Source organism: Phyllostomus discolor, chromosome 4, assembly GCF_004126475.2.
Source record: "Phyllostomus discolor isolate MPI-MPIP mPhyDis1 chromosome 4, mPhyDis1.pri.v3, whole genome shotgun sequence".
NCBI lineage: Eukaryota > Metazoa > Chordata > Mammalia > Chiroptera > Phyllostomidae > Phyllostomus > Phyllostomus discolor.
The window spans coordinates 126,387,650-126,445,253 of record NC_040906.2 but is presented as its reverse complement, the minus strand read 5'-3'; the positions used below and the strand labels follow the sequence as shown (position 1 = coordinate 126,445,253).

Here is a 57,604-nt window from a genome sequence, read left to right as displayed (position 1 = left end):
TATTTGTAAATGATAAATAGGTGGAAGGTTTTTAAACCCTAGACATTTAGAAATCTAGAGATTACTGGTCTTAAATCTCACATGCCTGCTGGAGCATTACTGCATTTGAGCAATGAAGACAGCCAAGAAAAAAATATTTGGAAAGAGTGAATTAATGTCAGGCAGAAGTAGTATCTTTCTAATGGTACCCTGTGAGGCCTCAAATTATACAAGCCTTAATGCTTGCATATTAAAACATGAATGAAATTCATTAGAATGTAATAAATTAAAATGAAGAGTAAATCTTTAGGCAAATATAAACTGTATAAAGTGCACAACAGGTCCATTCTATAAGCTGATGAATCCTGCAAGTGGTTTGCATAGGGAATGAAGCAAAGGTCAACTTGGATTTTGTATGAAAACCAGGGAAAAGATTGATAACAAATTTAATTGGGGGAACAATACATATGTGCTTGTAAAATGCAATGAAAAAAATTCCCCTATGATCACATTTCCCTTACATATGAAGGCAGAGAGTACCGTTTCCATGGACCCAGCCCATATTAAAAGTTGATTTAGTAGGTCTTAACGGAGAAGCATTCATTCTCAGGCCCTCTGTGGTGAAATGTGCTCTAACGGGGCTGACTCAGCTCCAGCCCTTCCCTTCGGCGTTGTATCCAGTTACCTCAGCTTGATCACAACCATGAGAAGGATTCCACAGATGACTGTCACGCACATGACAGCATACATTACTTCTCCTGGAGACAAAAGATTTTTAAAAGTTACTGGATTTCTCTAGAGAATAAATAATAAAAAGAATAGTACAGAAGTTTGATTTTTAACGGACCGTTGAAGGGGGAATGAAATCCACTTAGAGTTATTTCCTCTGTATGTTTACTTTTATGCAATGCAATGCCTTTGACATTGGACAGAGTCGAATAATCTGAAAGAAAATAAGGAAAATGAGATTAAAGCACTTAAAGGTAATGCATAGCTTTTATCCCATGGGTTGTAATTTGCTTTTTAAGGCAGCAACTTATTTCTATGATACTATTTTAATGAAATATAATATATTCGGGTAAACTTTTCTAAAATTTTGACAGCTTTTTCACCTTTTAATCAGATAATTTCCTTATAGAAACTTTTTTCACAGCATGATTAGAGAAAATATTACATTTTATAAAATATTCATGTATAGACAATGAGAAAAAAAGACTTTAGGCTGTTATTGGGATATAGAAAAAGATTCTTCCTCTACAAGGGTGATTATTTTAAAGTGCTTTTAATGATATGTCATTTCCCTAAGATCCACTGTGTTTATGAATTCTTACAAAGGAGGGTCCTTAAACCTATCACTGTTTTCACCCCTCTGCTCAGACATGTCAACATCCAGATTTACTTATTCCCCCCATTCTGTTTCCCTTTTTTAACTCCTTCAGTCTCTGTTGATGCCACCTGGTTTTATCTCACTTAAGGGCTCCTCTCGACCACTCTGTGACCCTGATCTTCATGGCCACATTTGCAAAACAGAGTTTTACTTCACTTCACAAAACACAAGACAAAAAGATGTGATCCTTAAAATTAATCGATAGATGTATTTTATGTGACTTTTACTAATAACTTGGAAGTGAAATCACCTTTAGTTTTGATTCAGTTCAACACAAATATTGCCAAACATACCAATAGTCTCAAAACAAATTTCTCTCATGACAATGATCCAGGGGAATTTGGGGGCTTAAGTAAAATGAGGTAAAGTCTTCACTTGAGGGAGGCTTTGCTGTCCTCTGTTTCAGGTGCTTTATGCATTTTGGGGCTTGGAAGTCCAAGTATGAGAGTCACTTTTTGTAAAAATGAGTGTATCAAGTCAAGGGATAACAGGTCCCATGACAGCCGGGGACGGCAGGCTCTGAAGAGGAGGACGGAAAGCTCTATTCCCAACAGTCCCGTTAGTTTTGTCTCAGCCCAGGCCTGCTGCTGTTCAGAAGCCAGCTCCTTGGAAGACAAGCTTTGATAATCCTGGGTTAAGGATTATCCCTATTGCTCTATTACCAAAGTTTGATGATCCCTGTTACCAAGGTTTGATAATAGGGATAATCATTTGAAAGCATAGGTCAGTCGGTTTCAGATCCATAACCAAAGCCCCCTGCTCCAGTGGTGGGGGAGCATCCAGGAGAAGTATATTATATTATATACTTATAGCCTAATATAAAAGCTAGAAAAGTAACTGGGGGTTTTGTTATTAAAACACCCATTCTCAAGGAGTCTAAACTCAACACAGGTAAGACATTTTTAGTTCAAGATTTTTTAATTCCCAACTCACATATTGGGTTATCATATAATATTTATAGAAGTCTGACCTTAAAACTAAAAAAAAATCAACCTCTTTTGAATATAAAAGTAACAGAGGTAGAGGTTGTGAAAAATTTTCATTACTGTGGTTATCAAATACATTTTGTTATTCACTATAATGTTGAAATGGAGAAGTTCAGCTGTTTCAAATAATACCATTTTTATAATAGTGGTCCTTTTTGAAAGAATTTTATTCAAATTGAGCATACAAATACTCAGTGAAATAAATTATTACAATACAATATTATATTTAAATCAATTTTTAAAATAAAGGACAAATTGTTTTGATTTTTTAAATTCAGTGGCATTTTGCCACATTTTGAACAGATTCATAGTCTAAATGTAAATGTATTTAATGTACATTGATTGTTCAAATGAAGGTATCATTTTCTTTTTGAAATTTTATCTCTAGGTACATTTGGTCTAGTTAGATATCATGATTTACCTTTGCATAAGAAAAAAGTATTATTTTGACAAATTATACTACCCTTTAGCTATATAACTGCCTAAAGTAATTGTTAAACATTCACCTAGCAAAGTTTAGAAAAAATCATTGCATTCACCAAATTTAGCTCACATGGAACTCATTAACAAGGTTATAATAGATCAATGACAGAAATGCTAGCTAATGATCCCAGTGAAAATTTTAATGTGTCTAGCAATCACTCCACAATCTTCAATATTGCACCCTAGGAGGATACCGAATATCAGTTAGTGAGATTAATGTTACAGAGGGTTTCTTGGCTACTGAAGCCCATTGGAGATTCTTCCCCAGCCTTTTATAAACAGTGAGGTTTACAATGTTTTATAACCATGAAATTAAAGTCGGCAGAGTTAATAACCCACCTCAGTCCCACACCATCTGCTATATTTATAGATAAACACTGTCAGTGACTTGTTTATCTTGACTTGTTCCCTAGAGGAATTAAACACTATTATGAACTATATTGTAAAATCCCTGTACATTTGACGGGAAATCAAGATTAATTTCAGCCATACATTAAGAACAAATTTAAATAGTATTCTCTCCAAATGAGCTACAGAGATGTGATTATTTCTGTGCTTTTCTTCCGCAGTCCTTGTGCAGAAGTGGCTGATGGAGACTAAAATTGTACTTTGTGTAATTTATATGAAATGGTAAGTGCAATGTACACAATGTGGTAGAAAGTATATGAAATAATGTTTTAAAAATAAATGTCAGAATTCTTGAAATAGACATTAAACATACCACAAACTGAAAATGTATAAACCTTTCATTAAAATTTTAATTAAAACATAATCTGGAAGATTTTGCTTAGAAGAAATATTTGATAAATATTTTCATAGAATAACTGAAAAAAAGCTGTAGCTGTTTTTAAATTGTTAATATATCATGTGACATTGTTATTGTTGTTCTTTTTCGCTCTTTTCATGGTTAAATGAAAGAGTGACAATGCTGTGGCGATATCTTAGTGAGAATGAAAATCAAGGATCACCTTTTTGCATATCCAAGGGTTGGAGCTATTTACCAGACTTAATATATAAAATTTCCAATTTGCTCAATATTATCTTATCTGAAGGTATACAAACTCCCAAATAGAAAATGAGTTTTGAATTCTTTCATTTAATAATCAGGAGTGAAATTGCATATATCATGGACTCTTCTGATCATTGTTGTCTGAAAGCCTCTGTCTTAAAATGGATCTCAGAAGGATTGGTGTTGGGAAAAAAGAAAAATACATAAACATTCCTTAAGTCTGAAAAAATACATTAGTAATGTGATAGACCAAGGTCTTGACACAGATAATGGGGATATAATATTATTGCCACTAGCACTTAACATTATAAAACTAAACCAACTAACGAAGACACTTGTCCTAAACAATCATAATCTGTACCAATAAGGCATGTTCCTTTATTTAGTTCACAATCTTCAATAAAGATAAACCACATCTTAGGTTTACTTTCTACACTGTGGTGAAACCCATGGTGTTGCTGGTCAGGGGCTACAGAAAGGGGAAACTTGGAGGTATCAGTCAAAGGTGCAAAGTTTCAGTTATGCAAGATGCACAAGTCCTAGACATGTACTGTACGCTGTAGTGTCTGTTGTCAGCAATACTGAATTATACATTTTACATTTTTCTGAGAGGGTAGATCTCATGTTAAGTGTTCTCATCACACACATGCAAATAATGAAGAGGATGGAAGGAAATTTTTGGAGGTAATACATATGTTTATGGTATAGATTATGGTGATGGTTTCATTGTGTGTACTTGTCTGTAAACTCATCAAGCTACATTCATCAAATATGGGCAGCTTTCTACAGGCAACAAAAACAAAATAAAAAAAACACATCACTGAGGAAGTATATACTTCAGAATATTTGTCTTGATCTTTTGACATAAGCCAAAAAGCTTAGAGTTTATAAATAACTATACAGATGGTCACTGGCTTATGATGGTTTGACTTAAGATCTTTTTTACTTTATGAAGGTGCAAAAGTGATAGAGGTTTAGTAGAAACTGTAGTTTGAATTTTGATCTTTTCCCAGACTAGTGGACTGGGCAGTGGCAGCGAGATGGTTTTGCCCAACTGTGGGCTAATCAGTGTTCTGAGCATGCTTAAAGTAGGTGAGGCTAAGCTGTGGGGTTTGGTAAGTAAGATGTGTCAAATGCATCTTCAATTTATGATATTTTTACTTTATGATGGGTTTGTTGAAACAAACAGCATTCTAAGTCTAGGAACATCTACTCACAAGGCTGGCAACTGCTCTTTGACCCTTGGTTGAATGACAGTGTTGTTCACATATCCAGTAGATATGCTTGGTGATTATAGTGAGTTACACCTGCACTAATAAAATCTCCTAAATATTCTACGTTCTCCTTAGTAGTTTCTGCAAACAATGAAATAGTCACTGATGTGGCAATGAGAGTGCAAATTATGCTATTTTTGACAACTAACGCTAGACTAGAGCAATAAAGTATTATGGTTTTAGAAGGCAATAATTTTAAATCTTAAAATAAAAAAAACACATGTAGCTTTGGGCTCAAACATATCTAAAGATACTGATAGAAAATAGGTATAGAAGATTCCCAGTTAGAGCATATGTGTACATTTATAAATACAAAGTGTGTATGTATAGTAGAACTACAAAACTGGGTGACACTTCTTAGATTATCTGATTTAAACTTTCATTGTAAGGGTCCATTACGCTTTATTCTTGACAGATAGTCATTACCATTCCAGCAATGAACCATTTAATACCTTTTTACATTTCTACTACAACTGATGGTCAGTTCTAATGAAAAGAGAAAATGTTTTTCTAGATTTCTCTTTTATCAATTCAGAATAATATATCTACATTTTTTGGTATTACTGCCTAGCTCTCTGGCTGCTACATGTATGTGTGTGTTTGTAGAGAAAGAGAGAGAGAGAGAGAGATCGCACTGTGAATGTATCACATAATTCAATGATTTCAAACTATAATGTGAATCTTCTGTTTATCTTAAAATGCCAATTTTGATTCAATAGGTCTGGGATAAAGCAGATAATTCTGATGATGCAGGACGAATAAACATTTGTATATATATGACTATTTGTATAATTATATATTTGTATATATATTTTATATATGTCTACAGAATGGAAGAGAGAAATACATGTATTGGGTTGGCCAAAAAGTTTGTTTTTGTCTTTAACTTCATTTAAACAATTTTGTTAGATTGTATTGTGACAGCTGTCATATCAGTGTGCATTTAAAATCAAAATTGGTAAATTTTTGTGTAACCATTTTAATATTGAAGATGGAAGAAAATACACAACATTTTGGCATATTATGCTTTATTATTTCAAGAAAGGTAAAAACACAACTGAAATGCAAAAAACCAAAAAAAGATTTGTGCACTGTATGGAAAATGTGCTGTGACTGATCAAATGTATCAAAAGTGGTTTGTAAAGTTTTGTGTTGGAGATTTCTCACTGGAAGATGCTCCCCAGATGGGTATATCAGTTGAAGTTGATAATGATCAATTCGAGATATTAATTGAGAACAGTGAATGTTATATTATTTGGGAAATAGCTGATATACTCAAAGTATCCAAATCAATAAAGTTATTGGTGAAAATGAAAAATATGTCTTTTATTTTGAAACCATACAGCCTTTTTGGCCAACCCAATACATATTCAAACAACAAACAAAATGCTTTACTTCTATACATTTACAAGATACTTAGACAAGCACTCTTTAATTTTATAACAACTAGCTAGACGGGAAGAATTTTCAGCTCAACTTAACAAAGAATCTCAGACTCAGAATAGTCTTTCCAAGATCACCGAGTTGGTAAATACTGAAGATGTGATTTGCAGTAAAATCTCCTACCAATTATATATAAAATACCTCCTAGACACCACAAAAAGGTAAAATACCTTTGGCTTTTTTTCAATGTGGCGGACAATTGGATTAGGAAATACATTTGAAAAATAATAGAAACAAGTTTTTTTGAAGGTGTTATATACTAAGAAGCATTTAATAGCAGTATATGATTGCAAATGTTCATGATTGTATATGTTTCTGTTGCTGAAATTCACAATAAAAAAAGTGACATAAAATCTAATAACTAAAGCATCTGAAATGCTTCACCACACCCATAACATATGTCAGCTTGTACACACTCCTGAAATATGTCCATCATTTCCAATGTAATCAAACAACTCAACCACTTTAACTTTGAGATTTAACAAATATAAAAAAAATAAATGCTGCTATTTTTAAGGTGGATTATCTTAGAGTATGATATTGAAATCATTTTCTCTTTTTTACAGATGTAGAGTTAGGACCATATGTAAGTCTTTCCTGATTATTCATCAGGCAAAGGACCTACAAGGAATAATGCACACAAGATCAGGATAACTGCTTAAAAACAGACTTGGCTATAACTTTGGCTGTTAGAATCTAGGTCTACATTGATACAATCTGAGTCTTAGATAAAAATAACCCTGCTGTTTGAAACTGCCTATGTCTGGAATGAGTTTAATAGGAAAAATATATTCCCAAAATTGAAGTCATTTTTACCTTGAATTATATTATGCAAGTACTAGGAGAGCTTGCAATAAGACAAATGTAAGATAAGAATTGGAATATTTTACACTATATTTTATCAAATTCATACATTTATGTTTTTATACATAAAGGTTTTTAGCATACAGAATTTTTATGGAAAAGTGTATGTGACAATAACATTAATTGTCTCTAAATAGCTTTCTGATGTCTCCATTTGGAATTGAATGATTTATTAATGTCTACCCTTTTGGAAATATATAAGACTTTACCTGGCTGGCTTATGCAATTTTTTCAAGGCTGATTAATAACACCAGGGAAAAGAGAGTTAGAGAAATAAAGAAAAGGAATACATTTTGGAAAGCCTCCATTGTCATTTGGAATGATAAGCTAATTCAGAAACTCTCTTTCCTATACATAAATTTCAGGGAAAAGCTGAATATAAAAGTAAGATATATGTTGTTAATTTACCTTAGACAGTAACCTTCTTGAGAATTGAGACCATAACTATCTAATTTACAGTATACTATGGCGACTACAATGTCATGACCATGCAATTATCTAATAGTCAAAAAGTATATATTAGCAACTTTCACACTTGAAATAGCACATCTGTCACTGTATAGTGACATACACTGTGTAGTATATGATTCTATACTGGTCTTTCTCATCTTAACTGACATCAGCCAAGGGCTGTCACCTAAATCACATACTTTGTACAAGTTAGCACCATTTCTTAAAATATAAACTGAATGCCCCAGCTGCAATGGATATGGTTACTCAATCCATGAAAATGTGTTAAGAAACGTTTTCCTGGTAATTCTAAGAGTCTGTTTTTTTGTTTTGTTTTGTTTTGTTTTGTTCTGCTGGGAAAAGAGTGAGCATCTTCATCATTACATTAGGAGATATCTAAGTGGACACAATAAATTCAAAGTTTGTTGGAAGAGGCAAAATTTTCTAAACTGTGTCCCATTAAATAATAGTTCTGTAGAATACTTTTATGTGTTAGACAAATAAAAGATCCTATGAATAAATGACTAAAAATTCTACATTTTACAAAATAAGCTATATACATTTTCTTTCTAGGTGTTTTTTTTTTCCCTACAGTAGAGGGACATACTTTACCTAAATTTATTTTCTCTATGCAATATATCTGGGAGTCCATAAAAATTTGGGATAAAGGTGATTGATAGACAAATATTTATATATTTTAGGTGGGCATATGATATTTATTGAGGATTCTTATCTTTAGTCAACAGAAAGAAAGCACAATACATGTCTGTAAATGTATGCATTCATTTATAATATTTTCCTCTACTAACACACCTTCTCAAGGACCTGACACCATAATTTTTCTTGTTCTCTATCCCTGGAAGTCAAACAAGTGTTCCTGACTTGAGATTCCTGACATCCCAAATGCTACTTCTTTTGCCCCTTGGAGAGAGAGGCTGGCGTGATACAACATTAACTCTGTTTGCTGCTAGGTAATCTTCCATTCTTTAATTTCTTAACTTGTCCTTATGAAATATGGCAAATTTAGATTTTTCCCTTCTACTTTGGTGAGCTATTCCAGAAAAACTAGAAGAAATTCATGTATCATTTATACCTAGTCACCTGTAAAAGCCCACAGGACCACATGGCAGAAACTACCTTCCTTGGACACAAATACAGATGTTCCAGTTAAGTAATCACTTCTTACTTCAAAGCTAACACTATGACAATCAACATGGAGCATATTTGTAGGATAAATACATGGCCCTACTATCATGAAGTTCTCAGTTTAATTTTGGGTAAGGGGAGGATTGTGAATAAAGTGAGGTGAGAATAAATGAGGTACAATTAAGGGAAAGTTACACCTTTGAGGGATAGTGGGAAATAAGGCTAATATGTATTCTGGGTATCCTTGGGAATCAGAAAAAGGAGTTTAGATGTGGGATGGATGGAAATAGGACCCAAGGCAAGCTAGAACTGTCTTTTGCACATAGAAATAACATGGTTAAGGCACAATTCAAGAATTATTCTGGTCAAAGTTAAGCTGGTTTGGTGGGGAGATCTAACTGGGAAGCTACAGTCAACAGCTTAGGTATAAGAAGATGACAACTAATAGTAGGCAGTGGAATTCAGAACAGAGAACAGAGAAAGCATAAGGGTATATTTAAAACAGAGAGGTTTTTGTTGACAAGCAGAATGGTATGGAGCATAATAGCACAGGAGTATGAATCAGAGATGGATTGCAAACCAACTCTGCCTCACCACCTTAGGCTACTTAGTGAGGCTCTGTTCCCTCATCTTTAAAATGGAATAATGCCTACCACAAGATATATACTTAAAAATTAAATGGGACAATATACAGAGACTTTGGAACACTGTTTTGGCACAAAGTGCTCCATAAATTATATCATTAATAAATATTATATAGAGTATTATTTGATATTGAATACAAAGATTTAAATTGGAGGACTCGGGCTCTTGATGCAGCATGATGTTTTAGAACAGCTTTGGCATGAAAGGTGTAATAATAGAGGAAAGAACTACAATGTCCTTCTCCCCACTTTTCAACCTGGATGCTCAGAGAACACTAGCTTTAGAATCAGAAAGAATGATATCATGATCTTAGTTGTATCATTCATTAGCTGTAATAGCCTTGCACATGCCAATTCAAATTCTGAGTCTCATGCATCTCACATGTAGAAGGGGAATTGAGATAGACTGTATTATTTTGTGCAAGAATTCACTCCTCTCGCACTGTAATGAATTATATACTCATCACCGATGTCATATAACTTAAAGCACCCATTTTTGTGAGAGAAGCATGTTTACTGCCCCACTGACACTGAGCTTTACCTTGACTTGAGTTATTAAAAAATGTGATCAACAAGCTGGCTGGCATGGCTCAGTTGCTTGACTGTCCTCCCATAAAACAAAAGATCACCAGTTTTTGGTTAGGAATTCTTGGTTAAGACACATGCCCGCATTGGGGGCCTGGTCCATGGTTGGGGCACATGTGAGGCAAACCTATTGATGCTTCTCTCTCACATTGATGTTTCTCTCCCTCTCTTTCTCCCTACCTTCCCCTCTAAGTAAATAAATAAAATCTTTTAAAAAATGGGATCAGCAATGGTGTATGTTCTATTCAAGCAGAAGCTTAAGAGCAATTCTATTGTTCCTTTTTTTTTTAATCTCTGCCGTAATGTGGTATCTCCCAAATAGCAGTGAGGCCGCTAGCCTGAGTTTAGAAAGGCATCATAGGAACTCAGCTGTCAACCCACAGCTGCCTCCATGTGCCATAACCTAGAAATCAAGCCACCGAAGTTTGGAGAGTGTAAGTAACTGCATGACCCAGCAAAAACAGAGTAATTCAGAGATAATAATATACCACAGATGAAAATTATTGACATATGGTAGGTACTTAATAAATATTAGCTCTATCTTTTCTCTTCCCTCTTTTATATGCCAATTGAGCTGTAGGTAGAGGGAGAAGAAGAAATGTGAAAGAAGTTAGAAGGTGAGAAAAGTGAGAAAGGAAAAGAGTGAACTTGAGAAAGGTGATGGCAATGCTCTCCCCCTTTTGGGAAAAATGCTGGGCAGTGGGATATGCACCCATTGTTGTCACTCCTTGTAAGTGTTAACTTCATGTTATTGTCAAAAGTATGGGATGCAACATCATTATCTCTTTTGGGATTTAGGTTATATCTCAATCAATTAGGGCCACTTTATTTTTATTCAAACACCTCTAGGTTGTATTACTTATAATACATGATATTAGGTCATTGAAAATATGAATTTTCCAGGTGTTTTGTCACTTTAAATAAACCCACAAGACATGAAGAGAATTAGAAACAGAGTTTATGAGTAAATAGAGTGAAATGAGTCAGCACAATGAAGTGAGTAGTATGGCATAGTCAAATCAGGCCAGCCTTCGGCTTCAAGACACAGATTCAAGTCCTCATCCTAAAATTTGCTAAATGTATGACCTAAAATACTTTAAACAAACAAAAACCTCAACAAAATGAATCCCCTCTGCCCCAGTTTCCTACTCTATTAAATGAGAAAAATAATATTTATTGGTTTATTATGAGAATTAAATGTGACAAAATATAAAATATCTTGTAGAAGATAGACATGCACTAGAAGCTATGAATATTTTTAAATTGGAAAAGTATATTTGATTGTGGTTGCATATCAGCATTGACTATGCAGCAGTAACAATGAAAGAAGCCTAGGACTGACTTAACAGTGTCAAGGGATAAGTGGGGATGAGTACTGGACTTCATAATTTCAAAAAGCTGTCTAGACCCTCTCGATGCATGATTGAGAGGAGAACTAATGGTAAAGAATCAAAAATTCATGATTTTGAAAGTGAAAGAGAGAGAAACCAGATTTCAAACCACATTATGGTAGGCTAATGGAATACAAGTTCTTTTTTAAAAAATTTTATGTATTTATTTTTAGAGAGAGGAAGGAAAGGCAAAAGAGAGGGAGAGAAACCTTGATGTGTGAGGGAAACATTGATTAGTTGCTTCTGTGTGCCCCCACCTGGGGACCTGGCCCACATCCCAGGCACATGCCCTGACCAGAAATCAAACTAGTGACCTTACAATTTGTGGGACAACTCCGAACCCACTGGGCCACACGTGTCAGGGCAGAATACAAGTTCTTAATGAGAAAGAAGGAGGAACTCAGTGAGTTATATTTAGTAGAGGAAGACTCTTGAAAAAATCAATAACTGGAGGAGAATAACCAGACATGGGATAGTAACTCTTAAGCCTGTTTTAACTGTTACAGAGAACTTTATTTGGATTGGTAAGAGATCTTTCTTCCTCAAAATTTTCCTTTCAGCTACCTGGCAGTATTAAAAGAACAAAAACAATTAAAAGCAACAATATTTCCATTGTAGTAGAGGGGTGCTGGAATGGAAGTTTGGGCCAAAGAACAGTGAGAGAAATTGACTGGGTCAAAGCAGCCGTGTAGAAGTGTTGGAAGGCACAATTAGGGTTGTAGACATATGCTTAGTGTACATTTTCAATGTAATAACTACCATATGTACTTTAAACAAAATGCCATTGTGCATTGCAGGCTGTCTGTTACACCAGGGAGCGGGTGAATAGAGATGCAGGTAGTGACTCATGGCTGGCATGGAAACTTAAAATGTCAACATTTGCATCTTCCTACCCAGACCCCAGTGACACACAGCAGTATATCACGAAGATAAGTTGCCTGATTTATATAGTTCCCCACCTTTCAGGTTGCCTTGACTCCCAACAAAAACAGACATACAATGAAAAACTAGTGAGCTCTGGCCTTTTTCTGCAGTTGGGTTGTTTTGAAAGCCTCTCTCATATACTGACAGTGAGTGTCTGGCCACCAATGCAGGGGCTAATGCAATAATGAAACATCTGTCCTAGAGTTCTGGCAAACTCAAAGCATATTTGGAATTGGGAGTTCTCAGTCTCCAGCCTCAGTGGTGACCAGAGGAATCCATTCTGCCCTAAGCTAGAAGCTGGCAGAAGAGAAAGAGATGATGAGGAATGGTCTGTCACAGAGGTACTTTCAAAACATCATCAAGCACTCACTCTACCCTCCAAAGCATCCACTCTGCATTCTTTTATCTAGTTTGAAAGCAATTTGTTTACTGTAATTTGTACCATAGGAGCAAAATAAATGCATTCCAAAAAGTAATAGGTGAGAACAAAAGTTATATTGTACCCATTCTCAGAGTTTACTAGATATCAATGTGCTGTTAGAGCATTATTATAACTTTGAGATTGAGAGAACATTTACTGATGTTTGCAATATTGTGTGGCGGGCAGGACCAATAACATGGCATTGGTTCAGTCAAGATAGCATAAAGTACATAAAACTAAATGGAGTCACTCATGTCAACCAAGATGGCTGTGGGTCAGCCGTGATACTTTGTTTCAAGAAGGAAACAAAGTAAGTTATGTTAGACACACCTGGCAAAGAGACACACCTAAGATATTTGCACACTCAACTGGAACAACTGTGTCTGCAGAGTGGGACCACCCATACATAGTCTTCTGAGGAAATTCCCCACTTGCCATCAGGGGTGCCAAAACACTTACCAAGAGGCCCAGAAGGGTGGAGTGCATGACACTCAAGGGTACACTGAGATAGACTTCAGACCACTGCTGAGACAGCTGAGCTCCACAAACCAAGGTGCTGCTCCACATCACACTGATTTCCCTTGGCACAGGCTACCAGAGGCTCTGCCCTGCTGGACTAAGGACTTCATCTGCCCTGTTGCACACCTGGTTTTGGAGATCCTTCCTTGCAAGATGCCGACAGCTCCCTTACCCACTGCGCTGTTTCCGGACCTACTCACTGAGACTTGGGACTCGGGTTCCTTATTCTCCATTGATTGCTATGTGTATGTTATATTTCTTTTAGACTGTTAGAGTGTGAGTGGGATATTAATGTATGTTGATGTTCTACTTTGAGTGAACCTGCATTCACTAAAAGCTGAGTGAATAGCACAGTCAACTTGTGTGCTGGGTTGCTCAGTAGGCAGATAGTCAAGCAGTTGCCGACTGACTTATAGTAAAGGCTATATCACAAATATAGACTCATGACACACTGTAAATGGTTTCCTTGAACCCAAGCAAAGAACTCTAGCAAACGGTTTGAGACAATCTGATACTAATGGAAGATAAACAATTGTCATTATCAATGGATTCTTAACAAATGTCTATTCCTTGCTCACATATTTCATTTTGTCTAAGTACCAAATGTTCTTTCTTCTAAGGAGTCCCCCTTTAAGATGATATCCCAGCATGCAGGTGCCAGGGCAATAACTCTTAAGTGCCCACATATGGTGTTTTATGGGAATACATCTGATGCTATTATATTGTTGTCACAAGAAGACTTGGCTCTTTAAGCCAGGAATACACATGCTCATAATAAATGATTTTTATGACTTCACATACACAATCATGATGCACAGAAAGTAGAAAGGAAAGGCTGCTTATTTTATGCAGCTTTGGCACCAACTCCAGCTCCAATTACAGGCAACAAGGGGATTTTATGAAGCCAGTGAGAGCATAAGGGTGGAAAATGGAAAAGATAACACTATGCTCTCACAGACTGAAGCCTGTTATTGTTTGAATTGTAACAGTATTGTTTTGTTATTTTATTTCCTTCCATGATCTTAAATGCTCCTTCCTTTTCTAGTGATTCCAAAATGTGCATTGTCTCACTCATCAATGGCAAGTCTTTAATCTTTTCTTTTTGGCTCTGAGTGAACAACAAAGGTAGTCATGGATGATTCATACCATCTTTCATGTTCAGTGGCAGACTCTCTCCCCTCCCTTAACAACACCTAAGCCTTTAAGGGTAGAGTTGGGAGAAAGTAAAGGTAGGAGACAGCTGTTCTCCTGTTGTTTCTATTGAGGTTTTGTACACTGCAGTATTTCCAGATTACAGTTGTGTGAAACATTTTCTGCAAAATAGGAAGCCAAGCCAAATTTGCTGGGTTTCAGGTCTGCAGACAAAATTTAAACCAGCTGGATTTTATTGGGAACTTTTGTGCACAAGTAAACCTAGTGGTGAAACTAAAGCCAGCATTTGTCTCCATTGGAATGGGCTATGTCTTCAGGGGCTATTTCCCCTCCCCCATAACTCTTCCCTTGAGGGAGTGTTGAATTTTGAAATGTCCTGGACAAAACAGCCAGATTATTCCTTAGAGTGTCTGATTGGAATCTTAGCCAGTGAAGGTGGATGGTGCAACCAGATCAGGTGCCTCTCTTCAGAGAGGTAAAAGGAAACTGGGTCTCTCCCTGAAATCTCACGTTAAACTACCCCATTTAAAACAGCTGGGACTTCCGGCAAGATGGAGGAATAGGTGGACGCACCGTGCCTCCTCGCACAACCAAGATTAGAAAACCAATAATTTACAACAATAATTTACTATCAGAATAACACCCAGATCCGGCAGAGGATTTATCTGAATGGAAGTCGGGCAGCCAAGAAGTTGAAGTAGACGCGTTCATCCGGACTGGTAGGAGAAGACGAGCCGGCGAGCGCGGGGCTGGCTCGGGTCGGCGGCTCGCGGAGGTCGGGGGAAGGTTTGGCGCGAAATCGGCGCAAAAGCCATCCGGCGCGCAAGAAGGCAGCGGTGATCCCTGAGTACGCAAGCTGCGGCTGGCAGACCCAGAGGGGCAGCGATTGGGGACCAGGGCAGAACTCGCGGCCCAGAAGCCCAGACAAGGGTCTAAGTCCAGGGGAACGGAACTACCGCCAGTGTTTTCTCCCGCCCCGCCCCCACATATAACGTCACAATCTAGCGACTGGGGTGCCCAGCCCCGCTGAGCACCTAAGGCTCCGCCCCCCACCGTAACAAGAGCAACCAGACCGGAAAAAAAAAAAAAGAGAGACAGGGGGAAAAAAAAACCCAAAAAACTATGTTTTCAGCAGAGCAGATCAGTCCCCCAGGACTCATCCTTTTGAGCGACCAAGAACTAGCCAATCTATCAGATGCGCAGTTCAAAACACTGGTGATCAGAAAGCTCACGGAACTGGTTGATTTTGGACGAAATCTAGATGAAAGAATGCAGATTACCATAAAACAAATGCAGGAAGACACGCGGAGGAGAGCCAATAGTGAAAGGAAGGAATATGAGTCTCAAAACAATACAGTGGACCAGAAGGAAGATAGAATCAACCAAGCAGGAAAGCATGATGAAATAAGAATTCAAAAAATTGAGGAAAAGATTAAGAGCATCCAAGACACCTTTAAACGTTCCAATATCCGAATTATAGGGGTACCAGAATCGGAAGGGGAAAAGCAACAGATTGAGCACATATTTGAACAAATAATAAAGGAGAACTTCCCCAATCTGGCAAAGGGAACAGTCTTCCAAGAAATCCAAGAAGCTCAGAGAGCCCCAAAGAAGTTGGACCCAAGAAGAAACACACCAAGGCACATCATAATTACATTAGTCAAGGTAAAAACGAAGGAGAGAATCCTAGAAGCAGCAAGAGGTAAGGGGACAGTCACCTACAAAGGAGTTCCCATCAGACTGTCAGCTGATTTCTCCAAAGAGACCTTACAGGCAAGAAGGGGCTGGAAAGAAATATTCCAAGTCATGAAAGACAAGGACCTACAACCCAGATTGCTCTATCCAGCAAAGCTTTCATTTAGAATGGAAGGGCAGATAAAGTGCTTCTCAGATAAGGTCAAGTTAAAGGAGTTCATCATCACCAAGCCCTTATTTTATGAAATGCTAAAGGGACTTATCTAAGAAAAGAAGATAAAGAAAAGACATGTATAGTAAAAGGACAGCAAACTCACAAATATTAACAACCACACCTAAAGCAAAACCAAAAGAAACTAAGTAAACAGCTAGAACAGGAACAGAACCACAGAAATGGAGGGCACATGGAGGGTTAGCAGCAGGGGGGTGGGAGGAGGAGAGAGGGGGAAAAGGTATAGGGAATAAGTAGCATAGAATGTAGGTTGAAAATAGATAGGGGGAGGGCAAGAATAGTATGGGAAATGTAGAAACTAAAGAACTCATAAGTATGACACATGGACATGAACTAAATGGGGAAATGTGGGTGGGAGGGGGGTACAGGGTGGAGGGGAGAGAAGGGGGGAAATGGGACAACTGTAATAGCATAATCAATAAAATATATTAAAAAAAAAAAAAAAAACAGCTAATGATTCCCTATACATATGTACTTATAAAAACAAAAGCCAACAACACACAGATATCACTGAAACCTTTTCACATGTATACAGAATAGTGTCTGCTCAAAATGGCAAATAATGGTTGATGTATTTGGTTTTATATACAGCGAAAGTTTCAAATCATATTTTGAGTATGCCTTAAGTGAACATTGTTATGTTCCCTGCTTAAAAATATGCCATTTATAGATGCAAATATAGAAGTGGTAGAAGCAAAGAAACATGACCTCCTATGATTATTTGGTGAGCCTAGGATATGTCTTTTATAAAGCTATTTAGAATTTGGAAAACAAAGCAATAAAAGGTAACCCAACAAGAAATAAAACCCTTTTACTTGAAATCTCAATATAGATCTCTAAAAGAATGAGTATTTTTCCAAGGGCAAAGAAAGAACTGATACAAGCTTTCTTAAAAAATTGGTATAATCATAGGAAGGAAAACTTCTTGGCAGATTACTAGTCTTTTGGCATGAAGAATAAAAATCTACTCCAGAGCTGGCACTATGTACAGGCAGTGTGGAGGTTTGCTGAAAATGTACTGGCCTCAAATATATCTTCAGCTACCTAATCCAAGAATATTAGGGTGCAGCATTGGAGATCACCTATTTTTGTTAAACTATTACCAAAATTTAACATGCAAGAAACCTGCGTTACAGGGTAAGAGTAACTGATTTCCTCTGTACCACCTGGTGTATTTGGAGGTCAAACCCCTTTCCTAGACTCTTGTTTATTCTTTATACTACAACATACTCTCTTCTATCAAACATATTTTCAAGGATTCTTTTGCTATACACACATATGTTCCCTGGAAGATGTAACCTTTATAATAAATTGACAATTAGAAATTTCACATCATTAGATGAGAAGAGTATATTATGGCTGTTAAAAATCAGTTTCTGGTGCCCAAAACTGCCTTGTTTAAATTCTACCTCTATTGCCTTCTGTGTGACAAGTTACTAATTTCTAAGTGCTCCTGTTTCCTCTTGGGGTAAAAACAAAAAAAGCACCTACTTCATATATTTCTTTGAAAATTAACTTAATCAAAACATAAAATGAATAGAATACTATTGAACACATAGCACTCAGGTCACGGGACTGAGTCAACAAGACAAGCTAGCAGTTTTAGCTATAAACTGGCAAGTGATGTCTTTATCACTTCATTTGAAGATATTAAACCTTCATTTGAAGGATATTGTATCTCAGCTTCCATGTCTTCCATGTTATTTATTATTTTGCAATGTTGAGATGAGTTTGCAAACAGATCAATGAAAATGTTCCTTGCAGCTTTCCAAATGGTAGGATTATTTTCAAGGGTTTGTCCAGATCTTGGTACTATTAATATTAATGCACTATTTTAAAGACCTGCTTCTGGCTGTGAGTCATTCACTCTTCCTGACATTTCTTTGAGGCAGGTGATAATATGCTCAAAGAGTACCAACACCTGATAGTCATTGCTTTCCAAAATAAGTGATTTCGAATGAATGAAAGCTAAATGCACTAAAGAACATCTCTAGGCTCTACCTCTCTGTCCTAAAGACTTGTGCTTTCCAGGATAGCCCCAACTATACCATCAGAGAAGTTAGACCATTCCTCATAGTCTAACCTGGTAATTGAGGCTGACTTACTGTTATCCTTGGAAGGTTAAGGTCTCTGAGATTTTTCTATGTGTGAAGTTCTGATGAGATACCAATTGCCAAGACAAAGTGTTCTTTAAAACTGTAAAAAGTTAGCATGGGAAATATGACTTCCTTTCATACATTCAGGTTCAAACAAATAACCTCTGGCTGACTTTCTCCTCTCACCCCTCTGGTTGTTCTTTACCTCCAAGCCTAATTTCAATTGGTGGGAGCACACATTCTGCACTTCTTTCTGAATGTTGTGTGCTGTGTAATAAAACTCAAGTGATCATACTGTTTTGAAGTTTTTCTGATGCATGATTTTTATCCATCAGATCAATGGCTATCGCTGTGGACAGTAAAACTGTGGGGACAATGAGAGTTCTTCCAGTGATCTATGTTTACTTTTTATGTTTATAACATGACAATCTTGGTACTAATACATCTGGGATATATTAATAATTTATTTATATTTAACAAAAAGCAGACATCACCTCACTATTCTTTAATCAAAACCAGTGCCTCTCTTTCTGTTGACTCCGGGGATGTTTTATTGTGTGGGGATAAATCGGAAGTGATGAGATCTTTTGCTCAACAGGCTTGGTAAGCAAATTGAAACACATTTAAGAATCATGATTCTTGGGATGGTATCTCTTTTGGTGTTCTGAGACCAATTCCACTGTGTGTGTGTGGAGGGGCGGGGGTCCCCCACAACAAGCAATTTTAGAGACACCAGTTGGTGTTCTATAATTCAATTCAGTTCTGACACTACCTGTCCAGAGGTAACAGCAGATTCCACAGGTTAAGGGTTTAGTCCTCTAAGACTGCTTCCACCCCCCATGTCCAAAAGACAGCAGTTGCAATTTCAGGTTGTTGCTTGTACTTCTGACCAACTAGCTATAAATCAGAGTTTCCAGCAGCTTCCTCCAACTCAGGATGCCAATTGTATGTCCGAGTTATCTGTCCTTCTGACCAACTGCTATAAATTAGAGGTTTTCCTGGCCTCACGTTGGGTTTGATTAATTTGCTAGAGCTGCTCACAGACTCAGAGAAACATTTTACTTACTAGGTCACCAGCTTATTATGAAAGGATAAACTCAGGAACAGCCAGACTGAAGAGATGTGTAGGGCAAAGTAAGTGAAAAAGGCAAAAATCTTCTATGTTTTCTCCAGCCACACCAGTCTCCCAGCACTTCCACATATTCACCTACCAGAAAGTTCTCTGAAACCAGTCCCTTGGGATTTTGTAGAGACATCATTACAGAAGGATGATTGATTAAATCATTGGCCATTGGTTATTGATTCAACCGTTAGCCCCTCCCCCTCCCTGGTGGTTGGGGGTGGGTGCTGGAAGTTTCCTCTAATCACTTGCTGGGTTCCCTTAGCAACCAGCCTCCATTCTTAGGTTACCAGAACTTTCCAAAGGTTGCTTCATTGACACAACAAAAGACACACTTATTATTCTAACCACAGGACATTCAGGAGCTCTGGGGCAGAAATAGGGTTGAAAATCAAATCTATTTTTCTTAGTATATATCACAATATCTCAAAACAACCAATGCTGAAACTTCTTCAGTGGCGGCACACAAGTATGTGCCTGCATTGGGGATTCAAATAAGAGAACTTTGCTAGACTCTGGCTGATTTCAGGACAGAATAAATGAGTTCTGTAAGCCACTGGTTGTCCAAGTGTGGTATCTGGACAAACAGTATTTGTGACACCTGGGAATTTGTTAGAAATGCAAATGCCCAAGTCCCATCTCTGGTCTGCTCTAAGCCACTATCTCAGAGAGAGCTTTAGGAAATTATAAGTATGTCTGCTTGCTCTTTCATGACACTAAGGTAGCTAGTGTACGTAAAAACATTAATAGGCTGACATCATGAATCAGTTGGTTAGGTTGATCTATTGCTCAGTAGCACACAGATGTATAAATTATTTTATATATATTAAAAGTTCCTTAAGAGGTGATGCAGGTTCACACTACTCAAAGTGTAATTCCTGGGCCAACAGCATTAGCATCACCTGGGAGCTGTTGAAATGCAAATCTCAGGCGCCATTCCAGAACTACTGTAACAGAATCTACATTTTAACTGGAAACCACTTCATTCTTATACACGTTGAAGTTGAAGACCAATTGAGTTCCTCATGTACCATAACATCGTTCAAAGATATCATAGTTAAGAAGTCATTTATCCTGAGATAACATGACCTCTTAGAATCTTTCAGAAATGAGTCTGTCGCCAGCACCACCTGCATGGTATGATAATAATTATGCAAAAATTATTTATTTGCCTGACTTTCCAAATCCCTACAAATTAATGAAGAGTTACTATTTACCTAATGTCCCTATGTTCTAGATATTTCTTTACATAAATTACCTGATATATTCTTTGTACCAGCATCCCGGGTTAAGATTATTGTATTGTACATTCCACAGACAAGAAATGAGACAAAGAGAGTGAGTCACTTGCTCATAGTAATTATCTTGTAAAATACAAGAAATTATTTGAAACTGGATATGTTGGCACCACATTGCCTCCCTAGGACTATGATCTCTAGTGAAATCTAATGAAATCTACAGTTTCAAACATGGCATCTGATTTTTAGAGTACTTGTTGCTGGTCACTCAGGCGTGGAGCTGAGGAAGAAGGGAGGTGAAAGAGGCTCTGTTTATATTTTAGGTTTGAGTGCTAATAAAGGTTAAATACATTAATTTATTCCTGTGGCCCAAGCTCCCCCAAATATCCAGATCTCTAAGTCTATAAAATAAGTAGCATAAAAGCAAAAAATTATAAAATTTACCATGGGTTTGAATCTTTACATTAGGTAGTAACTAAAGTCATTCTAAAAAATGGTTTATTTTCTTTTTAATTATTCTCTTTATTGCTAAGGTATGACACACATGCCCATTTTTTTAAGGAATTCAAGAGTGTTCAAATAATGAAAAGCAAGATCCTAAAGGAATAATCACTAATTTCTAAGAGGAAAAACATGCATTTATAAGTGAGTGTGCATGCATTTGATGAACTACAAATTCACCATTGAGCCACTTTAATTCAGAAAATACAAAATATTGGAGTCTATGTTATAAATATGAATACAGAACAGAGAAATTCTGTTGAATGTTTTTTGGAAAACCAAGAAAGTTTTCTAGCACCTGGGCTGAATTTCAAGGATACTGGACTTGAATTAAAGTTTTGTGTAGAAACCAAGAAAAAGTCAGTGGTTTTGGCTAGATGAAGTGACTTATTTAAAGCCAGAATTTAACATAAAGCTCCTGGAAAACTAACCTAAATGAGTCGGCTATAAGGGCAGGTGGTGTGTGTGCATGTAAAAGAAAGAGGAAGAGACTGAGAGGGAATTGCTTTTTTGCAATGGAAATGTCTTTCACAATTCACTTGGCTCACTGTTTGATTTATAGCCTATAATCTTTCTTTTTTAGACGACAATAAAAATTAAAACAAGAATTTACGAAAATGAATTGGAGCCTTTATTAATCCATTTTTGCAAGTCTTTACATTGTTTTGCTAAAATAAGTGTAAAATTTTATGTAGTTTAGAAAAAATTATTAAACTATGTATTATATACTTCCATATAGATGGGTGTGTTTAAAAACTTTCTATAAAAATATTCACTAATGGAATGTTATTTTTAGATCAAGACCTTCACTGGGAATAGATCAAATGTTGCAAGGCAAGATGAAATGCAACCAAATAATCTATCCTTTGAATGCAGACAAATAAGGTGAATAAAAGAGTCTTACTAGCAACCTTGATATCTAAGATGAGGCCTTAAAAATAGATGGGTGAGGAATAGCACCACAAAAAAGAAACTGAGTGATAGGAATAGGTACGAATCACAAGGGCTGTGTTCTTAAGCTTCTTAAAAAAATATATATATATAGGAATTCTTATATTAATATTTCACCAAAGCCATCTAGTTTTGCAAATCTTTTGGGAACAATCTTCCTTCATCCTTATTATTAACAGACAGAGCTAACCATATTATATAGTTTGTTAAGTATATATACACATTTAAGAGCAAATATGTGTTAGGATCAATTACTTATTTACAGTGTCCATACCACTCAAGAAACAACTGTAAAAGAGTTTCCTACTACTCAGACATTTTGAAAGTTGATCTATAAAGAGGAAAAGTGTTGGAAAATATAAGGGGCTTGAAATGTTTTTATTAAAGGGGGCAGTAGCAGCTTGGACTTGTTAATTCCTGATTCCTTTGCTCAAGTATTTCAATTGAAAATTCCAGAGTAAGTGGAAACACAAATGAGTGAGGCTTTTAACAGGGAAGCTGTATTATTAGAAGAGTTCTAACAGAAAAGAAAAAAAGAAAGTAAAGAAAAATAATGGTGTTCAGAAGACAATACTGCCATAGAGATACAGTGGACATTGGTTCCTTCCTTCCTTCCTTCCTTCCTTCCTTCCTTCCTTCCTTCCTTCCTTCCTTCCTTCCTTCCTTCCTTCCCTCCTTCATTCACTCACCATTTACTGAGTGGCTAATGTGTCCCAACTCTTTGTAGGCACTGGGGTGAAGCAGGCCACCTTGAGAACTGCATGGTATTCGTCTTGCCTTTCTGAGCACAGACGTTTCTCATTCCCTGAGAGGTGTGAGTGAAAAGAGGCTGTGGGACCAACGGCTGGTGACTGGGTGTTTCCTACATGTGGATTAGAGCAATGGTTCCCAAACTCGGTTGAAAATCAGAACCACCTGGGTTCTTTTTTTTTTTTAATATAGAGTTCTGCACTCCACTTAGGCCTACTGAATTAGAATAGTTGAGGTTAGGGCCAAATGTATATTTCCAAATGTTAACAGGTTTGAGAACCAAAAATTTAATGCCCATCTTCTCCATACTTTATGGTTGTCTTTGTGATCATCAAGTTCTTAATGGTGGATTTTTTTCCTAATAGAGTTGTAGAACCAGCTGGCTTCACTGAAACATTAGAAAAAGAAACTCAATGATTCAGTTTTCAATCCAGAACCCAAAACAATGGTTTACAAAGACAGTCAACTCAACATATAGAACAGTTGCTCTGTCACAGGCACTTTATATACTTAATCTCATTCACATTCTCTAGATGGCTGTGGAGCTCTTCATGCCCTAATAGAGTTATAGCACAGACCTCTCAAGTTCTGGAGCAACACTATGCCGTCTGAACTGGAGGACTACTTGCCATTTGAAATATAGTTTCTAACATGCTACTGCATATCATCAAATGTGCCAAGTCATTGATTCCTAGAAAGGTGAATAGAGTCTATCAGCGCTAACTGTAAATGGGCAGCTGCCACTGCACAAATCCATGGCTTTAGAGGACAGTGCTGAATCCCACAGGCAGAACATGAGCAGTACCCTTAGCCATTCACTGTGCAGAGAAAGAAGTGGGTAAGAAGTTAAGACTGATGCACAGTGGTAGATTGCTTGATTGGAGAGCTGAAAATAGCAAACTTTGAAAATTATAGACAAGGAAATCAGGGCAAAAGACATGTGGAAGGACCCATAGTAGTGGCACAAAGTAGGCAGACCTTTGGGTTCGTGTTAATGCCTAGCTGAGAGTATCCACCTCAGAGGAAGCCCTTGACAATTCCATAAATCTGTGATTGTCCAGTGGAGGCCACCTAAAGCCTGTGCAGTGAGCATGAAGAGAGTAGCTATAGTGAAAGGATGATGTGATGCATGGGCACCACAGAACCTCTTCCTACAGCTAATCCACCCAGATTCTGCCAGTGCTGAATGCCACACAACTCAGCAAGAGCAGAGGCCTATACTGAACCCTCAGTTTGGCAGGTTGGTGGTAGATTGATGGTATAACCTGTCCACCCTGAAGAAGGCAGTGATGCATTTCTACCCAAACTTATTCCTACTCTGTATATGAATTTGCCTTTGTTCCTTACCATCAAAATGCTTCCTCAAACGTCTAATCTATCTTTGTGCAGATGCAACTCAACAGTATTTCACCTTGTGCCATATACCTCCTTCTTTCCCCCACCCAGTGCTTTTCTGCCACTGTGGCTGAAATGTACTTTGGACTCCACTGAGCATTCATGAGCACTCCACACACAGTTTCTAGAGAAACAAGGCTCATGAGACCATGCCTGAGAAATGAGAGACAGGATCCAAAGAGTAAGTGCTTTCCCCTTTCTTCTGCCATAAAGACAGTTCTACACTACATTTCTCACATCACCTTGGAATGTCCCCCCAAAAAAGCAAGACAACCCAAAAGAACTAGAGTGATAGTTTGAGTTGATTTATTCTTGAATGCATTGTGTAGAGTTTTACAATAAGATATGAGCTCAGGTGGAAAATGGCCAGATTTCCAAGTAGAGATCAGAATGATTAAAATAAGGGCTCTTTAAAACTGAAAGCTGACTGCTTCTAGATAACACATAGTAAGAGACAAGACTGAGAAATATCTCCAGTTATAAAAGGCCTAGTATTTCTGAGTTAAAGAAATTGACTCGACTATGCAGCAAAAGTAAGATTAAGGGTATTATATTTTCACTCAAGTCTATTGTTTAGATTAGTTTAAATCATTAAATTAGAGAGGGGGCTTGGGTGTGAGAAGATGAGGAAATAAGTCAGACTTGGGAAATAAGGCAGGTTTGAGACTAAGTCAAGAAAACACCTTTTTATTATGGATACTGGCACACGTAGCTGACTAAAAGCAAATAGATTAGAAACCTAACACATTTTAAAGCCACTAGTGTGCTTGCAAAAAGTGTGTGACTGCTAAACTTCAAAACAAATCTCAGTCCCTCACACTGCGTGAATGGGATGCCTCATTCTATGAGAACACCATGTTCCCAAGGAAAACTAATTTGGATATGGTTCTGAAAGCAGACGTAGAGGGAAGAACTTCCAGAGGGCAAAATCATGGCCCCAGGAGGTGGCCCTTCCCAGTTAGCCAAGAAAATCCACACTGCCAGAGAGGCTTCACAATGCCTATCAAGCAGGATCTCATTATTGTGTGCTGTAACTTTCCCATTTTTCCTTATTTTGAATGGGAATTTTTACTGAGGTTTTGTCTCTGTTACAATACATAATGTGTGTTTGTGTTGGGAAAGATGGCTGGGAATAACTAATCTCTATAGTTCATAGGTTACCTGTCTGCTACAAGGCACCATAACATCTGGATTGCACATCACCCAAGATCTAGCACAATTTTTTTAAAGATTTTATTTATTTATTTTTAGAGAGGGAAGGGAGGGAGAAAGAGAGAGAGAGAGAGAGAGAGAGAGAGAGAGAAACTTCAATGTGCGGTTGCTGGGGGCCATGGCCTGCAACCCAGGCATGTACCCTGACTGGGAATCGAACCTGCGACACTTTGGTTTGCAGGCTGTGCTCAATCCACTGAGCTATGCCAGCCAGGGTGATCTAGCACAATTTTAAAATCCAAGTACAAATATCAAATAGGTAGGGAGAAAATAGAGTCTAAAGCATAGAAAAGAGGTTTGTCCTAACACTTGTAAATCAACATAAGGGGTAATGGTGTTGTGGCTATGGCTGAGATCTCCTAGGGGCAAATGATAGAGTTAGTCTAGGAGAAAGCCTATGGCTGAACCTTACACAACACAAGTATGAACTGTCCATTTGGATAAGCCTACAAGGTCAGTCTGACAGGGGTGTCCAACCCTTTTGTATCTCTGCATCACACTGTATAAGAACAGTGTCTTGGGCCACATATTAAACACTCTGTGACACATAATCACAAAAATATCTCATAATGTTTTAAGTAAATTTACAATTTTGTGTTGGGCCACGTTCCCAGCCATCTTGGGCTGCATACCGCCTGCGAGCTGCATTGCAGGCTGGATGCCCCCACACGAAGCATTCAGAGTGAGCAGAGGAATGAGAGCCAAACAAGTAAAACTATCATGTCTGTATCAAGAAAGAAAGGATATTAAACTATTCTTGAATGTGACTTAAAATTCCAGAAAGTCAAGGACTTCTTGAATCTCTGACATGGATGTGCTTGGTAACGTGTGTGAAAACTACTTCTGTGAGCCGGTCTGTACCATGAGGTCAGCCTGAAGTGGGCCCTGCGATCAGTATGTAAAGATGAAGAAACTGAAGGAAGGAACACAGGCAACTCTGTGGGGAAACTTTGACTGTGAAGGGGAGGAGGCAGAGTATGAATTAGCAAGGTTTCTTTTTTTTTTAATTTTCATATAAATGGAGATCCTTGGGTATATTTAGAAATGAAGAGAGTACTTCCTTATTGCAGAATGACAAAAGTGACACCATGATCAATCACATTTCCACAATAAAGTGCTGAACAGGTTTCAAATGAAATATTCGAATGTCAAAAGTCATTTACTAAAATCTACATTCATTTTTTTTAAAGGGAATTGCTGTCTAGGAATAGAGGCGAACTTCTTAACCTAAGACAGAGTGTCTACAGAATACCTATGATGAGCACTGCGTTTAATGATGACATGGGGAAAGAATGTCTTTTAAGACAAGCACGATCACTCTCACAATTTATAGTTAGCATTTTTCTGTGGGTCCCAGATGTAGAGGTGGGGGAGACAAAAAAGAAAGAAAAGTTATAATCACTGGACAGAGAAAACAAAATCCTAATATTGAAGAACATATAATTATCTACATAGGAAATGCAAAATAATTCAATAAATTGTTAAATTTTATGAGTATCCAATAATGTTGCCTATAATAAATTAATGTATCAAAATCAATTAAATTTCTAAAGTTCAAATATGAAGAGTCTAAAATATAATCTTAAAAATGTATGATTTATAGTAGCAATTACAATATTTAGTAATATCTAGAATTACAGCCAAAGCTATTGAAGAAAATTGTTATTTTTATTGAGAAAAATAAAACTAATTGAAAGGGATAAAAAAATTACATCCATGTATCAGAAAACTCAATATCATTTTTAGAAAGACAATGCCTGGAAGCAGGTGAAGGGAAGGGGAATGGAAGGGTTCTGAGTGGGGCCCAGGGCCCTACAGAAGGGGCAGACAGCTGCCTGTCTCAGAAAGTGGGACGATGCAGGGACACATGTGAGGTAAGGCTCCAACTCCTTCACACGTGCTCCACTGGACTTCATTTACAACACACACTTGAAGTCATTAGGAATTTCTGAGCACAGAGCCCTGTGTGACTGCACTGGCCACATGGCCATGAAATGGGCCCTGCTGATACCTGAGTCCTGCCTCCGTGTAATGTGATTGTATTAGTTTATTGGGCACCAGTATTTTATTCTCTCAGTGATTCTTATCTTCAGTAATGGTGAGAACCACTGCCCTAGATGATATGACACATGTGTGTATCAGTTATGTGCCATGTGTGTATCAGCGTACAGTTACCCCTGAGTTCGGGGAGAAAAGGATGTAGTATGGACGAGCACTTAAAAAGCAAAGACAATGTTCTATAACTAGAACTGAATGGTCAATGCCATTATTCTTCATATTATAAATTTCCCTTGGTAAATGTTAACCATGTAAAAAATCTTTTGAAATGGCAATGGAAAATATCTAATTGAGGAAGGATGTTTGGCTATTCAAACAGCAGTAAAGAAAATGTCCCCTTTATGTAAGCCAGAAAACACATAGCAGGGCCAGTAGCTGAGCCCAAGACTATATATACTGGGTCATCCCTTTGCCATAAGAGAATATAAACTCAGGATCACTATAAGGGGTGTGCAGATTAGTGAATCCTCACATACCAGTACAAATGTCTGATATGGACAACAAAAATGACATTTACTGGTACTAAAAGAAGCAGATGTTTTCTGGCAAAGCACATAGTTAAGTAAAAAAGAAATAGGATATTTCCAGCAGACCACTCAAAAGATGCTCAGCATTATTTATAATAAAAATGCAAATTAAAACACTAAAATTTTTCTCACTAAGGATGTAATTGAAACAAACTATTTTTTAGTTCTACCAAATTTAAAAATGCAAAAATCCTATGGTCTAGTAACTTCACTGTTCAAAATCTGTTCTACTGAAATGCTAGCTAAAATACATGATAACAATACAACAATGTCTATAATAATATATAATCATGTTCAACCTAAATGTCCACATTAATAGGTTAATTAAATAAATTATCATATGTACATATATGTACACACATATACATACATACACACTATAGGATACTTTATATGCTTTATAAAGAATAAAGCCATCATAAATGTATATACTTGCAGATGTGCCTGCCAAATATTTGTAAGTTAAAAAGCCGTAAAGCAGTATGTGTAGTATTATTACATTAAAAATACATGTGTGTGTGCAGGGTAAGGGGGGGCATCTATTTGTGTGTATACAAGATGTTCAAGATACAGATATGAGTATATGTTTAAAAAGGTTCAAAAGAATGTACATCAACCTTCTAGACATTGACTCTGTCTAGAGAATGGGATAGAGGGAAGATTTAATTTATTTTTATTTCTGTATTCTTTAAATTATGTTTTGGCTCATATAATAAATTGCTATGCCTTCCATTTCCTGTAGAATTTAATAGAGATAGGTCATCTCTTCCTTTTTATTTTTAAAAGTAATTCTTAAAATAAAAAAGGAACTGAGTATTCATGGGCAGAATGGGGATATTCCAAATCTCCTTTAGATGACTAGAGTTGACACAAAATGACAACTTTGAGCAAGGTGACAAGCGAACATGCCCATCAGCGAGCTGTGCCCCCACCTGGGGACTGACTCCCTCAGTGTAACTGAGAACACAAAGTCATCCTTTAAAGTTTTCCACCTCTGTGGTCCTCTCTGTATTAAACAATTTTTCTCTCATCTCTCTTTTTGTCAGCTCTAACTGCCACAGATTTGCTCTGTGCTACAAGACACAAGAAGAAATAGAAGGTATGTATCCAGAGGTTCGTAGTTAAGGGGACGTTTGCAGCTGAAGACACTTTGTTCATGATGCTCCTTTGCCTAAGTCTGGTCCTGCAGGCAAGGTAGTATTTTTGGTACATTTTCAAAGCTTAATTTTGTGACCATAACTAAGAGGTTCTGACAGAGAGGGCTTTAGAGGACACTGAAGGGACACAAGCTTGCTATCTATCTAACACAGTCAGGAGGAAATAGTGGGCTGTGAGTCGGCCAGCCAGGGTTTCGGATCCTGAGTCTGCTGCGCCCTGGTTGTAGAACCCTGAGCAAGACATTTAATCTCTTAGCCTCCTTCATCTTATGTGTGAAATGGAGAAAGTAGTAGCATCTAGCTCATGGAATTGTTAAGATTAAGTAAGAAAACATGACCAAAATTAAGCACTCAATAAACTTTATAATTATAGTTATTAAAAGACTCTGACTTTGATACATCCATGTAGATTATTTCCAGATGAATTCATGCTCTAAGTAAGTGTTCTCCAAACTTCAGAGAGAAACACATTAGTGAGTTATGAAATCCATTCAGTGGGTAGTAGTCAACACTGAAAAGAATTAATGGGATAGAATAACAATATTTTTTCTAAAGAAACAGAAGACATTGCACATAAAAAGCTAATGGAAAATTGCTTACTGTGGTTTGAGGTTAAATGAGTTTGAAAAACAATGCTTCTAGGCCAAACAAATGTGCAAACTAAAACCCTTCCCCAGTTTTCCTCTCAATTCTACTCAACTCTCACTCTTTTAAGAAAGTGAGCAAAAGATAAAGGGCTTTGGAAGCATGCTGTAGTAATCTTTTTGATAATGCGTGAGCATGCTGGGGTGACGTGAGAAGTCGGGAGGCAGTGGTTAGAGAGCCAGTTCATTCAGACATGTGCTGGTGCTACTTCCCAAGCATATGGGCCAGGGGATAGGGATTTTTATACCAGGCCTCCGCGTTTGGTTTTTAGTTTTGTTTTTTTTGAAACTTTTCCTCTTAATTCAAGTACAGAGACTGTGACAGAAGGCTTTGCAGGTTCCTTTAATTCTGTACACCTGGTTAATTAAAACCCATGCTTTTAGTAGGTAATGTTTGAGGAGTAAGTCTCACAATGTTTAATCTTACTCTGTGAATGAAGAAAATTGTTGTGGATTTTTATTTTTCTAAAACGTATAGTACATCAATATTTATGGATTTTTAAATGCCATTTCTACTGTTTCTCTATAAATATTTTTTTGCTTCATGCAAGTTATAGTAGCTGAGCACAATATAAGTAAAAAATAACAACAATTAAATGTATGCATAGCCCACAAACACAGACAGCAGCAATGTGGTGAACGAAGAGGGTTGATAGAGGGGTTGATGTAATTGATATGCTCAATACATCATAGTGTCAACAATAAAAAAATTTTGAAGATTTAAAAATATGGAAGAAAACCAGGCTTAGAACTAGAATTAGGTTGCCGGAACTGGCATTTTAGGGAACTTATGCCCAAGGAACAGAGTTACCAATAACCTGTAAATTGGCATTTCTTTTTTCTGGATACTATTTAGTGTGGAGAAATCACATATAAACAACCATGATAATGTAACTATATATATTTGGTTTAAATTATTTTACTTGCTATTTCCTTCTGTAATGTTATGAGCCTATCAACATAATTCCAACAGAATTAGCCACCTAATATTAATCAAAGAGGAAAGTTATTTAGAAAATATGACTCAACATATATCATGCTACAATTTTCCTATTTGTAATATGTTTCAGTTGAAATATGTCTATAGAGGTAATTATAAAAATTGTAGAATTCCACAGAGAACTCTGTTTGAATCATAACCATATGCTCTCAGTGTATGTCTATTACCTAATACACAACAAATCACAATTTTAATCACATTAGTATCTATGAAGAAAAATAGAAGAAAAATGAAAAGATATGTATTTGTATACAGTTAATTAGATAGATATACAGGTACAGATATAGATATATACATAGCTGTATCTCTCAAATATTTTTCATAAATATAAACATTTGGTTTGCAATAAAATAATTAAACATCTATTACTCCCTCATAGCAATGGTGTTTGCAGGTTTGGTGGTTACAATGGGGGCCTTGGTGCCTGGGGATGTTCTGAAGTTTGGACGGCTGCATGGACTAACCCTGAAGATGGATAATGGTGAGGACTTGAATTAGTACATGGTCGCTCTGTTAGGTTCTTTCTGTAAGATTCACATACAACTACCTCTCAACCACCTGATTACTTTAAGACTCTGGAAAAAATTATTTAAATTCATAAACCTCAGTTTTCTTCTGTCTGAAATTGAACAAATAATAACTTTAGAAAATGTGTTTTTCATCCCATCATTAAGCTAGATCAGCAGACATATTAAAAACCAAGGGGAAAAAAACTAAATCCAAGACTCAATATGTTTAACATAGATAGAGTAGATTTTTAAATTGACAATCTCCTGATGAATCCAACCTGGATATACACATACTTGTACAGACCCCTGTCACAGTGACTCTGAGCTTGGCCATGTGACTTGCCTCTCCAATGAGACATAAACTAATGTGACAGAACACACTATCTTTTTTTAAGTATATTTTATTGATTATGCTATTACAGTTGTCCCATATTTTTTTTCCTCTTTATTCCCCTCCACCCTGCACCCCTTCTCCCACCTGCATTCTCCCCTTAGTTCATGTTCATGGGCCATACACATTTAAGTTCTTTGGCTTCTTCATTCCCTATAGATATCTTAACCTCCCTCTATTTTGTACCTACCATTTGTGCTTGTTATGCCCTGTACCTTCCCCTATTCTTCTCCCTCTCCCCCCATTATGATAACCCTCCCTGTGTTCTCCATTTCTGAGATTCTGTTCCTGTTCTAGCTGTTTGCTTAGTTTGTTTTGTTTTTGTTTTTGTTTAGATTCAGTTATTGATAGTTGTGAGTTTGTTGTTATTTTACTGTCCATAGTTTTGATCTTCCTCTTTTTCTTAGATAAGTCCCATTGACACTGCATATAATAAAGGCTTGATGATGATGAACTCCTTTAACTTTACCTTATCTGGGAAGCACTTCATCTGCCCCCATTCTAAATGAAAGCTTTGCTGGACAGAGCAATCTGGGATATAGGTCCTTCTCTTTGATGACTTGGAATACTTCTTTCCAGCCCTTTCTTCCCTGCAAGGTTTGAGAAATCAGCTGATAGTATTATGGGCACTCCTTTGTAGGTAACTGCCTCCTTTTCTCTTGCTGCTTTTAAGATTCTCTCCTTATCTTTAATCTCAAGTAATGTAATTATGATATGTCTTGGTGTGTTCCTCCTTGGGTCCACTTTATGGAACTCTCTGAGCTTCCTGGACTTTCTGTAAGTCTATTTCTTTTGCTAGATTGGGGATTTTCTCCTTCATTATTTGTTCAAATAAGTTTTTAATTTATTGCTCTTGCTTTTCTCCTTCTGGCACCCCTATGATTCAGATGTTAAAACATATCAAGTTGTTCCCAGAGGTTCTTAAGCCTCTTCTCATTTTTTTTTTTTTTGAATTCTTGTTTCTTCTTTCTGTTCTGGTTGAATGTTTACTTCTTCCTGCTGGTCCAAATTATTGATTTGAGTTCTGGTTTCCTTCCCTTTACTGTTGGTTCCCTGTACATTTTTTTTCTTTATTTCACTTTGCATAGCCTTCACTTTTTCCTCTACTTTGTGACCATACTCAACCATTTCTGTGAGCATCCTGATTACCAGTGTTTTGAACTCTGCATCTGATAGGTTGGCTATCTCCTCATCATTTAGTTCTTTTTCTGTAGTTTTGATCTGTTCCCTTATTTGGGCCATATTTCTTTGTCTTGGTGCACCAGTTACATTGTAAGGGTGGGGGGACCTTAGGTATTCACCAGGCTGGGGCAACTCATGTCTCTGCGTTGTGGCACCGTATGTTGGGGTGGGGTCTGAGAGGGAACAATACTGCTTGCTCAGCTATCGGCCAGCTTTCAGTCACTTTCCCTGCTACCCACAAGCATTTGGGCCCCTCTGGTACTGATTCTTGGGTGACAGAACAAACTCTTGATAAGTACTTGCCCATTAGGGTTCAGCCACTGGAAATGCTGTCTTTACAATGTAAGATCCAAAGGTATAGTGCTGAAGAGGTTATAGGGGGAAGAACCATGCATCCTAGCCAACAGTGGTTGCTAAACACTATCTTGTACTGTCCATCCTCAGCTGAGCCACCAGATGACTGTAGCTACATGAGTGACCCTAGGTAAAACAGATCATCAGAAGAACCACCCAACTGAGCCAAGCCCAGTGTGCAGAACTGTGAGCAAATAAATGATTGTTTCAAGTTCCTGTGTTTTGGGTTGGTTGGTTACTTACAATAGATAGCTGATACATTCAGTTATCTGGTAGGAAAAACCTTTTATACTGCTGATACTGAAATCAATAAATAATAATTTGGAATGACAGATCATATAAGATAAAAACATGTACAACTCACAGAAAAATGAGTAAAATACCAAATGCACAAAACATAATAGAACATAATTTTAAAATGGAATAGTAAACAAAATTATCTTTTTGAACACATTTTCTGCATTGGATTACTGTGTGCTGTACAAACAAAAACAAGAATATATGTATTATATGTAACTTACTGAATATGTATGACTTACTGAAACATGAACTTCTATCAAGCATATGCTGGAAAATCTTGCACACAGGTTCTTCACTTTGTGTAATGGACCTACAGGTGCACTGCACTTGAAGGACTGTCCCAAGGGTACTGATATAAGCTGCTTTGCAGTCATCACTTCCTGAGCAAGTGAGGTCCTCCTTGCCCAACATACTCATGCAAGCCTCATCTTCATGGCACTTTGCAGTCACATGCTGCCAGCATTTGGACTGAAATGTTCTATAGTGCCTCCTAGAAGGAGTCAAGAAATGGAATTAGTCTCTGAATAATACTATTTCATATTGATATGAGGTGCTTCCTCGCCTAATGAAGGCTGACATAAAACAAAATGCCTCCTAGAAGCCAGTACATAGCTGAAACCTAAGTTCATACACTTAAACATCTCAATAGAGTGTGGAACACAAAGCAGAGAAACCTTGTGAATTACATTCTTCTTGTGATGAAAGGCAGAGGCTAAGTTTATGATTCCCTGGATGAATTTTCCTTCATTACTAATTTTGTTTCAATGGTTGATGATTTGCAGTTTGAACTACTTGGAAGATTTATTAGCAGTATTTTTTGAAGCAGAATGTAGTTTTGGTTGACTAGCAGTTGGCCATTGCTTCACACCAAGTGATTTTAGATAAGGCTCTTGACCTTTTGAGTCAGTTTTCCCACAGGATGGAAGGTACTATATTTTTTCTTAACATTTCTAAGCAGACTAGTTAGAATTTTAAAAATGCTTTGAGATTCTTTGGCAGCAAGGGCTAATAAAGCAAAAATTTATGAGTTTATTTAATTGCCAAAATAATCCATTAGAATCACATCCATTCATAACTTTTCTGACCATGTATTTGATTAGTGCTATACTAACTTTGAATAATTCTCAATAATGTACAATAATTTCATTCTTGAAACTTTCACAGTAACAGGATATTCCTCTCTGTGGAACCAACGATATTAATCTTTCTACTTAATATTTATCACCTAAAATTACTTTTCACCCTTTCTAGAACAGGTTTTCATGAAACCTGCATTGAAACCCTCTGCACACGTGACACTTGTCATGAGCCTCTTTGTGCACATGGCTCTACTCTGCTTAACTCCACACACTATATTATTTTTTAATGATCTCATATTTTAAGTCCTCTTAAAGTAATCAGCTTTTTAATACATTGGCAAATTAATTTATACTTAAGGAAATACAAATTTTTTCAGCTTATAATTCTGGGGCCAGAAGAACAAATAGGTTCCTTTAATGCAATTATGGGTTATACGTAAAATGTTATATAAGTTTAAGTATTAACAGCACTGATGGTCATTTATGAGTTGTGTGAGAATAAATTTGTGCCTAGGTGCCATTTTTTAAAAACATGTGTTTTACTAAGTTTAAGTTGCATGAAGCCCTGAAGCTGCATGAAGCCCTTAAGTTGCATGAAGCCCTAAAGCAGCAAGCGTTTCAATATGCCAAGGTTGTGGGTTCAATTGCCAGTTAGGGCACGTGAATAGGTGGAGCAACCAACTGATACTTCTCTTACTCTCTCTCTCTCACTCTACAATCATTTCTTTAAAAAAAAGCTTTGAGTCATTTATCTATCATGGCAGTTATTTACTCAGAAAACTAGCTATAAAAATTTGCAAAAATAATAAATTGATATTTAATTGAATATTAAAAATCACATAAATACTTTGGTATGCTAGTACCTAAATCATTTGAAAGAAATTTTTAAATATGACAAAAAATTATACTGTAGAAATTTTGTTTTGGGTTTGAAATGTTTAGGTGTATGATGGTTCATATTCTTATTTTCTTGGTATTCCACAATTTTCTATTTTGGTTTATTGTCCAAAAAATTAAGTGATTAAAAATAATGTCTTAGATGTAGTTGATTGTTTTGTCTTTATTTTTGCTATTGACTTGCAGTTACATTGCAAAATGTGAGAATGTGGTGTGTATAAATTCTACACACAGAATGTATTATATTTGCCTTTGTGACCTTATAGCCAAATTCTATAAATGTTTAATGACACTTTGACACTTAAAATAAATGTGTATATTATAATACTTTGATTTTAAAAAATAATTAGGTTTTTTCTAAGCAAATGTTTTTTCACTACTTTTGTGAGTTCATAAATATAAAAGTATATTATAATTTTAATATGTTCCTAAACAACTATAATTGGCAAAACATAATCTCACCTCCCAATGTATATTTGTATTGGACACAATTAATTGAAAAATTGTCTTTATATTGCCCTTTTTGGTCTTTTCAAATAAATGAAGGAGTTTCAAAAGTTATTGTGTATTAAAGAATCTGGAACAGGGATAGAAATTATATTTTCAAAACCAAGTACTCTCTTTTGCCCCATGTGCAGACTCTTCGGCCCCAAAAGGAAGTGATAAAGAGCTTAACAATCTCACTGAAGAAATGGGTGTTTTTTTTTGAAGTTTTTTTCCTCTACCTGAATCACATTAACAATAATTTAATATATGAGGGGGCACCCCCAAAACTAGAACTATCCTCTGGAGGGTGGGACTCTTGTAGTACAGGCTTCCCTAACAAGGTGAGTGTTTTAGGAACCCATCTGTATGAGTGTACCAGCTGGAGTTGTTGTGAGAGGCTGTGTTCAACTTCAGTGAATTTTTTGGGGAAGACTCTTTCAACATCTTTGCCCATTTCATAATGAAAAAAAGGTGACTGGTTCTTCCACTATGACAATACACCTGCCCATACTGAGCTGAGTGTTCAGCAGTATTTGACCAAAATGGCATGACCCCTGTGCACCACCCTCCCTATTCACCTGATGTGGCCCCGAGAGCCTTTTTTTGTTTGTTTGTTTCCCAAATGAAAAAAATGCCTTAAAGGAAACATTTTGCCAATGTGGAAGAGGTGAAACAAAATACAGAAGAAGCAAAAGTCATCAAAATCAACCAGTTCAAAATCTGTTTTTAGCAGTAGAAATGTTGCCCCAAGGACTTCCAGTCAAGATGGTGGTATAGGCAGACATGGCTCACTTCTTCCCACAATCACATCAAATTACAACTATAATATAGAACAATCACCACTCAGAACCATCAGAAATCCAGTTGAATCGAAGTCTGACAACTACAGAATTAAAGAAACCATATCCATCCAGACTGGTAGGAGGACTACAGACATAGAACAGGCTGGTCTCTAACCCATGTGTGGTTGATAAAAATTCAGGAGGGATATCTCAGGAACAAGCAGGCCTATCCCTACAAACAGGGGCCCCAGGCCAGGGTTCCAGTGGCAGGAAGATAAGCCCCCACAACTTCTGGCTGCAAAAACCACTGGGGATTAAGTCAGTGGAAGAAACTTCTGGAGCCCCAAGAAGTTCCTCTTAAAGAATGCACATACAGACTCACCTACTCAGACTCACTCCCTCTGAGCTCCAGAGCTGGCATGGCATGAGTGGCATACTGGGAGAGCCTGATGTGTGTGACATCTTGGCGACCAGAGGCCGTTTTTCCTTTTCTGAGCCCTCACCTCACAGAGACACAGAGTGGTCAGGCTGGTGCCATATCTGAGACTCCATCAACCTGGCTAACACTGTTTGACCCACCTTGGAGATTGTCAGAGGCTCTGCCCCATTCACCTAAGCTGCTTTTCCATATGAATGACCTTGCCTCATGCTTCAAAACTTATCAAACAAGCAACAGCTGGCCTCAGTGAGCCCCAGGCTGGGCACTAGTAACAGCTAGATTAGTTCCACAACTTGACTTCACCTGGGGATCTCTAAGCCCAGCATGAGTAGCAGCCTTCTCAGATTGCTTTATAGCTTAGGAAGGGTGGCCTGGGAAAAATACAGATGGGGGCTAAACTTGGCCTGCATCACCTGGGAAATGGAAATCCCAGGGACAGTGCATCCAGTGAACAGCTACAGACCACTATGGAGCACTGCCTCCCTGCCCCTGCACCTGCACAGCTCCTCCACAGAAGGCGGAAGTTGGTGGTAAGTGGTCACAGCCAGTCCTTGCAGCTGACTGGCCTAGTTAATCCCTCCCACTGACTTACCAACAGCAACAAAAGCTCATCTTCACGACATGGAGTCAAAGCAGCACTACCTAGTACATAGAAACAAACACAGGGAGGCTGCCAAAATGAGGAGACAATGACACATGGCCCCCCAAAAAGAACAGATCAAAACTCCATTAAAAGAACTAAACAAAATGGAGATAGGTGATCTATCAGATGCAGAGTTCAAAACACTAGTTATAAAGATGCTCAAGGAAATTAGTGAAGACCTTAGCAGCATAAAAAAGATTCAGTAAGAAATGAAGGATTCATGAATTGAAATAAAGAATAATTTACAGGGAAACAAAAATAGAGTTGGATGAAGCCAAGAATCAAAAGGAAGATGAAAAACAATCAATCAGAATAACAAGAAGAAATAAGAATAAAAAAATTAGCACAGTATAAGCAGCCTCTGGGACAGAGTTTCTTAGAGGTTTCAACAGGTCCAACAGGTTCAACGGGTCCTTGAAGTTTCAAGAGGTCCAACATTCACGTCATAGGGGTGTCAGAAGAAGAGGAGAAATAGCTAGGAATTGGAAATCTATTTGGAAAAATAATGAAAGAAGATTTACCTGATTTAGTGAAGGAAATAGACATATAATTCCAGAAAGCACAGAGAGTCTCAAACAAGAGAGACCCAAAGAGGACCACACCAAGACACATCAAAATTAAAATGCCAAGGGTTAAAGATAAAGAATAAATCTTAAAAGCAGCAAGAGAAAAGCAGAGAGTTACCTATAAAGGAGTTCCCATAAGACCATTAGCTGATTTCTCATAAGAAACTTTGCAGGCTAGAATGGACAGGCGAGAAGCATTCAATGTGATGAAAAGCAAGGACCTACAACCAAGATTACTTTATCCAGCAAAGGTATCATGTAGAATGGAAGGGCAGATAGAGTACTTCCCAGACAAAGTAAAGCCAAAGGCCATTAGTACACCACCAAGCCATTATTACATGAAATGTTAAAGAGAGTTATTTAAGAAAAAGAAGATCAAAACTATTAACATTAAAGTGGCAACTAACTAATAACTACCAACAACTGAATCTAAAAAATAAAAACAAAAACAAACTAAGCAAACAACCAGAATAGGAACAGAATCATAGGTATAGGGATCATTTGGAGGGTTATCAGCTGGGAGGAGGAAGGGGGAGAATGGGGGAAATGGTGCAGGGATCAAGAAGCATATTTGGTAGGAATAAAATAGACAGGGGGAGGTTAAGAATAGTATATGAAAGGGGGAAGCCTAAGAACTTAGGTGCACAACCCATGGACATGAACTAAGGAGGGGGCATAATTGGAGGGAAGGGGAGTACTGAATGGAAGGGGACAAAGGGAAAAAACTGGGGCAACTGTAACAGCATAATCAATAAAATATACATTAAAAAAGTCTCAATGGGTGTATTTCATCAAGTGGAGATGACCTTGAAAGTGATTGAAGTTTAAACATGTATGAATAAATACACATTTTTTAATACATAAAAATTGGGGTATTTCCTCATAAATACTGGGAATCTCCCTAAGGCAAGATTTGCATGAGAGAGTGACAGGAATCATCTGAATCATCTTTTCACCTCAGCTACTAATATTATATAATATTTCCATTACTTCCATAAAGTATTCATTAAGGGGCTATTTGCACATGGTGGAACAACATTGAAGACATAAGTCCTTACTCTAATCTGTGAAAGTTAGAAATTACATGAGAGGAGACATGTATATGTACATGGACAAATTATAAAAATTAAGTCCAGGGCATTCAAAAATGGAGGAAAACATATGACAATTTTTGAGTCCTCTTGTGTTCCAGATCCTGCACCAAGCACTTTGGAGAGGTGGTTAAACCCAGGAGTCCTCGTGGAACAAAATCATCAAAAAATGTACCAGTCAATCTGAGAAAGTGTTGGTGCCAAGGTGAATTTATTTCAAGAGCATGTGCTTCAGAAACCATCACTTGCCATTACAATATTTAATATGATGGGGAAGCTTAGGTGTATCATGCTTTGAAGATTGAATGCAAAAATTTTAGGATAATGAGGTGGCACATTTAGGGCTCTCTCAGTGGTATCAGCCAAAACTGGATGCCCATCCATGCAGACACTGGGTATTTTTATAGGAATTGATTTTTTAAAAAGTGTCCTCTGGATAGTTAAAATGTGGTTTCATTGTTGGTATAGATGGGTAATAGATAGTTGGTAAAATTCTATTTGTAATATAAAAAAGTATACTCAAACATTTTTATCATTCATTGATTTTAGTAGATATTTTATTATAATTAAAATCACTTATTTGAAATTAAATTGTTGTTATTAAATTTAATAAATGTTTTGTTGTAATTGAGCTTAAGACACATCTCACATATGTTAGGGATATTAAAATATATAAAAACCTTACATTTTAAATTTGTTGCTGTCCTTCTTCTGGTTGTGTGAGGAGGTGAAGTGTATCTACTACCTATATCTCCATCTTGGATGTAAGACCTGAACATCCAACTGTATGGGAGTCCAACAACCAAAAAGTTAAAGAAGAAACATTTATCCAGACTGATATGAGAGGCAGAGATGGGCAGTCAGGGTGAAGAGCACTCACAGCAAGGTGGCTGGCAATCTGGGCAGTCCCACATTTATGTGCGGATAAACCAGGAGCACCAAGTGGGGAGAGAGATAGAGAGCGCAACCCAGGGTTCCAGTATGGGGGGAAAAAGCCTCAAAACCTCTGACTGAAAAAAATCTATGGGAGTTGAGGTGGCAAGGAAACTCCCAGACTCACAGGAGAGTTCATTCAAGAGACCCATAGGGTCCTAGAACATACACAAACTCACCTACCTGGGAATCAATACCAGAAGGGCCCAATTTGCTTGTGGATAGCCGTGGAAGTGACTGAAAGCTGGCTGAGAGCTGAGCAAGCAGCACTGTTCCCTCTTGAACCCCTCCCCCACAGACAGCATCAAAATGCAGTGACGTGGTTTGTCTTGCCCTGGTGAACACCTAAGGCTCCATCCCTTACTATGTAACAGGCACTCTGAGACAAAAAATATGACCTTAAGGAAGGACAAATCAAAACTCCAGAAAAAGTACAACAAAGCCATAAAGAGATAGCTGACTCATCAGATACAGAATTCAAAACATGGTAATCAGGATGTTCACAGAAATGGTTGAGTATGGTCACAAAATAGAGGAAAAAGTGAAGGTTATGCAAAGTGAAATAAAGAAAAAAAATGTACAGGGAACCAACAGTAAAGGGAAGGAAACCAGAACTCAAATCAACAATTTGGACCAGAAGGAAGAATAAACATTCAACCAGAATGGAAAGAAGAAACAAGAATTCAAAAAAAAAGAAAATGAAGAAAGGCTTAGGAACCTCTGGGAACAACTTGAAATGTTTTAACATCTGAATCATAGGGATACTAGAAGAAGAGGAAGAGCAGTAAATTGAAAACTTATTTGAACAAATAATGAAGGAGAACTTCCCCAATCTGGCAAAAGAAATAGACTTCCAGGAAGTCCAGGAAGGTCAGAGTCCTGACCTTGGGACATACAACCAAGATTGCTCTATCCAGCAAAGCTATCATTTAGAATGGAAGGGCAGATAAAGTGCTTCCCAGATAAGGTAAAGTTAAAGGAGTTCATCATCATCAAGTCCTTATTATATGAAGTATTAAAGGGACTTATCTAAGAAAAAGAGGAAGATGAAAAATATGAACAATAAAATGAAAACAAACTCACAACAATCAACAACTGAACCTAAAGAAAAACAAAAACCAAAAAATGAATTAAGCAAACAACTAGAATAGGAACAGATTCACAGAAATAGAAATCACATGGAGGGTTATCAGTGAGGAGGGGTTGAGAGGGGGAAAAGGTACAGGGAATAAGAAGCATAAATTGTAGGTACAAATTAGACAGAGAGGTTAAGAATAGTATGGGAAATGGAGAAGCCAAAGGAGTTATATGTATGACCCATGAAGATGAACTAAGGGGAGTGCATGCTGGTGGGAGAGGGGGTACAGGGCAGAGGGGAATAAAGGGGAGAAAAAATATGGGACAACTGTAATAGCATAATCAACAAAATATATTGAAAAAGCTACATTTTAGAATTAATGGACTACAGTATTTCACCAAAATGAACTTTGGGGATATCAATGCATTTGACAAATCTCAATTGCATTATAAAATATTTTTTATAATTAATATTATCTTTAACTCAGGAGAAGTGATTAATAAACCTTAAAATAACTGATAACCATTTACATGACAGAATCCTCAAATAAACATTTCTTAAGGTCTTTGGCCTTTAAATGATTAGTTGAAGCAAAAAATATGCCAATATCCCCACAGCATTCTGCTTAGATCTTTACCCTTTATCTTATTGAATGTGCATTGTACGGAAGCAGCTGTCTTTTCGACAAGTGTTTACAAGATCTGGAGCTACATTTCAAGTAAGAATGACTGAGATTAAAGGAAGGAAGAGAGTTGACAGTTATCTTTTGACAAAGCCAAAGGAAAACAGTTTACCAACAATCAGTGCCCTCAGAAAGTTTTCATTAAACCTTTTAGTTTGTTTGCCAGTGGTTGAAGCAAGGTGACAAATGTGATAGGTTGAGCTATCACATGTTCTGAGCCATCACACACTGAGCTACTCCTTCTCACTAAATGTTTATTCTGATCTTTAAATGAATTTGCTATATATGGAGTTTTATTCATTTAAAAAAAATTAAATAAAACAGACCCTGATAGAAGATACCAGGCAAATGAATGAATATGAAGAATTACTCAAAAAAGAAGCAAAAGAAAAATAAAAAAATTATACAATTTAATGCTGGTTATTAAATGAAGCTCCTTCAACATTAACATCAATGTTACAAATAGTTTGACTCATGAAATTTATTTAGTATTCCCTTTTTTTCCTCCATTTTCTTACTCTTGTCCAAAGAGGCCCACTTGACTGTGGATTTTTTTTTTTACCACATAAAAAATAAATTCATCTTGAATATACATGGAAGTATATTAATGACCATAGTGAGGAAAAGAAATAGCCACAGGGTTAGATCAGAGTTATGGTTCCCAGAAGTAGTTACCTGCAAAAGTACAGTCTAGTCTCAACTACCAGTTAAAGCTCATGTTTTAACAAGCATGCCAGATCATCCATACCTCTGCTGAAAACCAAATACCTCTGGTACTTGTCCATTTGACTAGGAGTCAAAGCCCAGGTTGTTAGTGTCCCTCAAGGCCCTGTGTGATCTAGGCCCCAGTCCCCCTGCAGTTAAACTTCTAAACACTTCTCCCATTGCTCTCCCCCTTGCACTTGCTGCCTTCATTGCTTCTTTAACAGGCCACAGGCCTTTGTTATTCAGCAATGGCTGGTCTTTTGGATATCTCCTAAGAGAGGCTCATTACTTCCCTCACTTCCTCAACTCTGATAAATGCTCACCACTGGGACTACTGCATTTACATTGCTACTCTTTCTGCCCACTCACAACTCCCCAGTCACTCTGTTTTGCTAGTGTTGCTGTTGCTAATCTCCAGAGCACTCATTACCTCACAATATAATATTCATTTTTTTATTTATTATCTGTCTCCTCCATTAGAATATAAGTTCTACAGGGCAGGCATTTTTGTTTCTTGTACTCCGATACATTTTTTTTAATAAACAAATAAATGACTAACATTACCCCCCATTAGGTTCAAGAATATAAAGCTAAGAAGAGGAGACTAGGCACTTCTGACATCATGGCATAGATGTGTGCTGGGGATATCCAAACTGCAGTCAAGCAACTTCTCCTTCCTCATCGTCAGTGTAAGGCAGGGAGATTTATTTTGAAGTTTGAAAAGTCACATTGTCAAAATTCTGTGACATTTAACAACCTTATATGGTTATACCAAAAAGCAAATTAAAAAACTGACATACAAGATATGTTTATTAACCAAACTCCTTATTTATTAGTCTAATTTGAATACAAAATTTCAATAATGCTATTTCATGGTGACCGAATCCTGACATACTGATTATTTTTTATTCCAAACATGTGCTGCATTTGAATTTCAAAAAGGATACTACATATGTACTACAGATTCAAAAATATGAATTGTCTGGCTTTGTTTACATCACGTTGGATAATGGTGGGAACTCCAGCTAATGTAATGAGATCAAGTGTTAGGACTGGACTGTAACAAATAAGGTGCAGAAATAAGAAAGTAAGGTATGTGTGTTTTTACTCACCTGCATAATTCATCATTTCGGCAGCTGTGAATTACATTGAGGCAAGTCGGGGGTGGAACTATGTTCACTGCACATGGCTTGCTGTGAAGAGCTTCTTTGGACTGCTGACAAGGTATATCAGATGGAGCACAGTCACAAAAAGCCAACATCTGGGCAATATTAAAAGGCATATTTTGATAGAAGAACCGTATGGCGGCTTGGCAGTGTTTCACATCACACAGATTTCCATTTGCTGAGCAAGCTTTAAGGTAAGGGGCCAACTGTGCATTACAGACCACATCCCCTACACACATCTCTGCCACTTCCAAACAGGACCGGATCCCTTTCATTTCTGAAAGCAATGACATGCCCAGGCCGTGAAAATGTATATATAAAGCTGTCCTTACAGAATCTGCAAAACACTGTGAGATGTCAAGGGGCAACATACAACTTTGTAGTAACATCCTATTATGGGCAAACACTTCTTTTCTTTCTTTTTTAGAGTTAATATGAATTTACTGAGACCTGAATAGTGGACTATTTGAGTCATCTTTCATCTCTACTGGATACGACGTATTTTGATCCAGAAGAGATGGGAAGTGTGTAGGGCCAAAACTGAGCCAAAGGAAAAATCTTTGGGTCCAAGTTTCTCAAATGTAAACAATAAATCTTCAGAAATTTTATTTGAGCTATATAGCTTATGATTAGTTCATTGGCTCATATCAAAATGATTCTTATTCTGTTGCACTTTTTATTTGGGGGGTGGAAATCGTGAATAAAGGCTCCATGTAGTTGTTCACATTCTAGGAAACACAGGCACACGTGGATGCCCCCCATACCCACAAACATGATACAGAAACAACTGGCCTGGAACAACTTTATTTACATGATCAAAATATCCATAAAATTTAACTAAGATCTAGTCTTTGGTTTTAACTGTAAAGTATTCCTCAGCACAAGATAAATTGATGACAAATGGGCAAATCGATTGCTTTGATACTTTAGTGGACGGAATGCAATGACTTGTTTTTTGTATTTTGTAATATTCAAACTGTTTAAGAGCTGCACAATTTATTTTGCATTGAAATATTTTTAAGAACTGTAGTAACTACATTTTAAATTATATTGTCCAGTATTTACAATGCTGATCAAAGTTATAAATGAGAAACATTACCATGATAGGGAAGAGTAGTTAGATTCCACTTGAATTTATTATCCTCTCTCTTGTTATCTAGAAGGAAAACACAAACTTCATTAGTGAACCATTTTCTAAATTTAACAGGAGAATGTGGGCTACATCTATAAGTGAGTAAGCAAAAATACATAGAGGTACATGTAATACTTGTTTAACCCTTGACACTCAAAGTTAGTGAGATACAGACGAAGAAAAATAAACCCCAGAAATATCATTCAAGTGAGTTAAACAGAACTGCTGTGAGGGAGGATTCAGTTACCTGGAGGTTTAAACAAATGCTAATGACTAGGCCATGTGCACTGAGGTAAACAAAGAATCTGTCTGGGGAGAAAAAACAGAAGGAATAATGTCTGACAAAAAAAAAAGACAACTCTTCCCAGTAGGATCTTAGATTGAAATGCAATTTGAAGACTAATTTCCACCTCTGATTATTTTAGCTTCTCAGAGTTCTTAGGAATTAAAATTATAGAATTGGAGAATCTTACTGATGGAAGTAAACTTGGTGGCCATGTAATTCTAAAATCTTTTATTCAAGAAGCATTGATATCAGGTGCCATATTGAAGACACAAATCTGTAGTCCCTGCAGCCTCCAAAGCCTGGCAGGGAATACAGACATATTACACACACACACACACACACACACACACACATGTATGTACAAATAATGTCATGTATATCACATGTATTTAATGTATATATGTCTATAGACATATTTATATGTATATATATATACACACAAAGAAAGACATAAAACCAAAGTGATAGGGGGATAATATGATCAGATTTTTATTTTTAAATACAAATTCAATTTTCTCTTTGGTTATTGATTAACATATTGACTTTTGTTATGGCATAAATATTCCTTGTGAGACAGTTTGCCCCTATTTGAGCTGTCTGTCCAAACTCCCTGGCTGTCCATCTATTACACAAAAATGATGGTACAATGACAAGAAAATTCTTTTCATACCCAAGCGTGTCACAGCCTTTCCAGACTCCTTGCTTTATTCCATCTATTCTCACTACACAGTTTCTCATTTCTCTGCTTACTAAGTCTCAGCTCAAAGATCTCTGAGCTGAGGCTTAATCCGTTCTAGAGACTACTCTCCTGGGCCTCCAAGGAAGCCTGGAATGTTCCTTCCTCTCTGCTACTATCCCACATTGCATAAATCCCAATGGGCAAATCCCAGAAAGTCATATGACTTTTGTGACCAAAAGTCTAGACAGGAACTTCTCTTATAGATTAATGCCTCGGCTTTGAAACTGATTAGTATGTCTGTGCCACTGAATAAATATTCAGGAAACTACTGTTGAAATGTAAGTAAATATTGAATTTACTGACTGTTATGGACTGAATGTTTGTGGCTCTCCAAATTTCATGTGTTGAAGTCCTAACACCTTGTATGACTGATGTGGAGATGATATCTCTAAGGAAGTAACTGAGGTTAAATGAAATCACAAGCATGGGAACCTGACCTGAGGGATTGGTGTCCTAATAAGAAAGAACGTTAGAAACCTTACTCACTTTCCCCTTTCCATGCACACACAACATGGAATGTCGCTGGAGGCCATAACAAGAAGCCAGGGAGGTGACAAGTCAGCAAGAGAGCTCTCACCAGAAACCACCCCTGATGAAACTTGACCAGGAACTTCCAAAATTTTGAGAAAATAAATTTTTGTTGTTTAGGCTAGCAGCCTGTGGTATTTTGTTACAGCAACCCAACCAGAGTAATATGCTCACTATATGTGTAATTAGTACAAACACAACAAAACAGTTATTTTTAGAATGGGAAAATTAAGTCTATCTTAGATGCACATTATTTTATATCCTATGAGTAATGTATTATATAAATTCTCTGCACATTAAATTCTGATGTCATACAGTACATGCATATGTATATACACATGTATTTTCCCAGAGGACATTTTAAATAGTAGCTTAATTGCTGAAGAGGAGCTAAAGGGCAATAATACATCATGGGCATAAATAGAATCATGCAACAACCAGACTTAAATCTGAGTTATAAGATCATATGCATAAGAAAAAATATAGTTTCCTCTTATTGATCTACTCAAACAAAATATATGCAAAGTCAGATATCTTCTCACCCTGCTACCACTCTGGTTCAGGATGCCACACATTTTTTCTACTGATGTCTTCTAGTCCCATGGTCTTATTTGTCATCTGTAAATAAATAACCCTCCCAATTTATAGATGCTGTATAAATCTCACTTCTACATGTCATGCATAGGATTTAGAGATCAATCCCATGTATAATACTGACTTCTCAATATCTTCACTTCAATACCTAGTAAACATTTCACACTCAACACATTCAAAACTCACCTCTCACCTCTCTTCTGTCCCCCAATCAAAGCATCTTTTTCCTGTAGTTGTTCTTGTTTTAGTAAATAAAAATAATGGTGACCACATCCTTCTCATACTCAGTACAAAAACTTTGGTGTCCACTTTGATTTCTTTTTTTTCCCCTTGTATTCCCAATATGATCCACTAATATTAAAATATTCCACCCTGGCTGGCGTAGCTCAGTGGATTGAGCGCGGGCTGGGAACCAAAGTGTCCCAGGTTCGATTCCCAGCCAGGGTACATTCCTGGGTTGCGGGCCATAACCCCCAGCAACCGCACATTGATGTCTCTCTCTCTCTTTCTCTCTCTCTCTCTCCCCTTCCCTCCCTAAAAATAAATAAATAAAATATTTTAAAAAATAAATAAATAAAATATTCCCAGGTCTGACAACTTCCCATATGGGTTCATCATTCATTATCTTTTTTACTACATTATTATAAAAGCTCCTACCTGGTCTTCCCACTTGGCCACTCCTCCTTTTCAGTCAGTTGTCAACAACAACAACAACAACAACAACAAACAAGAATCATCCTGCTAAACATATATTTTAGACCATGACCCTATCCTGACCAAAATCCTTCAGTGGTTTCCTATATCACTCAGAGTATAGCTAACAGTTGTGAAATGATCTACAACATGCTTCATGATCTTGTCCCGTTATGTATCAGATCTTAACTCCTATACTTCTCTCCCTTGGTCTCTCAACTCTAGCTGGTGGTCTCTTTGCTTTTCTTCAAACCTCTGGACATACTCATATTACCAGCTCAGGACCTTTAACTGGATGTTTCTTTTGCCTTAAATGTTCTCTCCCTAGGTATTCATAGGACTCATCCCTTGCCACTTTCAATCCTTACTTAAACATTAATTTTTTCAGAGCAACTTTCTGGCCATCCTATTAAAATTACAAAGCCCACTCAGACTTCTTTTCTTTTTTTACCCCTTACCTATATTTAGTTTTCTCCTTAGCACCTATAGTATTTAAAGTATAAATCTTAAAGTCATTTATCATGTTAATTTCTTCTTTGTCCCCATATTGGATGCTGTTTCTTACTACTAAGATCCCCCCTTTGATGATCTAGGTCTAAATTTTCTCAGCTGCTTGGAGTATTTGGGGTACTGGGTCACATTGGTCCTTTTCTTGGCACTGCCCTCATCCAAAGAAAGTTGCCAAGCCCAAGGTTACAGACATTCCCAGGGCAAAGCTCATATCTAAGCACTAGACCATTTGAGGGGTCAAAGATCAGCTTCCTCGCCTCAGTAGGTATGATACCTCTGAAAAGCCATTCTAGGTCCAAGCTTCCTGTAGAATCAACTAAGTTTGCTATGAGGCCTGTACTGCATTGCAACTTTCTCTACTTAAGCCTTTTTTCCTCACCTCCTTTTTCTTTTCTTCCTGAGACCTAAGCCCAGTACATTACCTGTGTGCAAGCCTCTGTCTCATTTAGAATGGAAGCTCCTAAACAGCAGTGATTTTTGTTTGTTTTGTTTACTGCTTTATCCCATCTTAGAGTATGCCTAGGGGAAGGTAGGCACTCAACGGGAATATTTACTTATTTATTTAACTTTTAGACAGAGGGAGAGTGAGGGACAAAGAGAGGGAGAGAAATATCAATGTGTGGTTGCCTTTCATGCACCCCCTACTGGCGATCTGGCCTGCAACCCAGGCTTGTGCCCTAGACTGGGAATTGAACCAACAACCCTTTTGTTCACAGGCCAGCACTCAATTCACTGAGCCACACCAGCCGGACAAGACATACTTATTAAATAAGTAAATAATAATTGCTTACCAACTTTATCTTTATCTTTAATTTTTTAAATTTCCTAAAACCCAATAAGCTTCTTTGATGAGGGACAGGGAGTTTCTCTTTTGTTTTTGTTTTTGTTTTTGTCCTGCTGCATAGGACCTAGCATGTTATACATGGCTCCTAAGTATTTGCTTAATGAATGAATAAATTTAACATTATGCTACAACTGTGTAGCATTTGCCTCTTCCCTTATGTGGAGAGCAGGACCAATAAAATGGTATTGTTCCAATTAAGATAGCATAAAGTATATAAAACAAAGTAGAGTCACTTATATCAACTAAAAAAGCTGTCAGTCAGCCATAACACTTTGGTTCAAGAGGAAAATTACCTAAGTCAGAGTAAACATATCTGACAAGGAGACATATCTGCCCACGTGGTCAGAGCAGACATATCTGGCAAGGAGACACACTTGCACATGTGGTCAGAGCTGCTTGGTCTGCAATGCGGGACCACCCACAGATAGGCTCCTGGGGAAATTCCATACTTGCCATAGGGATGTCAAGCAGAACAGCCATGTATCACTCATAGGCTTCTGAGAAAATTCCACACTTTGCATCAGGGGTGCCAAGACATTTATCAAAAAGACCCAGAAGGGTGGAGTACACCATTTTGAAGGCATTAGTGAGGCAGGTTCCAGACCATTGCTGAGATAGCCAAGCTTCACACACCATGATGCTGCTCCATGCCACACTGATCTCCCTTGGTATTGACGACTGGAGGCTCTGCCCTGCTGGACTGAGGACTTCATCTGCTCTGCTACCCACCTAGCTCCAGAGATCTTTCCTTTCAAGACCCCGACAACTCCCTCACCCACAGTGCCGTCTCCTGGACCTGCTGACTGAGATTTTGGGTCTCAGGTTCATTATCTCTGTTGATTGCTGTGTGTGTGTTATATTCCTCTTTGGTTGTTAGAGTGTAAGTAGAATATTAATGTATGTTGATGTTCTACGTTGAGTGAACCTGCATTCAATAAAAGCTGAGCAAATAGCATAGTTACTATGTGTGACTCTAGTCTATTCCTTGGTGCTGGGCTGCTCAGCAGGCAGCTAGCTGAGCAGTTGTTTGGCTAACCTACAGGAAAGGCTATATGATAAACACGTTTGTGACACTTAATAATCAGTTTTGGACACAGTCATAGAATTAAGTTTTTAAATTTAAATTTCCTTGGAGAAACACAGACAGAAATGACAGAGCTGGAAAGAGAAATAATGATTCTTTAGTTAACTGATATTTGTGGTTATCATTAATGCTCCTAAATTCTTTTGAATACCCACCAGAAACAATGTCCTGGTTGAATCCATCTTCATAGTCTTCACTGAAGGCTGGAACTTGATTCATCTGAGCATACTGTATGCAATTGTCTTCAAACAAACTCCTCCAAATTTCAATGCACTCTACTTTTGAAGGGTCATTGCATTGACAATTCCATAAGATCGTTTCCTGAAGACCTTCCGTTAATGCTGCACACAGGTGGCTTCCATCAAGGGTCTTGCATTGTTCTGATTCCCTCCCACAGGTTTTCTTAACATTCTCATACAACAGAGTGCAATGTTCTGATTCCTGGCAGATGCGTGCTGCTACAACACAGTCACTCGTTTTTTCCACCATTAGTGATGTATCATTCTGAGGGAGCCTTTTTGTGATATTTGATTCTGAAGCCAAATTTGAGGATAGTGTTGATACTTCTATTAATAAAGTAAAATAAATGAAAAAATTCATTTACCTATGACTTTTTAATAAATTTTCTGAAAATAATATAGGTACATCTTTTATAGATATGTCAATACCTATAATCTTTCAAATACTATTAAAATTATTTCCAGAGTGCTATGACAAATAATCTTTAATTGTTAAAAATTGATGTATAAAACAATTTTTATAGTTTGTGCAACTATATAATGATAATTTTAAAAATATTTGTCCTCATCATTTACTTTTGTCTTTTCATTATATTTTGATGATGATTGGTAAAAATCATGTGTAATTTAAAATACTTATAAGATACCATTATTCCTCTTATATAATTTTTTATAAATCTATTTTTTTCTCCTAGAAATGTATCTATACTAACGTTTCTCAACTTTTTCATTTTTCCCCCTAACCTTTGTTAGAAAGTTTTTCCATAATTCTACTTTCTCATGAAAATTTAATTATACAAATATACTTACTGTATAATCTGTTTAGGGACTATATACATGTGTGTATGTATATATACATATATACATACATATATATGCATATCTGTGCTTGTTACATAATAATTTTAAATGGGCAACATTTTGAAGGGACACTTTAGAGATATTATATAAAGATGGCACATAAACACATCAAAATAGGTTCAATGTTATTATTTAAATGCAACAAAAACCATAGTGTGGGACCACTAAATATGTAATAGAATGAAAAAAAATCAAGTGCTCTGAGACATGGAGTGACTAGAAATTTTATATATTGGTAATTATCTCAAATTTGAAATATTCTATGGGAGATTTTTTATAAAGTTAATAATAAACTTTATCTATGACCCAACAGTTTCTTATCCAAGAGAAGTAAAAACTTACACATGTACAAATCTTGTCTGTGAATATATATAGCAGTTTTATTTATAATCTCTAAAAAAATACACTAGAATACTACTCCTCAAAAGAGGGAACAGACTTAACATGAAATAATGATGAATCTCAACTGCATTATGTTACATATAAGGAACCAGGGTTAAAAGGCTACATGTTGTATAATTGCCTTCATATGAAATTCTGGAAAAGGAAAAATTATGGAACAGAAAATTGTTTAATGAGATCACCATGCATGATTGGAGGAGCTGGGCAGTGGGACCACCCAACATTGATGAGGGAGAATCTGTCTTATAAGCTGGGAGAAAGTTGATTGTGAAAGAAGTGATGATAACTCTATAAGAGATTCATTCCCAAACTTACCATTTTTCAGTGACAGTGCCTAGGGACAGTGAGGATCTTGAAATTGATTGTTATAGGACTTTGATTTCACGTATCCCTTATTAAATCTGTATGTACCCTCACGATAATAGGTAGCCTAGTTTGATTACCACTGCTTCAGTGTTAGCTTGGTACATTGAAGAGGCAATAAATAAATGCATATTAAATAATTAAATGCTCCTAGTCAAAGGCAAGTGTAATTCTATAAAAGTGGTTATATTTTGGTCTTTCTTGGGAGACTCTGAGTTTCTTAACAACAGAAATAATACCTTATTTGCCTTCTATCATTTAGTCTTGTGAAAAGCTATAGTGAGCCCCACAGATATATGGTTTGAATGAGTGACTCTATAATCCTAATGAATTATAGTTGAATAAAGCTTGAAACTGTGATGAGCAATTACAGAAATATGTTATGCACATACTGAGATCTACAATTCAAAGAGTCTTAAATTATATGAAGAATTAATCAAATTATTATTTTAAAATATTTTACTGATTTTTAGAGAGAGGGGAAGGGAGGGAGCAAGAGAGGGAGAGAAACATCAATGTGAGAGAAAAACATTGATCAATTGCCTCTTGCAAATGCCCTGACTGGGAACTGAACCTGCAACTCAGGCATGTGCCCTGACTGGGAATCGAACTGGTGACCTTTAGCCTGGCAGAATGATGCTCAACCAGCTGAGCCACATCAGTTAGGGCTCAAATTATTAAAAAGTTAATAAAATTACATAGATGTGATTAAGTTTTCTTTTTATGACTTTAAATGTGTCATCTAGCAATGTATTACCTGATTCATTGATGCATTTTTTTCCAAGCAGTTTATTAACAGTGCAATAGAGGTCATCAGTGCAGAGACAAGCTTGAAATTGGAAATTGCTTTCCACTAAGGATTGGATGCCCAGGTTACAGCCTGATGAATCCTTCATCTTGCAGGGGTTACCTGAAGTTCACAGTCAAACATATAGCACTCTAGATATTAATTTGAATATAATTTTACCCAAAGTACTTTTACCATATTAACCTGAATAATTCATTATTATAGTAAGATTTTCTAGGCTTGCTGCAGGATGTTCATATAAATAACTTCTAAGCAAAAATATGTTTTTACTGTGCTTTTCCTCTACTATTTACTTTCTAAGATATATTTAAATTTTCCATATTTTAAAGTAACTTTAGAAAACAGGAAAAAAGAAAAAATAATAGCAGAATAGCTCTGTCCTCACTTAGAATGTCAGTTTTTGCTGTTCATTAATAAGCAAGGCAGTCCTTATATGAGGTGACCAGACTGCTCTGTAATTTTAGTTAGTTCTGTTGTCACTTTAGCTACTTCATTAGCTATTTTGTCTTAACCTGCTATTTATTCTTGCACGTCATGCTGACTATAACAAGAGATGTACAGAGGTGGCTCTAAAATTAGCATGGGAACTGAAGTAGTCCTGATGCTTAGAAAACACTCAATAAATATTATTAAATGTGAGTCTTTCATAATTACCAATAATGCATTTTCTTTTTAATTTAAAAAGCTACATTTATCTACCCAACAATTTAATTTTTCGCAATTTTCTGAGTAAAACTACTTGATATCATTTCATTTGTATATTTAAGAACATTTCTATGTCTGCTTCATGCATGGATAACTAAGCAAATATTGCAATTCACTACTACTTGTATACTGAAATAAATAAATATGAGCTAATTCATGACATAATGAATGTGATGTTTTAAATTGCCATGTAAAATGTAACAAGGAGCCTCATAATCAAAACAAAAAACAGATTGCTTTTTGTCCCTATCCCCTATTCTTACTTAAAAATACTGTGTCGCTTTCAGCAAATTATGCCTTTGAAAATTTTTTCCTAAACGGTAATAAGAATGGTTGGATTAGAGAGCTATAGCTTTTTTCACCTCTGTAAATTTACTTTAAAAAGATAAAATATTGGATTATTTAAGGAAGAGTTTAATTATTATAAATATCTACTATTCTAAACACTGCAAAAAATAAAACAAAAAAAGGAGAAAAATCAAATTTTAATACACGCACATGGAGAATTCCAAAGCATGAAAATTCCAAAGACATTGAGCTAAAGTGAGGTATCTACATCATTTTGGTTTTTTCCCACTTTCTTGTACTATGCACTTGATTTGTTTAAATGTAATCTTTATTAAGAATGTTTAGGTTAGAGAGCTATAACTTTCTCTGGAAAATGAACAGTCCATGTACTTCCTTCATGGGAAGGGAAGAGGGAAAAAATCTTTCTCCCTTCCTCAGCCTGTGTGATTTCTGGAGCTCTGCTGGCAGCAATGGTAAACATTGACATTGTCAGGACCACAGGTTGCTGCCTCTTAACCCTACACTCTCCATCTGACATCTTTTGGGAGACACAAGAAGCATATGCCAATTGGCAAGAGTTATTGACTGTACAGAATGGACTCTTCATGAAATGAATGGAGAAATAAAGTGAGTCATAGAGAATATATTTTTATTTTCCCTTTTGGATTTCTTTTATTAAATATTCTGAAAAGTTGATCAGGTTATATTATATAATAATATTTGATATACAGGATGAAAAATATCATTATGTTAGAATATGATTTTTTGAAAAGCGTTGTCATAATACTATTAGGACAATGTCCCATTATATATAATCAATCAGTTTATCTACTTCTAGTAAATGGAGACTTCCTATAATGCCCTCATTCAATATTCATTCAGCTACTTGACGTATTTAGAATGTATTTTTTTTTTCCTTTTAAATAAGTAACAATGACTCTGTAATCTTTATATTCTCTACCCTTTGGGCCTCCCCTCAAATGTTTGGAATGTAGAACAAGTTAAAAATAATATATTTTAACTTATTCTTGACACAGTTGGAATGCAAAATAGTGTACAGTATATATTGTGAGAATATAGAATACGTATGATATAAATTCAAATACATAATAATGCCTTTGATCATCACAAAGTTTATTTTTTCTACTTTATCATTAACATATTAACATATAAGCAAAAGAGCATTTTTTCACATTTTATTTATTTATCGTTTTAGAGAGGGGAAGGGAGGGAGAAACAGAGAGAAACATCAATGTGTAGTTGCTTCTCATGTGGCCCCCACTGGGGACCTGGCCCAAAACCCATGCATGTGCCCTGACTGGGAATCAAACCTGTGATGCTTTGATTTGCAGCCCATGCTCAATCCACTGAGCTACACCAGCCAGGGCCAAAAGAACATTTTATTTGAAAAATTGTACTCATGCTTCTGAGAAGCATACATGGAATTGTAACATTATACATAATGAGAGAAGCTAAAAGGTAGGCTGAAATCTTGCATAAAGCTGTCCGCATTGTCAATTCATTAGGGCCCTTGAGTAGTTGAAGAATACCATTTTGTAACAGTAATTCCTTAATAAGCAACTGCAAGTACATCACTCAAATATCACATTTGAGTAAAGAATTTAGTGCAAGATTAACTTAGATCTTCAGATAGTGAAAGAAAATATTGAATGCTATTTTTATCTCAGTAAAGGAAATTATTTAAACGTATTTTAAACAATGCATTTTACCTGAAACATGGCAAGCATCTTCCATTCTTCTCCATTTGTGTTCACATCCATTCTCACCACTCAGGCATCGCTCTCTTAAATAAGTGCAGTCAGTGGTCTGGGAAGCAGATTCATTTTCTGAGCACAGCCCCATAGCTTGAATAGCAACAGTAACAGAACAACAAAAACAGGTTTGCAGTATTACAGTATGACAATTATTTACCTCAATCTAATTTGAGGTAAATGCTCTTCATTAATAATAAAGAGCATAATTATGGAAAATAAAATGTGACAAGATCATTACAAGTCTGGAATGGATCTTAACCTCCCCTGTAGCTTTAGATCTATATTATCTTCTCCATAAGATTCTTAAAGAATAATCTGTATTTGTTCTCTTTTTCTTACTGCCTATTTATTTCTCAATTTATAATTTATTTTTATGACTATTACTCCATTGAAACTGCTATTTAAACTACCCTAATCATTTTCATAACATCAAATGTATTAGTTTTAAGACTTTACCTTGCCTACTTTTGTTATTGGGCATTTTGTTGTCATTTTGTTCTTCAAACTCCTCTTCCCTTGGTAACACTCTCCTCTAGATCTCTTGATATTTATTGATTTGACATATTCTGACCACTGAGAGTTTTCCCCAGGATTCTCTTATTCTTCTGTTAATGTATATTTTTAGCTTAGATCCTGTCCTCACACTTTTCCCAATCTCATTGGACACATTCTCTGTGGATAATTCCATGTACTCTCATGGTTCAACTAACACTTCTAGACTGATGATTCTCAAATGCATAATTCATTGCCTTATTTTCTAGTATTCCATTTATAGATGCTAACTGTTATCCCTACGTAAATGTTTCCAACACACTTCCAAACTCTAGTATCTTTAATATTGTCCTCATAGATACGCTCCCTGATGGACCAACCTACTTCCTCAGCAGTTCCACCATTCACACAGGAATACATTATGATGTACATAATACATAACATAAACAGAATGAAGGATAAAATTACATGATCATATCAATAGATTGTGGAAAAGCATTTGACAAGATCCAGCAACCATTCATGATAAAAACTCTCAGCAAATTGGGAATAGAGGGAGAGTACTTCAACATAATAAAGGCCATATATAAGAAACCTGGGCCAACCTCCTACTTAATGGTCAAAATCTAAAACCTTCCCCTTAAGATCAGGAACAAGACAAGGGTGTCTACTTTCATTACTCTTATTCGACCTAGTACTGGAAGTTCTAGTCACAGCAATTAGACCATAAAAAGAAATAAAATGC

General features: G+C 36.7%; 1 protein-coding gene across 1 annotated transcript; it reads right to left on the bottom strand.

Moving 5' to 3' along the window:
- Positions 1-660: 660 nt before the first annotated feature.
- GFRAL (GDNF family receptor alpha like) lies at positions 661-56,455 on the bottom strand. The gene is made up of 7 exons (XM_028510213.2): positions 56,323-56,455; positions 53,549-53,701; positions 45,616-45,672; positions 44,463-44,793; positions 34,209-34,459; positions 827-922; positions 661-737 (listed from the first exon to the last, which is right to left on the bottom strand). Exons 1-7 carry the CDS (start codon positions 56,453-56,455, stop codon positions 661-663), a joined length of 1,098 nt encoding a protein of 365 aa, XP_028366014.2.
- Between the last annotated feature and the right edge of the window lie 1,149 nt (positions 56,456-57,604).

Excerpts from the sequence above, each read along its gene's own strand:
- GFRAL (XM_028510213.2), bottom strand. The coding sequence starts at position 56,455 with ATGGGGCTGTGCTCAGAAAATGAATCTGCTTCCCAGACCACTGACTGC. Across the intron at positions 34,460-44,462 it reads CGAAATGATGAATTATGCAG|GAGGCACTATAGAACATTTC; the intron begins GTGAGTAAAAAC and ends GACTCCTTCTAG. Across the intron at positions 923-34,208 it reads TGATAGAAGTTCATGTTTCA|ATTATTCGACTCTGTCCAAT; the intron begins GTAAGTCATACA and ends ATTTTCTTTCAG.